The sequence below is a fragment of the Xiphias gladius genome, chromosome 1 (assembly GCF_016859285.1).
Source record: "Xiphias gladius isolate SHS-SW01 ecotype Sanya breed wild chromosome 1, ASM1685928v1, whole genome shotgun sequence".
In the NCBI taxonomy this organism is placed as follows: Eukaryota; Metazoa; Chordata; class Actinopteri; order Istiophoriformes; family Xiphiidae; genus Xiphias; species Xiphias gladius.
The window spans coordinates 9,678,732-9,750,820 of NC_053400.1; the positions used below are offsets into that span (position 1 = coordinate 9,678,732).

The window sequence follows — 72,089 nt, forward strand, 5'->3', positions numbered from 1 at the left end:
AATCACAATATAAAACTCTTTCCAGGGTTGTGTTCTATATGCACGTTTTGAAGTTTACATCAGATACAAAGCATATTGGCTATGCTGCAGGTTCTCAGTGGCAACAATATTAGGACTATTGTAACACTGTAGAATTATCACCATACTTAGAAGATCATATTTTCTGACTATTTCCTACAAACCCTTCAAGAACCTCTTCAACAGCTAGTGAACATTCCAGTTAAACCACAAACGAGTAACTGCACACTGTGCATAAAGAGTGGGCTGGTGGTGCAGGTAGGATGATGAAATAAAGAAATGCTACAAAAAGGGGAATAAGGAAATGTGTAAATAGGAGAAAAAATAAAAGAAGTCCCAGCCTATTGAACAAAACATGATGGTTAATTTATGCAATAGTTCCATCAAGTGGTTGCAGAGCAAATTGCAACCAGTGAGGACCGACCGAAATGGACGTGCGGTTTTCCCCTTCAGTATATTTCTGCTGGTATTTCTTGTAAATATGTAAAAAGGAACTATTTTGGTTCAAAAGTCCAAGAGCTTCTGCTTTTTAAAATCTCCAAATATTCCACTTTACTTTATTACTCCCTCACCCTGAAAAACCGCCAGCAAGAGGATGTGCAAATATCATTGCATTTCAGTGAACAGTGGGCACTGGTATATATATAAACTATATATAATTTTGAATATTAACAAACTACTGGTGAAACATTGCTTGTGTTATATTTTTGAAAACATACATGTTACATACATGTATTACAGTGTATGGCAAGTCAGTCCACTTGGTGTTTTAGGTAATTAATTTGCTGTCAGTATTTTGCTGCCATTTTATAGAAGGGACTTGGTAGCAGAACAAGTTTCGCTTTCAGCTGTGGAATGAGGAAGAGGAAAGGGTTTTGGCGTGTCGTTACCCTAAGAACAGATGGAGGAAAGAAACTCTGTGCCGTGGAGACTCTAATGTGAGTGATAATTTTAAATTGGTCTTATCGTGTGTTGGAGACCTTAACAGCTGAAGCATCTTGGTTTATTCTTGTGTGTTCTTACATGTTCTAAATGAGTGTGTAACACAATATCCCCAAAACTGTCAGTGTGTATGAATTAACGACCAAAAAAGCTATGGTGTTAGTAAGGATACTAATTCTACTGTTTTTGATGTAAAGGTACAACATAATTGAAAGTCGAGGGGGCTGGCGGTAGTATGATGACATTTGACAGGTTGTGACACTGGAAGCGGCAGATGTTCATGTTGGATGTCTCTGAATATGGAAGCGGGCAGTCTGAAAGCATGCTTGCCCAGGAGCTTGTACTGAAACAACGGACAGAGATACTGCATGCACTGTGTAGTAGCGGGTCAGCTGAACATCTGGAAAGGGTTCTGGATATACTGCTGGCTCAGGGGGAGCTCTTATGGGAGGACTACCAGAACATACATGTACCGGGTAGACCACTATATACCAATGCCAGACAGTTGCTAAACCTGGTTTATGCAAAGGGTGTGGATACTTGCGAACTCTTCCTTACAGCTCTCAAACAGGTCCTGCCAGAAGTGCAGGGAGCTGGACTTGCCTTTTCAGGATGCTGTTTAAATCTTGAAAAAAAAGAGGAATTTCAGTACACATCAACGCAGACTCTTCTGGCTAATAGACCAAGTCTTGTCAGCAAGCTCCAAGGCTGCATTGACAGTGCTCTAGAGACTCTGGTTGTATCAGGACACTTCACATCAGGAGACTGCGATGAAGTGCGACTTCCTATACACACCCCCTCTCAGCAGGTACTGTAAATAGCCAAGGTTTTATAAACATCGTTAAACTGTGGCTTGACAACTTCCTGTTATTGTTCTTCAGTTGGTTTTGCATTCCTTATTATTGACAATTTAGGATGTTGTAATGGAACTAATACTGTTTCTGGTTTTATATTTATCTTGCTCAGTCTAAAGTTTTTGCTTAAAATAAATTTGATACTAACATGAAATGCATTTGAACCAGTGCTCATTTTAAAGCAATAGTTTAATATTTTGGGAAATGTGCTTTTTGACCTTTTTGCCATGAGCTATACGATGATTAATACCATTCTCATGTCTGTGCAGTAAATATGTTAGCTTAGCTTAGCACAAAGAAAGGAAACATTGGGAAACAGCTAGCCTGGCTCTGAACAGAGGTATGGTTAGTGGATTTTCGAAGTACTGGTGGGCAGACTTTGCTACCTTCAGACAGAGCCAAGCTTGCTTGTTTCTTGTCTTTGTACTACACTAAGCTAGTTTAATACTCAAACTCAATCTTCTTACCTCTCTGCAAGAAAGCAAGTATTTGCACCCCCAAAAATTTTAAACTATTCCTTTATTTATGAATCCATTTTCATTCACATGTTAATCAGGCAAGGTGTCTGCTTGACCATGTCAACTCAAAAGGCGAGTCGGCGGCAAAGGTGGTACTGCATTACATTCAGCAAAAGCAGGAATCTGGATCCCAGCTGAACCAGGAGAAATTGAATTCTCCCAAAGGTATGTCATTATCATAGACATGCTGAAAAATATTACGATACGTAATTATATGGACAACAGTAGTAGGAGACCTTATTCGCAAGCTAAACTTATAGCAGATGCATGTCCTCATTTGAACTTGTGGTTGCTCTGGCTAAAATATACAAAATGTACGCATTTCCTTTGAAAATACGGAAGTGGTGGCACTCTAAAAAATGGAAATGACTCATTCAAATGACATGAACTGACCTGTTGCCAGCACGCTGATTTTATATCCAAATATACAGTATGTATCCTTTTGCAATGTTATGTATTTATTGAAGTTTATCTCATGTGTGCACTTTCTGCAACAGAATTCTTAAAGTATCAAAAGAAGCTGAGCAGTTCTGTGTCTGCCCAGTGCTGCTTTCTCAGTACTTATGGAGGAACCAACCACATGTCCTTGGATGACATCTACACTGAAGGCCAGCTGGAACTTGCTGACGAGAGTGCTGATCTCCATGGACCTTTGGGCCTGGAGGACATAGTTGGTACAGCAGGAACAGTGAATGAGGAGGCTGACACAGTGCTGGTATCTGGGGAGGCGGGCAGTGGGAAGAGCACCCTACTCCAGAGGCTGCACCTGCTTTGGGCTCGTGGGGCAGCCCTCCAGGGCTTTCTGTTTCTGTTCCCATTCAGCTGTCGCAGGCTGAACTCAGAGCACAAGGAGCTGTCTGTCCAAGAGTTGCTGTTTCAGCACTGCTGCTGGCCAGACAGGGACCAGGAAGAGATTTTCCAGTTCATCCTGGACCACCCACATCTCACCCTCTTCACTTTTGATGGCCTGGATGAGCTCAAGCAGAGCTTTTCAGATGAGCACAGGCTCTGCTGCCCCACCCAGCGTGCACCTGTTCCCATTCTAATGTTCAACTTAATCCAAGGCTCCCTAATGAAGGGGGTGTGGAAAGTGGTAACTAGTCGTCCAGAGGCAGTGGGGCCTTTGCTGAGGAAACACCTTCGCAAAGAGGTCCTTTTGAAAGGTTTTTCCCCCAGTGGGATTGACTGTTTTGTGAGGAAGCATCACAGTGACCCCATTGTGGCTGCTAAGGTTTTGGAGTCCTTACAGACAAACACAGCTTTACATGGACTGTGTCACAGTCCAGTCCTCTGCTGGATTGTCTCACAGTGCCATAAGGAGCTGCTGGGCTGTGGAGAGGGCAGTTTACGAACAATCACAGATGTTTACGTGATGATCTTACAGCACTTTTTACAGCACCAAAGCCCCCTGAGGAGCACCATGGGGTTAGGTTGGCTTCAGAAGCACCTACAAACAGTCTTGCGTCTAGGACAGCTTGCTTTTGAGGGGATAGGAACCACCTGTTATATCTTCTCATTTACAGACCTGGAATCACGTGGTATAACCGAAAAGGATATCTGCATGGGTTTTCTCATCCGAAGCAATGATATGTCTTCCACCCAGAGTAAACACTATGAATTCCTTCATGTGACTATGCAGTGTTTTTTTGCTGCTTTGTATATTGTTATGTCAAGTAACACTGACCGTTCCACCATCCTTAAACTGTTTGAGGCGCAGGACACGAGAGAGACAGGTCTGAGGAGCAAATGCTTTAGGGCCTGTTTGCCCTCCATTGACAAACAAGACCAGATTCTAGGGGGGGAAACTACAGCAGCTGAAACACCAAATCTGCAAATCACAGCCACCTTTGTGTCTGGACTACTGTCCCAGCGCCATCGAAACATGTGGCTCCACTGCTGCCCCAGTGCTATGATGGAAAAGAAGGTCAAACAAGTTTCGAGATGCCTCTCCAAAGGCATGCAGAAACACTTCAAGTCTATCCCTCAACCTGTAGCAGGAGAGAAGAAGAGCATGCATGCAATGCCAGGCTTTGTCTGGCTTATCAAATGCATCTATGAGATGCAGGAGAGCAGGATTGCTAAAGATGCTATCGGTAAGCTAGAAGTGGACCACCTGAAACTGACCTATTGTAACATTGGTCCTGTAGAGTGCACTGCACTGGCCTATGTGCTCCAGCATTTAAGGAATCCTGTAGGCCTCCAGCTGGACAACAACTCCGTAGGTGATGTTGGAGTTGAGCAGCTTCTTCCCTGCATGCCCATTTGTAATTCCCTTTAGTGAGTATGAAAAGTTAAAATTATTCCACTGCTTATTTTCCTTTGTTAAACCTTTGGCCATCTTTTCATCTTTGTGAACAAACGCTCCCCAAGAGCATTTACTAAGGGCATTAAGGCAGAAATATAAATACTCTGCTTCAGTGTCCAATATTTTTTCCTTTATCAGCCTCAGAAATAACAACATTACAGATGAGGGCATCCGCAAACTGATTGCTAAAGGTATCCAGTGTGACAACTTCCGGAAAATTGCGTATGTAATTTAAAAATGATTAATAAGACACCATACCGTTACAAATGACATTTGATCCATCACCTTGCATAATCATTTATTTCCTCCTAGGCTCTTCAACAACAAGTTAACTGATGCTTGTACACAGCACTTTTCCAATCTATTGAAGACCAAGCAGGACTTCCTATCGCTAAGGTCGGCACATATAGCATTTTCAGCAGTCATCAGATACAGGTCTACACTAATAACTAATTCTGTCCAGTGTGAATGGAATAGCAAATGAACTTCTCTATTTGCTTTCAGGTTGGGCAACAATAACATAACAGCAGAAGGTGCAAAGCAGTTGGCAGAGGGACTGAAATTCAATCATTCACTGCAGTTTTTAGGGTAAACCTATTTCTGCAAACACCCATGCATCTTATTGGTGGTGCATTTCCATTTATTAATCTTTCTTTGTATTCCCAGGCTTTGGGGAAATAAGATAGGTGATGCGGGAGCAGAAGCCCTGGCCAGTGCACTAGAGAACAGCAAATCTCTGTTGTGGCTCAGGTAATATTTGCTTTGAATATTGGCACGTTAGGTAGACTTGAGACAGTGTGGAAAATGTATTACACGAAAAAAGTATTGAAAGTATTAAAATGTGCCCCATTTATGTGTGAGGTTGCATAATGGCCACAAATGTATATACACTGTGTATAGCAATTGTACAGTATGTTGCTGTAAGTTGCCAGATATACATCTCTGCACATTTTTCTTATTGGCAACACATCTTCCTGCAGCTGCAGAGTACTTTACTCTACTATATAACTCTCATTTATCTACCGGCAGCCTCGTAGGTAATGGTGTAGGGAGTGCAGGAGCATGCGCCCTAGCCAAAATGATCGAGAACAGCAAGTCACTGGAAGAGCTTTGGTAAGTGTGAGAAGGCAACTTGCAATTGTAGTGACAAAGTACATAACATTTATTATTAACCGTATGACTGATCTCACATGTGATCGCTCAGTGTACAGTAAAATTGCTTAAATTGCTCCACCCTCTCATTTCCCGTAAAAGGTTGACAGACAACTGCATAACCAGAACAGGAGTGGAATGTCTGATTCGAGCCGTAGAACGCAATACCCATGTGAAATCAATATGGTACGTGATGTACACGGAGCCATACACTCACAAATGCAAAGTTTGCCACTGTTTCTTATGTGGTTAGTGCATTAGCATCCTGCACCTGGGGCAATGCATGGCCGTGCTGCTAGTTTCAGTGCCAAGAAAAACCTGTTCAGTGCCAAAAAAACTAGAATAGTATTTTGTCTTCAAGCTTCCTTTCCATTTCCAAACTGGCTGCACATTGCCATTGATTGATTTAGTTTTTTCCTTTTACTCTGCAGGTTGAGAAACAATGAACTCAGTTTGGAGGAAGTAGAGGAGATGACACAACGTGAATCAAGACTGATCTTCTGATTTTGTATTACGTTGACTGAGGACTGTTTAATGCTTCAAGAACTGTTTCTATTTATTGCAGAAAAAATTGTATATTAAAATTTGAAATGTAAAATATGTTTGTTAAAGTGTATCTCCATTTCTGAGATCTAAATGCCACTTTTCAGGGTTATCTGAATACACAAAGATTTTCACCTTTGTCTTGGTTTCTTTTGTAGGTGTAGGAGGTGATGAGAACACATACCACATACTGTCACCGCTACCGCTACTACTACTACTACTATTACTACTACTACTACTGTTAACTACTGCTAATAGTACTAGTAATAATAATAATCCTAACAACAACAATGATAATGACAATACTAACAATAATAATAATAATTGTTACTTAAAAACAGTTTGATGTACTTGTACTTTCCAATTTTCTGCTACTTTATACTTCTACTCCGCTACATTTTAGAGGGAAATACTGTATGTTTTATTGTGATGCATTTATTTGATGGCACATAGTTTCAGATTAAAATTTTCATCCACAGCATATGATTATTTTAGAAAGTATGACACATTGTTATATATTAAACCTTCCAGCAGTATATACAGCAGTGGGAAGTAGCTCTACCTCAACCAGCTGCAACATGGAAATGCTTCTTACATATGATATTTATTTACTGATATTATATAACACTGAAATTAGCCTATCCTGCATATTGAGCACTTTTACTTTTGATTCTAAATAAATGCTGCTAATAATAAATGAAATAATAATAATAATCATCACCATCATCATCTACATCGAGTTTTACTTAAGCAACATTTTGAGTGTTTACCTGTTATTGAGTATATTTAAAATTCGGTGTTGCGTCTTTTATTTAAGTAAATATTCTGCATTAAATACCTCAGAGACCCAGAGACGGCATCGTCTGCCCTGGGCGATACACTTCAACCCAACTACGTGTTCTGCCATTCATGGGAAAACCCCACAGAGTGGGACATTTGTATAGACACAATGAACAGCCAATCAGCGTTTGGGCACGGAGCGCATGACCAATGCCTGTCAGCGAGTGCCATAACGTCATGCATTAAGTTTCGTGGGGTCGTCTCCTGTAAATAATATATCACATAGCCGTAGCTATACACTGTATTATTTCACTTATTTCCCATGGAGAACAGATTTATCTAAATGCTGTTAGCATACTGTAGAGGGTGGCAGTCCACTGCCAGCCTGCTTGCTGTTGACCAGCTCGCCTGGCTAACTTTAGCGTGAACCGCTTTGGTGGTTAGGACGCTAGCATTAGCTAGCCATTTAGCTAATCAGAGGTTACCTGGGATTACGGGAGGAATCCAGCTTGTTTTCAGAGGCCTGTATCTAATTGGGGTGGTCATTTGAAATGACAGTCATCTGCAGCCTCTAACCGAAGTGACGCGTATCAAAGGTAAGGGGACCATGTAGTTAGCGCTGAACGTAAGTCTATTTGTTGCATTTTGAGGCTACAGTACGTTAGCTACTTCCCTCTCTTAAAGGGCCTTTGACTGACAGCTCTTGCCTGGCGATGACACACTGCTGCTCTGGTTGTCAGGGAAAATGTTCATTAAAACGAGTCATGATGTTGCCGTCAGTGACGCCGACACTGGAATAAACAAAACTGTAATCAAGTCTTTGGTTGTCACCTCAGAGACCGCGCTACATAAATGTCAAATCAGGTAAGCGCTAGCCCGTGCGAGGTTGAAATTACTTCAATTTTTCTACTTGTTTTCTTAGCCTGTTCGGCGATAACAGTATTATCTTGTTTATATGTTGTTACGCTGACGATACATCACTTATTGAAAACAACCAAGTTAATATTGTAAGCCAGCGTCTGCTGTCACGCTTGAGACAAATGACGGATACTGTGAGTTCTTGACTGTGTCGGGTGGTTGATCGTCATATCTGGGATGTCATCAGGGGAAATCCATTCGTCTGGTATTAGTATTGCAGTGTGTGTCAGAATAAGTCAACCGTCCGCTCACCGTCTGTTTTTAGAATATTCAAATCAGTAGATATGAGTAATGTCACACGAGGTCCTGCTACAAACAGGTTTACTGCACAGGGATGACTGGGCAGCAGAGAGGGAGCATACACTGCCAAGACCATCCTTAGCTATTACATTTCACACAACAAACCACAACAAGCAAACTGGAAGTTCAGTAATTGGTTAGTCCATGTGTAAAGTTATCTTGAAGATGTGAATCTGTTTTTTTTTTTTTTTTTAAATATCTTAACTGAAGTCACCATATATCATTATTCATTATCCTTCACCTTAACGCATTTAAAACCGTTTTACCTAATCTTCAGTCATGGTTAGTAGTTTCTTATTTCAGGATGGCTCATCAGCCATCCATTTACAATTGAATAATGCCTAAGTCTGCTTTAGACAAAAGAAAGAAATATGGTGCTAGTTACTTGGTTTCAGTCTGTGCTTAGGCACGAGATATTCGGTGATACTAACCGAAATACTATTTGTGTACTGTATTGCATTTAGAGTTGCACATTTAAATTTTGCCTGGTGCATTGTTTTATCTATTGTTGCACCTTTACTTCTGTTTTCCCTGTTGTGGCAAAGAAGCACTTTGTTTTCCAAATCACAGAATGCTTCAACAAAAACACACGCAGGGCTACATACTCTATGTGCAGTTAAATATTAAGTGTGCTGTTGAGTATAATCGTTGGCTTGTCTTTTTACGACCGATTGAAGAACTACAATGGAAAGCCATTTTAACTAATGGAATCTTGACAGTTTCAAAATAATTTTTAGAGACATATTGTATTTTAACAGAGAAAATAAGAGTACCCTAAAAAACATTCAGCTAACCACTCTTGCTCTTATTATTTCAACTGTACCTGTGTATTGATGTCTTGGCATAAACGGGCTTGAATACATATTTTTTTAGAGATGGTTATGTGTGTTGTTATTTACCACAGACCACAGGTCAAGCTTGCCTTGATGTTGGACCTCTTACCTAGCATGCAGCCATGAGCTCTGTCCTGTGGAGCCAGGAGAAGCCCAGTGGGGGCTTCAGAGAGGACTGGCGCTTCTACATGGTCGTGAAGGAGTGTACAGTGGAGAAGCCTCCCCAGAAGACCCTGAGGATCCCCCGTGGAAGTCTTGCCCAGGCCTGCCAGGAGCGCAACAGTCTAGGACGAACACTGCCACCGTGCAAAGGCAAGAAAAGTCTCCGCATCCTGGACCAAACCAACGTGGTGCTTAGCCTTGACGAGCGGGACGTCCAGGAGCTGGATGAGAAGCTTGCGGAGCTGCTGTTCCCCATTACCAACTGTGAAGAGAGATATGCCCTGCTCTGCAACAAGTCAAGGCTAGCACGCGTCTGTGATATTGACTGTGGTTCCAAGGTGCGCGTCCAGTTACGCTCAGGGGATGAACCTCTGCCTGGTGTGGTCCGCTTCAAGGGCTCGCTGCTCCCTGACAGGGCCCTCTCTGGAATCTGGTTTGGAGTGGAGCTGCTGGTGAGAACGTTTGTGTTTTGTTTCTCTCTCTTTTTGTGGAGATGATGAGCTAGTTACTTATTTTGTGTTTCCTCTCTGCTCATTGTGCATGAGAACTCCACTATAACAGAAATATTAACTTCATTGTTAGAGATTTGTTTAAGTTTCACAGTACAATTAAGACAAATTGAATCAGGTTTTTCCAATAATAACATGACAAAAAGACAGTCAAGAAAATGAGTTTCAACTTCCATTAGAACCTCAGTTTGAAAACAGTAGGGACAGATGTGGATCCAAAAGTAAAATTACAACCAAACAACACTGTGACAGTAAATGCATTTTTATAGGAAACTGTTTTGTACTTGTAAAAAAAATTCATTGCACATTTGAAAATAAGACAGTGGACTTTGAAATAAAGTTTTTGCTGATTATTTTAGAACTATTCTCCAAGAACTAAGCTCCAAGCATTGCTGCCAAGGCAGAATGAAAAACTGAATATTAACATTTGTATTGCTTTTGCAATGAGAATCTCACATCTCGGCACTTTGTGCATTTTATACATTTTGATTTATGGAAAACGCAGGATTAAATTAAGTACATGTTGGAATTTCACACTTGGGTATTTGGCTTTAAATTTCATTCGTTAAACATAACTTTTGAGCTCAGTTTCTGCCCTTTCTCAAAAAGTTAGAGACTGGCTACAAAGGTTATTTTTATGAAGGCTGAAACAAAACTTCAGTGTTTTGACTTGAATTAGTGTAAGCGGAAAATGACAAAGTTTTTCAGTTTTGTGTTAACACTTCCTTTAATCTCAACTCTAAATTTGATCATTCAATGTTATGCCATTCATTCTGTACCGTATGTACAGTAAGTAACAAAATACAAAGGACTGCTTTTTTCAGCACAATGTTGTGTTTATTCTACTGAGTCTGTAGTTTTGTTGAGTGGGATGATGGAGCTCAAACATTCAAACTGTAGATCAGTATAAAGGCCTCAGAGTTTGCACATATGCTTCAAACAAAATTCTGTCCTTACCAGATAGAGATTGCTGTGTTCGTTTTGCTAATATATGCCAACATTTATAGTGATTTGGCAGTTTTTAATATCTAAAGCTTGCATGAGAGAAAAGAAGCACAATATGTTACAGCAGGGGTTGAGAGAACATCCTGTACCATGCCGTCTTCCCTTCACTGAGGAATGCTGAGCAAGCAGCATCGCTACCTGTCATTCCTTGTTATGACAATAAGTTGATCATCTCCCTTGCTCCTGTTCTTTCTCACTATCTACACTTCTCTCGTCTTCTGTCCTCTACTTCATTCTCTCAGGAGGAGGGCCGGGGACAAGGCTTCACGGAGGGCTCTTACCAGGGCCGCCAACTTTTCCGCTGTGAGGACGAATGCGGTGTGTTCGTGGCCCTGGACAAACTTGAACTCTGGGAGGATGATGATGATGAAGCCTTGAGCGAGCTGGAGGTGGACCATGTCAATCTAGTGGAAGAGGACCAGGACTTCCCTCCACTGGAGATCAACTCCAGGGTCCTGGTGCAGACCAGGGATGGACCCGAGAGAGGCACAATCATTTTTTGTGACCTGCTGCCAGGAAATGAGAGCCTGGGCTACTACGTGGGAGTTGACATGGTAAGTAAGGCTCTCTCTACATGGGTAGTTTTATTGTTCCTACAGCTGTATCTCTAGATAGATGCAGGAACAGGTAGTAAATCATTATGCTGAAATAGTTAGTGGATTAGTCAATTGACAGAAATCAATTTTAAATCCAACATTTGTTTTTTCCAGCTTTTCAAATGTGAGGATGTGCTGCCTTTTCTGTTTCATAGAATGATAACTTAAATACATTTAGGGGTTTTAAGCTTTTGGTCGGGCAGCACAGTCAGTTTGATCACCATAGGCTGATATCATACAGACTAAATATTTAATCAGTCAGTTGAAAAATAATCAACAGATTAATTGATAAAGAAAAGGCGTTTTTTTCTCCCCGGGCTCCAAAGCATATGTGTGCTTACATTATGACTTGTTTCCCTTAAATAAAAATAGTTCAGCACTTTGTTAAATACAGTCATTTGCTTTCCTGCCAAGTTTTAGATGAGAAGATTGATACCACTTTAATGTCTGTACGCCAAATATGAAGCTGCTACCAGCAGCTGGCTAGCTTAGCTTAGCACAGAGACTGGAAACAGGGGGAAACAGCTAGCCTACCAGCACATCTAAAGCTCACTAATTAGGTTGTAGCGTAAAAATGAAAAATGGCCAGTTTACAAGGCGTTATGTGGCACACTTCTTTCTTGGTAGGAATCAGTAACTTCTTTGAGTCTCCACTGGTTGCCTGGCAACGAGTTGCCCTATGGATTAAACGAACAGGTTACAACGTGTTAATTAGTGAGCTTTATAGAAAGCAATAAAGTAAATATTGATTTCCCAAAATGTTGAACCTTTCCTTTAAATACAGTTTATTGCTGGTCCCTGATATTCAAGATATGTGTTTTAACAAATCATCATTTTACACATTAAAGTTAAATTATGTAACTTTTTATGGTTAGAAATGCATCGATTTCTGTCATATGCATGGTCCTGACAGGCAAATTTTGCTGTGGTTCGACTATCTATGCTCTTCCATTCAGTGTCATTGCTTTGGGTAACAATTCTCTGGCTGACAGTGCAAATAAAGTGTGTTCAAACCTGAATTGTCATACAGGAAGGGAAACTTGTTCCAATATTGTACAATCTACATCATCTCATGTTTCTTTAGTGTTTAATCACTTTTACATTTACATTCAACTAGATAGGAGTTTATAATAAAGTGAGAGGACATCACAATCATGACTCACGATGCTCTCCCATCTTTGCTGTAGTTTGAACATCCTTTCATGTGTCCAAATCTCAGTAGAGGGCGGCAACGTGCAAAAAGTCACAGATTTTAGTTGTAATGCACAGAGTCAAATTATTGGAGTTACTGTGGATCCCAGGTTTTCTGTCATGACTTGCCTTTGTTTTTGTGATCGTTTCTCTGTATGTCAAGGGAACATTTCTTCTTGCCTGGGATCACAGTAGGTGGTATCTATGACTACTGTTGTCAGGCGGGAGTGGTATTGTAGTCATGGAGAGATTAAAACACATAACTGAGGCATTTGACTGCTGGTCGTTAGCAGCAGCACCAACAACAACAGCAGCAGTAGCAGCAGCAGCAGCCCACTCAGTGCATCTGAGCCACCCACACAAAGGCAAGGCAGTCACGCGGGGAGTGAGGTAAAGACTTGGTGCTGTATGACCCAACAGCGTGGCAAGGGGCCAGCAGGCAGCTGAGGAGAGCCCACTGCTCTGCCTCACTCTGCGACCAGCCTCGCCCTGCCTTCTTTAGCAAGTTGCACCGGCTGGAGAAGAATTCTTGACTCCAAACTAAAGAAGAAGAATAGTGGTTGTGCTTGCAGAGAAAGTAGAGCTTTTTGGTGGTAGGACTTGAGGCGGAAGATCTGTTGTTTAGGTGGAGAAGATGAGATGAGCAATTGGATCGTCACAATGCAGAGGATCAAGCTTAAGCATTATTGTTAGATAGAGTGATAAGACAATAGACTTAAGATACTAGGAGAAGAAGCACGTGTGGCACGAGGTTGATCAGTTTCACAGAGGTGAAATGCGCCTGAGAGAGTTACAAGGTTCTCATGTCTCCAACTCTTTCAGGACAATCCTATCGGGCACTGGGATGGTATGATTGATGGGAAACTGCTGTGTAATTTTGCCAGTTTGGAGCACACTCGACTTGTCCCCATCTGTGACGTAATGCCAGGTGAGTCACCTAGTATTTGTCCCCATTTTTCATACCATGTACATGTCGTCAAACCTTAGCATTTGCTGAAAATATTCAGCTGTCCATCTCTCGGACCAGCACTGAGCTCCTTCTGAGCATTCTGAGTTTGTGTTTTGCTCACAGCGGGAACAGAGAGTCTTTTGTTTGGATGGCTCACTTGTTTTTGAAAGTCAAGTGAGATGCTCAGGCTCTTTGTTCTCCACTTTGGCGTTTTGATTTGTTTATGTGTGGTACTGCTGCCTCTCCAACTATTCAGACTTGAATTCAGGAAATCTTTAAGATTAGGATTGTTAATTCTGCAAATTTGTCCTCTCTCTTTAAAACCCTTCCTTTTGCACTCTCTAGACATGCTACACCTATTAGTCACTAAGTAGAGCTACTTTAAAATCTACCCCCAAAAAGAATTTGTGATTCATTGGATCCTAAGTTGTCATGCTTGTGATGCTAGACAGTTTAAGTTGTCCTTTGTGACTGTTAGCACGTGTGCAAAGTGAGAGGCAGGAATACTTTATATGCACATGTTTGCTGACTTGCAGTTAAATATATTTAGCCTGGATCCTTTCTCAAGCAATGCACAGTCGTTGTTATTGGCTAAATATTGTAGGTCAGGTTATTACTTCAGTGGCTGTAACATAACACACCATTCAACATGGCAGATTACTTTAGCTACAGTGTCATGCATTAAAGTATCTTTCCTATAGCTGAGAAAACTTAAACAGAGTCTTGAGACTACCTTTTGGGATATGTAAACATTTTTGTCAAACTTAGATACATTTTTTTTTTGCAAAATATGATCATTGTTTTGGGGTTTGTTGTATGTGACACTGCTGCAGTGACAAATTAAAAACCTTAAAGGGAAATGGGAGAGCGTCAATGTAAATTTGCATACTTGGCAAGTTGGCTATGGAAGACATTCAATGCATGGTAGTTTAAGGTAGGCAGATAGAGTTGTTGTGCCACTAATGTGGATGTATTTCTGGGCTGCACAGAATATTCCATGCAGGACCAAAGGCTGCAAAAGCACAGTTTTGCCCCCAGAGGCACCAACAGTGACAAGTCGTCCTCTGGCCAAAGCAAACCAAAGAGCAAAGGTACTGCACTGCTGTTATGATACAAACCTAACTGATGTACCCACAGCTTGGTGTGTTGTTAACTCTTAAAGGGGCATTCCCTCAACTTGTCTGGTTGTGATTCTGCATATATAAAAAGCCATCAAACTACATTGTGTCCTGAAGATTTTTGCAGTTTTGCAGTTTTTGATTTGTCATTTCCTGATAGAAGAAACATATTCTTTGTTACAGAGAACTCTTACAGTGAAAAAGTTTAGTCAAACATGTACAGTTTTAGGCAAGCAAAGCAGAGAATAACAACCTATGAAACACTTTTAGTGGAAAGTCCCTTTAAAAAGATTAAAGCAACAGAGGGCATGCTTAACTCCATTTTACACAAAACATGAAAAATTCCCTTTGCAGCTCCATTGATTTGATTTGATTTGAATGGAATGTGTCACTACCCTGATACTTCTTTTCTTGTGTCCTTTTATGGAGAAAACTTCCTTGAGTAATTTACATTTTTTCTTTGGGTTTTCTACCCTTTTATTTCTCACTTGGTCTGCTGTTGAAACTGTCACAAAACATACTCCCAGACACACATGCACACACTTGCAGACACATACACATTTCCTTATCTGTCTGTTTTTTTTCCATGTACTTGTGTTATTTACAGGATTAGGTCATCAGTGTGGCAGTAGAAGCAAGTCTGAATTTTACTATACTTTAAATGGCAGCTCTGTTGATCCCCCAGCCCAGCCCAAATCCAAAAGCACATGGTACATTGATGAAGGTAAAACATGGGTACTCATGGGATGCCAACCATCTTACCAGCAAGCTCCTGTTCACAACAAGCTACCTACTAATTGGTTTTACTCAGGCACACTTATTGGTGCTGTATAGTTTTAATACACTAACCCTGGCAGGATCAGAGGTTCCCTTCCCTCTGGGCCACCACTGTACCTAAAGACATACACGTGTCATACCAGTGCTGTGGGTTGCTCTAAAGAGAAGTGTCCTCGAAAAGTAGGATGCAATAGTGCTGTTCTCACCTGCTAAAAAAAAATTCGCACATAATAGTTTTTTAATGAGCAAATCAGTTTTTTTCAAATTATTTTTACTAATGTGACTTTAGGTTTCTCATAATTGTGAGTAAAAAAGTCACAGTGATAAGGTTTTCTCACAATATCTCATAACTGAGAAACTTATTCTTAAAAGTTTATCATTTACTTTTATACTTGTGCTTTATTTTAAAATTATTTATTTTTTTTAAAGAATTTTTTTGGGCATTATTTGACAGTTGATAGTGAAGAGGCAGCCAGGAGTCATGGGAGAGAAAGAGTGGGACGATGGCATGCAATAAGTATAGTGTAAGGTATAATTATGAGGAGTGTTTCATAATTTTGTCAAACTGTGATGTCTCATAATATGAGACACTAAACCTATGAGGAATTATTTATAAGGAATTATGTAATAATTATGAAAAGATCATCTGTCCAAACAACTCCACTGAATATTATTTCAGTAGTTAACTTTGTCGGTGAGCTCCCTAATATGCTTTCAGCAGCAACTAAACAGAGCTGTGGTGCTGAAACAGTGGTAGCCAGCTGTCTTCACCATGCTGGCTAATATAAGAAATACCACCAACACATCTCATCTGATCCATGAACAAAAATAGTTTTCAGTAGGATACAGAAGAAGTACATTTTAGATGTTAACAGCAGAAACTGGGATTATTGATCTTGTTTATTTTTTTTTTTTAATTTTTCTCCAATTGAGGCATTTTTATATATGGCACTGTGAAACTGGCTTGTTGAATAATTACTGTAGATATATTTGACATTAAGCTCACAACATACACCCGGTAGGAAATTTGTGTGCTTTGGCTGTTTGCTTTTTAAGGTGTGTAATACAAAATAAATAGACAAATAAATTGTCTTGGAGCACGAGAAACCTGAGTGGTATCTGCATATTGTATTGTTTTGTAACATAAATGACTTAAAATGCTTAAGAAAACCATATCAGAGTGGATTTTTCTAAAGTATCTTAGAATTCTAATTGCACCCCCCTAATTATAAGAAACCTCAAGTCTTGAAAAATTAGTTATGAAAAGTTATGTTATCAAACAGGTGGGACAATTGGAGTTCCCAACAAAATTTACAATATATATAGTTTACATATTATAATAACTGTATGCTGGAGCAAAAAAAACCCCCTTCATTCTGCATGAAGGGGATGACTTAATCAGTGGTTATCGGGGTAGTAACAAGAAGTAACAAGAAGCTTTAAGTAAATGTATGCCGCAAACAGGGTTTTCAGAGAAAACATCAGTCGGTAGTTTGTTGCAGTAGCTTGCTATAAAGACCTCATCACTAGTCTCGTCTTTCATCACCATTTCAGTCTCATATCCCACTTGCATGGAGCAATTGGTGTTGCATAAGGCTTCAAATGATGCTGCAAATGACTCCTTAACTGGCTGTTGTTTTGTTTTGGCTGCAGATGCAGTTAAACAATAATTTAAAAAAATCTGTGTTATACTATTTGCAGGCCAAAGCATTAGTAAAAGCCTTTATTTCTGGTGTCAGGACTGACTGATTCAGTCAGCACATTGTTATTTTTTTTGTATTTAATTTTTATTTCTGTTTTTTTTTTTTTTTTTTTTTTTTAAATGAAGTTCCACTGCTCATGTCAGCGCTAATACATATCAGTTGTGAAGAAAATCAAATGTTTCTTGCAGTGTGTTTTACACATACAGTTAGGTATGGAAGTATCTGGAAAGTGACACAATTTTCATTATTTTGCCTCTGTACAGCACCACAATGGATTTGAAACAAAGCCATCAAGATGTGATTGAAGTGTAGACTTTCAGCTTTAATTCAAGGGGTTTCATAAAATTATCGCATTGACCGTTTAGGAGTTAAACCCATTTTTATACATAGTCCCTCATTTTCAGAGGCTCAAAAGTAATTGGACAATTGACTGACAGTTAGTTTCATGGCCAGATGTGGCCTGTTCCCTCATTATTTCATGACAAATTAAGAAGATAAAAGGTCTGGAGTTGATTCCTAGTGTTAAATTTGAATTGTTGGAGATATTCATGGTAACTCTCAGTAAGGCGTCCAAAGAGGTGTCGATGCAAACGAAGGAGGCCATCATTAGGCTTAAAACAATAAAACTAACCTATCAGAGAGATAGCAGAAACTTTAGGAGTGGACATATCAACAATGTGGAACATTATTAAAAGAAGGAACGCACAGGCAAGCTCAGCAACACCAAAAGGCCTTGAAGACCGAGGAGGACAGCTAAAGTCGATGATCACAGAATTCTGTCCTTGGTGAAGAAAAACCCTTCACAACATCTGGCCAGGTCAAGAACTCAACTCTTGAGGAGGCAGGCGTATAATTGTGAAAGTCTACAATCAAGAGGCGCCTTCATCAATGTAAATACGGAGGGTTTACCACAAGGTGCAAACCACTGGTAACATTCAAGTACATAAAGGCCAGACTAAACTTTGGCAGAAAACATCTTGTCTGCCCGGCTCTGGAAAAAGAGTCTTTGGACAGATGAAACCTAGACTGTCTTGTACCAGAATGATGGGAGGAGAAGAGTACGGAGAAGGAGAAGAATGGCTTATGATCTAAAGCATACCACATCCTCTGTCAAACTTGGTGGAGGCAGTGTTATGGCATGGACATGTATGGCTGCCAATGGAACTGGGTCACCGGTGTTTATTAATGATTCAGCCAAACGCTGCAAAATTGATTGGACGGTGCTTCGAAGTACAGATGGATGATGACCCAAAATATACTGTGAAATCAACACAAGAGCTTCTCAAGGCAAAGAAAGGGAATATTCGTCAATGGCCAACTCAGTCACCTCACCTCAACCCAACTGAGCATGATTTTCACTTACTGAAGACAAAACTGAGGGCAGAAAGTCCCACAAACAAGCAGCAACTGAAGGCTGCTGCAGTAGAGGCCTGGTAAAGCATCTCAAGGGAGGAAACTCAGCATTTGGTCATGTCCATGGGTTCCAGACTACAGGCAGTCATTGACTGAAAAGGATTTTCATCCAAGTATTAAAAATAATCCTCATATTTATAATTATGTTAGTTCATCCAATTACTTTTTAGCCTCTGAAAATGAGGGATTATGTATAAAAATGGCTGTAATTCCTAAATGGTTAATGTGATATTTTTGTTAAACCCTGGGAATTAAATCTAAAGTCTACACTTCAGTCACATCGTGATGGCTTTGTTTCAAATCCATCGTGGTGGTGTACAGAGGCAAAATTACATAAATTACGACATTTTCCAAATACTCCTGTACCTACCTCTATATAGAACTCTGGATGTCCAGCTCTCTGTTTATGGTCACATTGAGGATCAGTTTCATGTTCTAATCATGGATAAATGCGTAACAATTTATTTTCTGCAAATACCTTGAAGTCTCAAAACATCCAGGAAATAAAAAAGATACACAAGAAAAGGTGGTTATGTACCGCAACATCATGGAAAATTTTGGATTAAACATAATGGAATTTGATTAAGTAAAAATGACTGTGGTGTTACCATCTGTCAAAGCAAGACAGAATACTCAAGTGCCTGCAATAGTATTTCAATACTAATGCATGTAATCTCACATACTGTTTGAATTGCAGAAATGAGCAAAGTTGACGTGCTGTTTTCACAACTGCTTACTCATCCTGTGAATGTGTAATCACTTTCATGTTCTTTAGGGTCTCTTCCTATATTCTGAGTTATTTTTATTTATGGTTATGGTGCTCTTTTTTTTTTTTTTCTATCATGAAGTCAGCAGACAAGGCTAGAAACCTCTGTAGTTCCTTTAGTGAAGGAACAGTTCAAGTTAGTCAGCCAGTAACTGTCTGTCTGGGTACACATGCTAAAAGGTGAATGCCACCCAATTCAAGAATTCACGTTACTTGTCTGTCATGATGCTTCAGTCTGTGCTTGTGATCTTGCATCATTCTTTCGGAATGTCAGAATTGAGAGAGAACATATGACATAAGGTTGTTGTGAAGGTGTCCAAGGTGACAATGTGAGTAAACTCTGCAGATATGTGTATATTGCTGATCAGGGATTCAGCATTATACACCCAACAGTGTGCCCTATCACAGATACCCTGATGTATTTTCTTCTCACTTAAATATAATGTAGATGTTCCGCCTCAACTACTGACCAGTCTCTCGTACTATGGCTAAAGTAAATATTTTTTATACATCTACTGTATGTAATGCCAAGACTTCTTTTCGTAGTTATTTGGAAATTGTTGTATCTAAGAAACAAGTTTCTTTTTGTCACTTGAGGTGTCACAGGCTTTAACACCTCAGAAGAATATGTTTTACTGCCAAATAGTAGCCAGAATGTGCCGAAGCGTATCTGAAAAAAAAAGTGTTTTTCTGGACTGTCAACTGGCATTAATGCTGGAAAATTTGACATACAGTACATTTTGGACATGCCATTCATTGACAATATGCATGATATTTACAAGAAAATATGTAGGTGGACCAAGTGTGAAAATACCCAAAGATGCTGAGATTTAAAAAGAAATAAATAAACATAGAAATACTGAAAGAGCTTCACGCTTGACATGTATGAGAGTTGTGGTCTCTCACTATTTCAATTCAGTACCTCTTTAAAGCCAGATTTCTGAAGTTGCCAGAGTAACTCCACACCATCTAAAATCTTGTTTTTGCTAACCTCCAACATTTCAAGTGTTCACATGGCAACACACTTTCAGTCAGAAGAGGTCAGTTAAACATGGATTTTCAACTTCTTCTTTAAAGAGCTTCATCTCTACTTTGGCAGACACAGCCTACATAACGTGATGTGTTTTGTACTGTGAAATGGACATTAAGCTGATTTCTGGTTTCTCTCCTGCAGTTGGGGAGGATCCCGCCAAGTCACTTACTGACACGCCCCCTGACTTCAACCAATCCTCCCCACCCTCCAGAGCCCCGCCCTCTTCCTCGTTGTCCAGTGACAACAAGTTCCACTCTCTGCCCTTCAGCCTGAACCGGAAGACTGGGCCCATTGACAGCATGAGCCATGGGCCTCTTTCCCTTTCCGTCCAGTCGGTGATGGGAGAGCAGCCCGAGCCCCCGTCGCCTGCTGCGCCTCCCTCGCCACGACCTCCGACGCCTCCCCGTGGGCAGCCAGGCCTGGAGGTGGGCTCTCTGGTGGAGGTGAAGGAGAACCCCCCTCTTTGCGGTGTCATTCGCTGGGTGGGTCTGCCTCCTGGCCTGCTGGAGCCTCTGGCTGGGCTGGAGCTGGTGAGACGACACAACAATGGAAAATTAGAAGTTAGATTTAGATTTCAGTATCAGTGAGTGGGGAAGATAGTGTATAATATTGGTGGGACAAATGATAGATTCATTCATCAGGAGACAGTCTGTTTTAAAACATTATTAGTACACGAATATCAAATGTAATACATTCTGTTGTGATATTGAGGCACTGGTGTACCCTTTCTTTATTCCTGACACGTCAGCTGTTCTCCTTTGTAGTACTTCAGTCCCTTGCCAGATTGTGTTTGCATTTGAAAGAGCGTCTTACTCACGCCCATCACCAACACCCATCACCCCAGCGTTCACTCAGTTATTAAGTTATTAAGTTATCAAGTTACTACATCTAAATGCGTGCTGTTGCAAACTGCTGTGGCTACCACTACAACAGGTTGATGACCACAAAAATATCAGCCAAACATTCCTTGATTAACAAGCTTAACTTACTTTGATCATCAAATTTGTTGCATCTCACTGGTTGATGAGCTTAAAAGGAAATTAGTGGACTTATCTTGCCATGTCATCATGACTGTTCCACTAAAACTAATTTAGCATCACATTGCTTGATTCAGCCACGAAACAGCCACTCACTGTTATCAAAATTGGTAAACTAAGTCGGTTACAAAATACCTGATACCTGATCAGGTAGTCATAAGTACAGCCTAAGGCAGAATAAATGAAAGCCCATGCTTTAATATTGTATACAAATGCAGTACCTGTTGGATGACCTGAGCTTCATCTTCTCTTCCAGGAAGAAGAGTGTCCTGGTTGCACTGACGGCACCTTCAAAGGCACGCGGTACTTCACCTGCCCACCCAAAAAAGCCCTGTTTGTGAAGCTCAAGTGCTGTCGGCCCGATTCCCGCTTCCCATCCTTGCACCACTCCTCCAACCCCATAGAGAGGTGTAACTCCATTGGTGAGTCAGTGGGAGGAATACAGATTATTCAAGGCACCAAATTAACTAATGCTTTCAAATTTTTTGTGTTTATACTTGTACTTTGTGTGTTTATGCAGCATTTGGGGGTTACCTGAGTGAGGTAGTACATGAGAACACGCCTCCTCGCACAGAGATTGATGGTTTGGATGTCATGGTGGGCAAAAAGAAAGGCATCCAGGGCCACTACAACTCTTGCTACCTGGATTCAACTCTCTTCTGGTCAGTACTCTTTAAGTCAAAAAGTAAATACTTCATCAGCTACAGTGTATGGCTCTGACAGGAGGTTATATTCCTGCTGTAAAATGGCCAAAACTGCCAAAGGACATTTGAACTAAGCAGTCAACCCAAACTACTCTCCCAAAGTACGGGAGTTCCCATTAAATACACATTGACCAGTTTGGAGTTTTGAATTCTAGCTTTAAATGTTACAATTCCAGTATAAAAAGGGATATTCAGTCTAAGGGTTTCCCATACAAAGTCTTGTCTAATTAACTACACAGTAAATAAAAATGCAATTGAACATCCATCACATTAACTTTTACAAAATATATATTTTTGATAATATCTGTTTCTTCATATAAGTGACTATTAGTCAAGTAGTACTGCTTAATCATCAATTATGTTATACAAATGAAATAATATATACATTAATTTGAATCCCTCTGTTGTACATTCTGCTCTGCAGTCTTTTCTCCTTCAGTTCTGTACTGGACACGGTTCTGCTGAGACCACGATCAAAGACTGACGTAGAGTATTACAAAGAGACCCAAGAGCTGTTACGCACAGAGATAGTCAACCCCCTGCGCATGTAAGTTGCCGTGGTTTATAGCAAACATACTCGCTCTAGGTTTTTGACATTAACACACACAGTAAACTACATGTACAGGTTTTGACTCAGTGTTGCCATCCCCTGAACAGGAAGCTAAAAGCTTATGTTCTAGAGTAGAACGCTTTTAGTTTTTACAGGACCTTCAAATAATAGCTCAAACATGACTTAAACGCAGATAAACAAAACAAAGAGAAGTATATGGTATTGTATCAGGAAAATTACTGATTTTATTTACTTCATCAAAACTGCAATGCACATACAATGCAAACTGTAATAAAAAAGCTAATGTCACTATACCATATGTGACTATTTAGCTAACTTGCTCGGCCTTTGTCCTCCAGACATGGGTATGTGTGTGCCACGAAAGTAATGAAGCTTCGGAGGATCCTGGAGAAAGTCGAAGCTGCCTCTGGGTTTACCTCTGAAGAAAAAGGTAGAATGACACAGATGGTCTTTTAACTGTTTCTCATAATTTGCGCTCATTATCATGAGTTTGACCATATCATAAGTTTCTGCATTGATGTTGACGATTATTGTAACTTATTTGGCATTTTTTTTCTTGTCCTTTTAAGAATGTGAATATCAGTGTGAATATTATGGAATAACCTACTATACTAATTTAATAAAATAACTTTTTGAAGATAAGACCAACTTTTTTAAAACGGTAAAATAGAATATACTGCTGCAAGTTATGAGAAACAGAAGGAAAAATAGGAATTTTAACAAAGCATACACATTCATGCTATCAACTTTACAGTTTTTACAGTGTCTGCACTGACGGGCAGCATTTTCACAGGAATGTTACTTCCAAGCTTCTCAAATCTCATTTAAGCACATCTTGTACTGCAGATCCTGAGGAGTTCCTTAATATTCTTTTCCATCACATACTGAGGGTGGATCCGCTGCTCAAGCTTAGGTAAGAACCAGGCGTCTTTTAGAAAAATCCAAAACCTCTTTGGCTACATCTAGTGCCCAAAGTTACAAAAGAGATAGACATGCAATCTAGAAATTATGTATTATTACTGAAACAGTTTTTGAAATTGTTTCTAGTAATGTTTTAATTGCTAGTTTTACAGAGCAAAAGAAATGCCTGAAATAGTTTAATGATGCAGTTACTACTTTTCACACACAAACCATACAGTATGTATGACATGGTGTGATGAACATGTCCTTGATTGTCACTACGAGACTCTGCAAATATAGTTCCAAACACTATCACTGCTAAACCACAAAATAATATAGACTGTGTCTATATCTATAATATTCAGTTTACAGTGTGGCATAAAGTTTCACTTCTGCTGCCGTGCTTACGTTGGAGATTAAATAGCAGACAGTGTGGGAAAAGTGGTTTATCTGTAGGAGTTCTTTTGGTCACGTTATGAAAACTCCCTCAGTAATCCTGTTTAAGACTCTCTGCAGTTCAGATGAGCAGAATTTATGTCTCAGAGAGCTAGATGTCATCATCCCCACCTACTGTATTATAGGATTATGCAGCAGTATTTCCATAGCACGTCTATAGTGAGCCTAAACTTAAGAAAATCCTTGTTCACCCTGACATACTAAAGCCAAATAGTGACAGACTCACAAAGCCGTAAAGTCATGTCATTTACATTAACATATGTTGACTCATTCATACTGACCGAAAACAAAAGGATTATCCTGGGTCTTTGCTTTGGTTTGAAAGGTTATGATGAAACTGGTCAGCAGTGAAAATCTATCATCAGCTGATTAGTATCTGTCTTTACAATTTATCAGAGAAAGGATACAGCTGTTACAGAAAATTACTTCAACATAATTCAAGATGTTAAAAGTCAAGTTAAGCTGCCAGTTGGTATGCTTTCAAAGAAAAAACTAATTATGAATTTCCAAATTTAATAAGCCATATTTATTGTCAAAGTAACCTAAAACATCTGGGTACTACAGAAAGTTGATTTGACATTGTGATATCTTTGTTCTGTGAGAACTGAAAATGTGAATAAAACTTAGATAATCTAAGAGACTTTGTTCTTCAGGTCAGCAGGACAGAAGGTCCAGGACTGCTACTTTTACCAGATCTTCATGGACAAGAAGGACAAGGTTGGAGTTCCCACTATCCAGCAGCTCCTGGAGTGGTCCTTCATCAACAGTGACCTAAAGTTTGCAGAGGTGAATTATTTCTTTTTAATTTATTTACCAGGTTAGCATGAGTAAAGTAGAAAGTTTGGTAATACAGTGATGTGGATGGTTTTTCAGACTGACCTAGTAGATTCATTCTGGTTTGGTACAATCATTCCCAGCTCATAAATTCCCACAACATCTCATCTCATACTGCTTTAATCTGATATTCAGGTTGTAGTTATAGGTTGCTTTGAAACTTTGGGTATTAATTACCATTCAAAATTCAGCCTTTTAATCCAACAAAGGCAGGGTGTGAGGATTCAGATTTAGAAAACAATAAGTTTAGTTTGCAATTCATTGTTCCCTTATGGGTGGCTTCAAGTTTCAAAGAAAAAAAATAATAAATTGTACACCCCTTAATTTTTTGGAAATACGTATTTACTTGTGTAAAATAATATGTACTTCTAGCATCACCAATGTGTGGTGTAGGATTGGCTCCCCATTGTGTTAATGATTGATTATTGCAGTAACAGTGGTAAAACCTGAATCTGCATTTGTAGTTTTTATTAGAATATATAGGTGGATTAATTATTATTCCTTTCATAATCAAAGTTAATTTAACTACAAGCCAGTCTTTTGGCTTTTTGAATGCTGATTGTGAGAACAAAATGTTGTAAGCTATGATCCAGAGGGGAGGGGAGTGAGAATGCTGAGAGTGGAAAAGGTTTCACACAGGTAAGCTTGTCTATGTCCATGTCCTATCTTACAGGATTACGGGACTCCTGAGCCAACTACAAACCCACATTTTGACACTTCCCACATCAAAAAAAGCTTCCACTGCTGATCAGACGTCTAATTCAAACAAGAAATGTAGAACATAAATCACAGAAACATGGAACAGCTCACACTTTATATTCTGAATTGTATATCCTCATTTCCTTTAATCACCCTTGATTAAATAACACATTTTCAATCAATTAAAATTGGCTGTCTTACTTTTAAAAACTTAATTCTTGTTGTAATGTGATGCATATCGAGTACATTGTGTAGACTCTGTTCTGGCAGCCCCTTGGCTTCAGGTTTCAGTTTTATGTGTGCACCAAGCTTTGCTGATACGTCCATGCTGCTTTGTTCATGACTACATACGTTTTCTCTTTCTCTGACCCCCCGTCCAGGCTCCCTCCTGCCTTATTATCCAGATGCCCCGTTTTGGCAAGGACTTTAAAATGTTCAACAAGATTTTCCCCTCGCTAGAGTTAGACATCACAGACCTTCTTGAAGACAGTGAGTTGTGGCTAATATTTTTTGTTTCCTTTATCTCAGTCGAGTTGTCATGACAACTCGGCTGAGATAAAGGAACCCTTTTTTTTTTTTTTTAAAGAACTACACTTGTGTGCAGTATGTCAGCCGTAATAAAGGTATGTGTCTTTATTATCCAGCTCCAAGGGAATGTCGAATCTGCGGAGGCCTGGCTCTCTACGAGTGTCGAGACTGTTACGAGGATGGGGATATCGCGGCTGGCAAGATTAAACAGTTCTGTGAAAAGTGCAATACACAGGTAAACAACAGAGGGCATTATTGCAGCACCAGTTGAGCAAAAACACATTTTAAAGTCTGTGTCAAGATGATCCATGTGGTGGCGCCAAATCCAAAGGAATAATACTGTCTCAATGCAGAAGATATGTTGCAGAACAGTGGCTTCAACAGTAGATCGTAACACATGGTCCGTTCATTTCTTTGCTTGCCAATAGTCAGTGCATTTATTGAAATAGTATTTGATTTATATCTACTTTGCCTGTCTGGCAGTATAAATCCTCACATGTACTTCAAAGCTTTTATTTTCTGTCATTTTCAATCTATGTGTTATATAAAGTATGTTCAACATATTTTGTTTAACCTTAATAAGCCACAGTAACAAGAGCGTGTGTGATGGTGTGTCTGCTTGTACTGATTTAGGTTCACCTCCACCCGAGGAGGAAAGCCCATCGGCACGGCAAACTGTCTCTCCCCAAGGAGCTGCAAGAAGGCACGGGGCGGCAGGGCAGTTTTCCACATCAGAGGATGGAGCTGTTCGCTGTGCTGTGCATCGAAACCAGTCACTACGTGGCCTTCGTCAAGTACGGCAACGCAGATTCCGCCTGGCTCTTCTTCGACAGCATGGCAGACCGTGATGGTGGGTGTAATGGCCTTTTGATGTTGTGTTTGTTATGACATCAAACTGATCCTGGAAATGATGCTGTTATCCAGGATATGTATGGAAAATTGTAACTGCAGCACGAGTAAAGGACTTTAACAGTACTTAGTGACACTGATGGGGCCTCAGAAATCCAATGAAGAGTAGACTAGAGTCATTACACATTCATGTACTCTTAATTACTGTTAGTTTGTGATATTGTAAAACTTTGACACAAAGCGCAACTATTAATTGTCCTATGACATCAAAGAGCCACAGCATCTCTAATATGCACTGCTGTGCTTCATTTAGCTCCAACCTAAACTGGGTGTCTGTGCTGCAACGATTGATTATAAATTAATCTGCTGATTTTTTTTTTTTTTTTTTTTTACAGTTAAGATATTTATTGTTTGATCATTGAAATTAAATTTTAAATAAATAAATTCTATCCTGTAAGGTAAAAAAAACAGCAGTTGGAAGCTGGAACTAGGTAGTGTTTGGCATTTTAGCTTAAAATGATTTATTTTATTATTCAGTTATCAAAATAGTTGCTGATTATTATTTTGTTGATCGACTAATTGATCAATCGAATAAAGGTTTCAGCTTTAATTGCTATTTTATTTTTGGGGGGGGGGTACTTGAAAGTATTTGAGAATCAACTTAATTCACATTGTCTTTCTACCATTGGCAATTTCTAGGGCACTGTGTTTTGGCCTGATGCATTAAATCCTAGTCGTCTAGTATTCCAAACAACAAGAATTAGATGTGACTGTGATATACCCTAGGCTTTGCTGCTACAAATTGTGTTATCCAATAACTGTACATGTGGCTCTGCAGGAGGGCAGAATGGTTTCAACATCCCCCAGGTGTCTCCCTGTCCAGAGGTGGAAGCCTACCTAAAAATGACCCCAGAGGAGCTGCACGCCCTGGATCCCAAGAGCATCCAGGGCCAGGCCCGACGCCTGCTGTGTGACGCCTACATGTGCATGTACCAGAGCCCGACCATGAGCCTGTACAAGTAGAAGCCTCTCTCCGAACCCTTACCCCTCCATTCCTGTCCCTCAGCCACACCACCTCCCCCTCCCCCAGGGCAGGAGATTCCCAGAAAGACCAAAAATAAAAAATAAACTAAAAGAAGAAAGGCTGTCTGCCAGCAGGGGTGCTGTCTGGAGTTAACCCTCTCCACCCCACCTCTCCTCAATGCCTGCCCATCTCTTGAGTTTGGAGAGATGGAAGAAAGGGAGAGAAGCCTATTTGCACTGTGCATTAGTTCAAGTGTTGTGTTTTTCATGTAGTCCTATGTAGTTTCATTGTGTCTCACAGCTGAGCATTGGCGATGGATGTTGAAGCAAAGGGAGGCCTTATGAAGGTTCCCTCCCTATTCTGGGAGGAAGGACGAGAAGATGGGCGGGAGGGCATGTTTCTGACGTTGCGGTTGACAAAACATGCAACAAAAACAAGATGAGCTTGTGGGAGAACCTCGGCCACCTCATTTACCTTAGGAAAAGAGGAGTCCTGCTATTCTTAATCACTGTAAAAGACAGGAGATTTCCACAACGCCACATTAAGGAAGCAAGTCAGTGCGCAAATCCTCATCCAACTTGTGTATGCTCTTCTAAAAACTTGTGTAAAATCTCTTGGTAGCATAGATTTCTCCAGGTAGTAACATCAACAGTATAGATGTCAACCTACTGTGCAGTGGCATTAAGACCAGAGTATTCTGTTCTCTGTGAACCAGTTTGCATATTTACCCATCACGCTGTTTAAATGTCTTTACAGTACATGTTTTGCAGAAACAGATGTAGCCATTGTAAAAGTCTCACGTTTTACTGCATACTTGCTCAACCAATGCTGCACTTTTGTTCTATCCCTAAGTGGACTTATCAGGAAAACATTTAGTTTTTGCTCTTATTTTTCTCTCCCGTTGGAAGTCACAGTGAGTGCTAATTTTTTGGTGGGGAGACATCAGGGTTTTGTGTTACGGAATACAAATTTGCTTTTCCTCTGTAGCTGTAAAGAATAGTCTGCATTGCTAATGCAGAGTAAATGCCAGATAAAGGCATGAAGGGAGACTTGTACAATGGCTCCTGTTGTAAAGCTGGTTGGTGGAGTACTCCATGCTTTCATAGGGTCAATGAGGTGAAATACTGGAAGAGCCTGGCTCTTTTTAAAAAAAAAAATAGGAGTGTGTGATGTGAAGAATTTCACATGCAGTGTTTTAGGTCTCTGACTCATTGTGTTGATGACTAAGTCTAAACTATATTTTATGTTTACGAAGCCTTTTGTCTGCCCGTCATGGTAGGTCTCATTTCCTGCGGGTGAAGAGGAGCAAGTATTGACTATCGCTGCCTTTTATGAAGATGCGACATGCCATGTTTCCAGCCATGCACCAAATAACTAAAGATTTCTGATCAAATATTATTATTTATTATATTCTAATCATATTACAAACTCATATGTCCTCCCTTTTTAAGTTAATGACAGAGGGATGATGATATTGCAAGGTTTGGGTACTCCTTGTCCTCTTTCACTGTATATTGAAGTGAGTTTTTGTAGTTTACGCTGTCTCATGGCAACTACTGATTGTTAATAGTGACACACATTGAACAGTGTAGAGTTAACAAAGGATGGGAAATGAAGAGGCACAAGGCTGGTAACCTTGGGGCAACATACACACACACATATATATATATATATATATATATATATATATATATATATATATATATATATATATATATATATATATATATATATATATATATATATATATATATATATAAAAAAAAAAACCTTAAATTAAAAAATGAAAAGCTTGATCACTGATTCCATTGTATTCCAGTTTTACAGAATTCTAAAAGTACGCCAATCATACTGTGGATCGAGATATGAAGTATTTGTGTTTTTTTTCATATATCCTACAAAATTGGATGAAATCAGTCAACTGCAGATGTTGGCATCAGCATTATATATATATTTTTCCTTAGTCACAACTGAAACATGGAATTAGTTGTGAGTTCAAAAATAAGGGCGTTTTATAAATTAACTTCCAGATGACAAATTCCATTTTGCCCTGTGTTTGTTTCAAGTGTCCCATGGATTCTAACAGAGGACCTTCCTTTTCTGCACTGCTGAAGCTTGTCACTGACTGGAGCCTTGTTTTCCGTGACAGAAGTCTCAGAACAGAGGATGGGATTTTGATTTTTTTTTTTTCTTTTTTTTTTTTTTTTTCTGTTGCATCTGTACAGTATAGACATATGTAACGGGTGGAAAATTAATGTCAGTGATGTTCCTGTAAATGTTAACAAAATAAAGCCCATTTTGAAGGGTATGCAGCATGTTGTGAGTACATTTAGGACTTTTTTTCGGCAAGTTCGGAGATACTGACGACACTTTTTTTCATCAGTTATTTCACTTACACAATACAGCAATTGTGGAAAGACACCGTGGAGAGAAGGTAGTAAATATTACTCCACAACATGAACTAAAATGCAGTACACAATGGATAATTAGTAGGTCTAAATGATTATAAAACATGCATTTCCATGTTGGAGTGATAACAAAATAAAAATTGCTAATTTTGAAGACTGCTAGAAATGCTCAATTTCTATGTGCAATATATCACTGTAACATTAACTTAGTATTTAGCTTCAACAAATAATTTTGAGAGATTGAAATATTTAGCTATCTATATTAGACAATACAAAAAGCTGGTTTTACATATTAAGCCTGCATAGGCTTATAAAGGAAGATTTTGAAATTTTCAAATTTATTTTCATGTACTGTTTTTTTGTGAAGTGTGTGCCTAAAAGTAGGAAGTTGTGGCTGTAAAGCAAAGTTAGAAGAGGAGCTTTACAGTAGTTTTTGCCAAAAGAGAAACCTCCCAAAATGGTCTTCCCAACTGAATCTTCAGTTATTTCTGCTGAGTTTACTTAACCTCCCTTCAACAAGTTGCTATGCGGTATGGTGCAGCAAGTTTTACTCTAGACTGTTGATGCTGTTATAAAAACAGGGCTGAGTGTTTGTAAAATAACACCTTCTGAATATGGCCATAAATATACTGACATTCGTGGCTGGAGATGTCATTTTGTGTTATCATTATTGTTATTATTGTTATTATATTGTTATTGTTATTGGTATATAGCAAGATTTTGGAGGCTGTAGCCGTAAAACCTTGTCAAGCTTGGCTTTCGGTGTATTTTTTCAATCTTAGAAGTGCGTATTATCCACCTCTAGAAGAGATCTGGTTCTGTACTGATAGGATTAATATGATCAAGCCCAATTTAGGCCTCTGAAACAGTGATCATTTGCCGACTTGCAAATATATGACAACACACAGCTTGTTACATTAACAGTAGGATGAGAAAGATTAATCCTACTGTTTTGAGCACTTTAGTCTTCTATTTGCCCTATATGTTCAGATTAAGTCTACACCCAGTGACCCAATTCCCCAGACATACTCTGACAAACCGATTCCCTGGGATAAATCAGCTTGTATTTTACACGCATGTCCCCCACAGGAACCCTGTTCCACACCTTACCCCTTTTTAGTTTTTAGTCAAACTTGAAACCAGCTTAGCAAGCTGACTTCAGAAGTGCCAGATAAGTATTTGTCAACAGAACAGCTGGCACACAATGCCCTCTTGTAGCTTTATGCCACAGCATATGCCAGCCGCTCGTAGCGCGTGGTAATTTAGCTGGGGCTGGTTCTACAAGAACAGATGGGCTCAAGTATTGTTATTCTCACTCCAACTCAGGGCCCCTGGGGGGAATCACTAAATAAAATCAAAGCAGATGGACCTCTCTGGGCTAGGTTGTGTTTATGATAAACAGCCAGTGCAACCATTGTCCATCTAACACCTTAACCCCACCCTCCACACAAACTAACTGGTAAGAGGGTTTCAGTAGTTTAACCTCACCTGCCCCGGGCTTCAACTCTCTATTCACCAAAACAGCAACCGAACCCAAACAGACAGAAGACAGGAAGTACATTATGGCACACCCAATTCTCTGGAGAGATTCAATAATTTCGGTGCACCACAACAAGTCCTTTTTTACCTCGTTGACCTTAAACTGTAAAATTCTCTCAAAACAGAAACTCTTATTTTGGTGCTGATTTGGAAACATCTGACTTCCCTGTTCTTTCTCACTGACAGAGGGCTGTTTTGTTCTTTTATAACCTTGCCAAGATTTCATTGCTGTGGTTCTCACATCCATGTCATGGGCACAGGCCTTGGTGGCAGTATGGTCATAGTAAACACCATCTCATAAGGTAATATGGTGCCCAACCCCCAGTTATACAGTATACATGGGAATGCAGGTCAGTTCTCACTTAGCATTGAACTCCAAATCTACTTTCATTCCCATGGGAAAACACAGCAATAAACAAAAGAATCCCATCATTGCAGAAGGAAGGTAAATGTTTAAGGCCATTCAGAAAACAGGAAAGCAGTGATTTCCGGCACTAAAGATGAAAAAGAGTTGAGCGTGAACGGTTTTAAGCCAATCAGTCCTAACTCAATATACCACTTAGGTGTTGTTTTAACTCCATCATGATAACCAGTTTTATTTAGTGTCTTCAAAGGTCACTTTCTGATGAAGTCAAAGTAGTGTAATCAACCTAAAGGTTTATAGCCAAAAGTATTAACTCAGCAGTTACTCAGTCACTATAAGCTATATTAAAATCTTTGCTTTAGTTTTTTCTTGAGGCCTAACAAACAGTTATTTTTCATCATTGCCCAGATTGTCTTTGTTTTATTTATTGATTTATTTTTTGTTTTTTCATGGACACTCATTTAGCCTATCTATCTGTTAAATTCAGCATGAGAGGGACACAAGTGGCTCTGGCTTGAATGTTGTCAGGACATAAAATTAACATTTCTATCTCTTGTCATTGTTGTCTCTTGCTTTTTCAAATGAGGGAGTGCAGTCATTTACATGTTTCACCAGTTGTTAAACAGCATTTAAAGAAATTCCGTTGCATTTTGAAAAAGTCACATTCATTTTATCCTAAAAATGTAAGCACTTCTTGATGTCTTTGGGGGCTTTAAAATTATTTCTAATGCAACCAAAGCTGGCTCCCCATTACGTATTGTTTTGGTGCTACTGAACTGCATTGTAATCTTAACATTTGTACTCATCTCAGTAACACATGAGTCCTTCTCCCTCGTTTTCAGAAAGGACCCTGGCTCCCTGGATGAAGAATTAATTGCCTCTAAAGCAACAGCGACCAGATGTTGTTGCTCCTAAGAGCCAGGTGTGGATAAATTGCATATGCAGAATGTGTGTAAAATATTTAAAGTCGTATCTTTCACTTAAGGTGTGAAGTGTTTTTATTGCCCATCACTGCTTTGAGTATGGCGAGAGGAAAGGCCAGCGGCCCCCCCTGGGCCTGCCATGCTGGAGCTCAGCACCTGTGGTGTTAAGACTACGGATGGTGAGGCTGAGAGTGAGAGTTGACATGGCAGTGTGTCGTGGTGGGGTTGGTGCATGGGTGGGTGTATCGGCGGAGAGAGGAGGGGGGTTAGGGTGTTCATCCACCTGGTCGCCCTCTAATACCCTCCTGGCTGCCAGCTTTAACACTGCATTATTTACAAGTGCTCTCTGAATGGAGACACAAGCTGCTGTCTGCTTTAAATATGGATGTTTTGTGTGTGTGTGTGTGTGTGTGTGTGTGTGTGTGTGTGTGTGTGTACACTGTATGTGTGTGACTGCTTGTTAAAGAGTGGAACAGAGTCATACCATGTCCACACTGATGTAGATTGGCCTTTTATCCACACAGAAATGTGTGGATGACTTTTCTTTTTGAATTTGACACTGCTCAGTTTGCATCGTGCAGTGGCAACAGGAAAGACTTTCCTTGCTTTTGAAACGCCCCATGTACGATTGTCAGTTTGTCTTCTTTTTACAAACATCATTCATTAGGATGTCTGACAGCTTTTACTGTTTGTGACCACTTACATTAAATCGTATAGTTAGCAATATTAAATCGTATTTTGTGATTTACTGTTGCTAATCACATAAAACAAGTGAGACTGACAGAGTCTACAGGTGCATCTATAGATACTGATGTTACTGCTCTTCAGGACAGTTTCCTAGAGATGTAGCGTCGTGATGGCATGCTAGCAGGCATGCTGGATACAACCCATAGGAGTGTACCAGTGGCAGGCGTACTACACCTTCGTCGTCATGGTAACAATAATAGAAACGCAGTTCAGGTTGTTGAACCATCATGGATAAAAGAAACAAGGTTGATTATTGGTTTCACAAGGGGAACAAAAAGCACTCTCTCGTGAGAAAGTCCTGTGTTTGTTCGACCCATCCACCCACCCCAACCCTCCTCCTAATGCGGACTTTGCCGCTCTGTATACTACATCACCTGACTTCCTCCTTTGCTCCCGTCATAATTACTACAACTGCTAGAGGTCACCTAACAATAAAGGGTAACTACGGGTTGCAATAAGCTGCTTGCACAGGCGACCTATGGGGTCATTTTTTTGTACAGGAGGACAGTCTTGCAGAGGGAGCAGTGGGAAGCTGATCTGTGACCAATCTACCAAAGGGACTGTCAGTTGACCCCTGCCACTCTGATGTCCTTATTGCTATTAACCCCATGACCCATGAGGTAACATCCAGTACCTACTGTACATAACTTCCACAATAATGATGCACAAGAGTAACAATCCCAGTTGAAATCATTACAATATACAGTATGTGCCATTGTGACGACAACAAACCAGAGTCTGGCCTTATCCAGACACTAAATATTGTGCTCTTTTGTGAACTACGTACAATCATCCACTGTAATGAGCACAAAATCACTGTGAGAGTTAGATTAGCCTTAGTGAACTAAGTCCTATTTCCCTCGTCAATGACCTTTTATAATCTGCCTCACAATTTCCTCTCACAAACTAAAAAACAATGGTCAGATTGGGCAGATATGTTCAAAGGGACTTAAAGTCATCTGAAGCAAATAATCATGTGTGGATCAAAGGGCAACTAAATGACAGGTCATAAGGGCACTTATTATACTCAAAGTAGGTAGCTTTTTTTTTGTTTTTGTTTTGTTTTGTTTACTTTAAGCGGTATCTTAAAACTGGGTACCCTCACAGTTTATGGAGATATAAAGTAGACCATGAGTATGCAGGCTTTTAGTGTGTCAGCCATGCTCATTAACATATATATTATATTATATTATAAAGTCATAAACTTTAATCTAAGTAATTTGTCATTAAATACAATGGTTAAACAGACATAGCTTAATACATATCTGGAAAATCTTCAGAAATTAGTTAACAAAAGCAAATTAAAGGAACCAATTTACCCTTTCCCATATGACCATGTTATTACAATACTTAATATCTTTACCAGAAGCACCACTTGGCACAGAATCTCAAAAAAGGACTCTCCGCCGCCTGCTGGATGGACGAGGTGCACCCTGTACAGATAAATGCATAAACACTCCTTGTACCCAAACAAAGGCATCAAGCAGGCATTTCATTAGACCATTGTGTGATATGGCAGGCCGCTGCTGTGAATGTATTTATTAGTTTGCGATACATGCCTTTTCCTGTTGTTCCCGGGGCAGTGGATAATGCTGGTTTTGTTCACGGCCCAGTGTGAACGGCGCCTCGGCTGCCAGCTGTCAGGGCTGATACTGTCTCATTTGGATTCCCAGCCTGCTTGCTGAATGGCTAATTAGATTTGCCATTTTCAATCCACTGATTGCTATACATAGTAGGACAAAGGAGCTGACAGCATGTAGCATTCAAGTACAACTGTAACAATTAATAACTACGGTAATTAACATGTGTGTTGGGCACCATTGATTATGACATTACCTGAAGGACGGATGGCCTGGTCCCTGCCATTTCATTAAGGAGCACAGATATAGATTGTTATTAATAAACTGCTCTCTGCAGCTGAGAGGAGGTTATTAATTACACAAATTAGCGGGTGCAAGGGTAATCAAGTTAAAGCGGTTTGGTTCACAATAATTGATCTAATTTTTACTGACCATTCCTGTTGCATTGTGTCACACGCCCCCCGTGTGAAGAGAAATCACCTCATTAACAAAAGTTTAATCCTAATCATAGTTCTTGGTCTGCCTGGCTTTAAGGTCATATCTGAATGTCAGAACCATTTGAAATTGATTGGTGGTAAATTGAATCAATTTCATGTTTAGAGAAAACAATAACAGCTATTGGATGGAGCAAGCTAGCCCAAAACAAACAGGTTTATTGGTAGGTGATGAAAGTGTGTATGTGTCTGTATGTGTATGCCTGTTTCCAGAGGGAGGCTGGGCTTGATCTGGCACTTTCATAATTCATTATGCCCATATCAAGAGAAGCGTCAGGATCTGGGCAGTTAGCGGCAGCTGCAGGGACCACCTACAGCTGGTAGGTGTAGGTGGAGCTGTTAGTGGGGGCGGGGGGGTAAGAGATGGAGGAAAGAGATGGAAGACAAACAACTACAGTTAGTCTGACTGAACTCTGGCAATAAACTGACAAGTTAAGCTTTCACTTTTTTTGTTATATAGTTTAAAAAATATTTTAGATATGATTTTTTTAAAATAAGGCAGAGAATAGGCCCAGTGTGTGATGCCGTAGTGGAATTTAATACGGAATATGCAATGTTACATTCCATAGGTGTCATAATACAAGACAAATATTAATATTTTTATATGTTATCTTTATGTATGGTAACTAAGCCAACATGTGGTAAATCTAAAGACCTATTAGGCAAAAATGTTTGCTAGCGGTTGGGTAAAAGTCTACGAAACAAGAGTCAGAGCCATGCATGCAACATTTTTCTAATTGTTTTTGACCCTCCTCAAGTAGCAGACATTTGACATTTGAATTGTAGTTGACAAGGCCCCAACACAACCCAGACGCCCTTTTCCTTTAATTGGCTTTACTTTTTCAGGTGATGAGCAAGCTGCCAGCAGAAACAAATCCTTGTGATCCTTACAAAGCTACAAAACATGAAGGGACACGACCAGTCTTAGTATGTTCTAAGTGTAGATTACAATAAAGCCTGCATCGCCCAATCCCAGAACACATTGCCTCTCCCTCTCTGCATGTCAACAAATACACATCAGATTTCTATTTCCCCACCAACAGCAGCCATTTTCATCATCCGGGGTGTGTGAAATTTCACACTCATTTTTCACAACACATCTTTTAAAACGCACTGCTCCTTTCTTTTTTCTTCCTCTCTCATCCAGCATATGAAAGCCTTCCATTCTTGGCTGCCAACACCAAAAGATGCAGCCAATCATCTCCAAGCGATGGCAGTTACAATTTTCTGTGAACAATTTGTTCCCTTAAGAGGAAAATTGCTTTCAATATAAGCTCCCTTTGAAAGACAACAACAATAAAAAGATACAACTGTAATGCCGTTGCCTCTGTCAGCACTTGGCCGGGACAGCTTCAGCAGGAACGTATGACTGGGGGATGAGGTGTTTACAAGTCAGCCTTGTAATATCAGCATCTGTGTGAGACAGTCCTGGCAAATGAATCCCACTTTGAACATAACAGCTTGGCATCACATGAAAATGACTGCCATGAGCAGTAGTTGTCAGATATGCTCTTGCCATTGTGATGGTGAATTGTCATTTATTATATGTTGTGCCTGCCCCTGTCAGCTCCTGTTGACTGTGTGTATTGATTTGCAAGAGCAGAGGGGTGCAGAGGTCACTTTGATCAACGCTCTGCAACACACAGGAATCATACTGAGCTGACATTCCATTACCTGAGACAAAAAAGACTCAGAACACAGAATATGTTAAGGAAGGCTGGTCTTCAAAACAGCAATATGACTATCATTAAGAGAGAAATGGATGGCCTATGTTGAAATGGCTAGAGGGTGTCTGCTCCCAGAGATTAGTGAGTTGTCTCCCTAATATTACATGCTTGACCATCTGGCTCTACCTCTCTCCTGACGGCCTTGCTGCATTTCCTAAGCTTCTTTAAATCAATCGTTGACCTTTCAGGTGCTCTAAAGATCACCTGGCAGACCAAGCAGGCCATTGATTGGAACCATATAGATGCAAACTTGAATCAAGATTTTCATTTTCTTGTATTTCAATTTTAGCAATACCTAAAAAGACTCCACAGTCACAAACTCTTTGGTTTGTGCTGTTGCTTTTGGATCCCCAAACTAATGCCACAGCATGATGAATAATAATAAGACAAATTGAGAAAAAAAGTCCCATACCAATTATTTCATACTGAATTGCATGTATCCAAACTGAAGCAATAGAGTATTTACTTTACAGTAAAGCATACATATAAATCTGTCACTTTTTTGAGTTCTACATCCTGTTGTGAAATGATAGCAATTCTCACACTGGTGTCTCTTTTCCCTTTTCTTGATTTGAATTTTTCCAAGTCATCTGCATATGCCTCATTTACAAGATTTTTATGTTTTTTCTTGGAATATCTTCAGGTGCAAACTGACATTTTAAGATGTCAAGTCATTGCTCATTTAAAAACGATTTCAAACAGCATTGTCAGTGCTATTAAGATATCACTGGATGGCAGGACTTAGGAGGTAAAAGTACCCCACATCAATATAGAATATAATTAACAAACAAACCATCGGTTTGTTTGCTAAACTAATTCTTGTCTTACAGTCTTTCACAATCCGTTTTTTTAGCTAGCTGTGTTCCCATCATTAGTGCTGACTGTTTATGATAGGGAAGTGATAGAGTGATAGAGCGTCCAAACAGTTTGCTTATATACAGTACAATGGAAAACAAGTCGAAAATATTAGACTACAATAAATTTAGCATCAGACAATTCCAAAATAAATGTAACAGGGTTCCTTCTTTTGTTCTTTATCTATCACAAAATCAGGACACTGAGGGGAAAAGTAGTGTAATATTACTTTGGGATGTAATACCTTACATTGTATTCACCTGTACCTGGTGTTACGGTTCATGTGTAAATTTGGACTAATGCAAACTTTCATACCCACTTGGACACGACATCATTAATTTCTTTTAGTTCTTTGAATGCACGCTAAGTGGAAGTAGAATCAATAAACCATAATTTTTACTTAAAATTTTTAGGTTTGTAAGAGAAAATGTATTACCTTGATAAACCCCTTTAAAAGCCATGACATGGTTTTAAAAAAAATGCATGTTTGTTTGTTTGAAATTCTAAAAAACAAAATGAAAGACCTGTGATACTGATCTGACAGCAGCAATATGCTTTTGTTAAGAAGCTGATGGCAATAATTAGGGACATGATTGTGAGCGTAGGTGTTAAGTTTGACTGCATTGTTGCAGATGAAATGCGTGTCTTGGTGCTGTGCTTTGAGTGAGAGCCTGGTTGACTGGCGTTATTGCGTGGGCCAGCCCTGCTGCTGTCTGTAGCTCCTGTCAAAGTCATGAGAGGATCACTTTATCATCGTTTGTCTGCCATGTCTGATGCTATTGAGTAGGAGGGAACCCTTAGGGAAATGGGGGCAGGCTGCTGTATTTGCTGTATGCTCCTTTTTTACCTAGTTGCTGGCTTGGCTTTATCCGGATTGTTGTTACAGCCCATCAAATTGCTTGGTAAGGTTTGTCACCCTGCTCACAAGGACCAACAGTGCCACAAAAACAAAGGCTTAAAGAGTTCGAACTGTGGTTACATTTACACACAGTCACAAAATATTATCATACAGCGCTATGATTGGTCAAAGATGCATTATTTCCACTGATTCGCTATTGAACATTTACAGTTAGTATCTGTAAAATAATAAAGTATCTTAGCAAGATTCATTTTTCCAGCTGGATTGTATTCTCGGTGCACTGTTTACTACTTTGACGGAAAAGTTTGGATAGTAGATGTTTCCCACTGATGTGTAACAAGGCTGAGAGTCTACAGCCATGCTAGCAGCACTCTGAGGCGGCACAGTTGGTGCTCTGAGCTAAATGTTAACAACAGCATGCTAACATGCACAAAATTACGAGGCTAACGCGGATGTTTGACAGGTATATTGCTCACCATGTTCACCACCTTAGTTTAGCATGCTAGGATGCTAATATTTGCTAAGTAGCATTAAACACAAAGCATAGTTGAGGCTGGTGGGACTGTCATTAGTTTTGCAGATATTTGGCCCTAAACAAAATTATCAGGTAACTACATAAAATAATTGAGGGGTAACCAAAGTTATCATAAATAATTATTTGGGGAACATGAGTATCTGTACCAAAATACATGGCAATCTATCGAATAGCTTTCGAGAGATTTCATTCGAAACCACAAATCTGAACCTCATGGTGGTGCCAGAGGAAAAGTGAGGGGATCACCAAAGTCATACCAGGAAAAATTGTCTGGGAACCGTGAATGTCTGTACAAAATGTTGTGCCAATCAATCTAGAAGCGATCGAGGTATTTCAGTTTGGACCAGAATGGTGGACTGACCGACTAACAGGCCAACATTGCCATCCAACAGAATCATGTTGCTAGAATGGTTAAAAATCATAATGACCTTAAAGACAAACTCCTCTGCCTGGATTATTATTATCATTATTACTATATTCTAAAATTTCTTGCATTCTCAACAGAAAGGCCCATAACTGATCCAGATGTTTCTTTACTAAGGCAGACATGGAGAGAGGAGTTTTCAGCTTATAAAGCTCTAACACAGCCAAATATAGTCTCTCACCATCACTAGCAGATGATAATAGCAGTGAAAACATGATACAACACTGGGCGCTCATTAGTGCAATATTATGATACCGAAAAGCAAATTACACGAGCTATGAGTTTGAGCACAGGAAATCACAGTATTATTCCGATGCATTACACTCAAGTGAAACTGATGAAACATCCTGTGAAACTGAGTAGTCATGCTGCGGCCCAGCAGAATGAGGTTAATGAGTTCTGACTGGTATTAACTTTAACAGACCATGGCAACTGAAACAGACCAGTTTGCATGACTCAGAATAACTTCAGCTTGTTTTTGAAAGATTATCATTGGTGGCTCAGTAGGTATTATGAACTCAATAGGCAGTATCAGTCTTGGTTGGACAATATGGATGATTCAGTGTCAGTTAACACGTGCCACTGCCAGTAAGCCAGCTGGCTCTCCAGATTCTCTGTAATCATCCAATCATCCAGAAAGGTCATATCTACAACTTTGAAATGAGTGGACTATTTCCTGGTGAATTTCCAAAACAAGCAAGGAAAATAAGTTCTCCTCTAATGTTAGCTTGGAGAGGCAGACTCTCACCAAAACCATACCAGCCCAGGATGGGTCATTGCAGGGCATGTGTGCACCTAATATGATAAAGCTCAGTGATACTGAATCAGCCTCTTCACAGTTATCATCAGAAGTTTGAGCAGAGATGCGTCTGGGTACATCCATCCTGGGAAAGACACCGCATGTATTACACACTGCTCTGGGGCAATCCACAATGCAAAATTGATTAATATTTGCTTTCAAAATGACACGGCTTGATGCATGGGGGCTCTCCACATGTAAATGAACACTTTAAAGGAGATGAATAGCCTCGACGGAGGATTGTAAAGTTCAAGCAGGAGATTTGCATATTTATATTACAAGCTACTGATAATAAGCAAGGCAGGAAGAAGTAAATGCAATCCGTTTGTCAATGTACAATTCCTACATCACAATACTAGGTCTTATTAGCTTCTGTGAACTGATATGGTCAATTATTTGCCACAACAGCTGGGCTGAAAATGTATTGTACTATTTTTTGACTTCATAATACAATTTAGATGAAGACAGAGACATGAGACAATTGATGATTCTTTTAGGATGGCACATCAAACATAAAAAGAAAAAGAAAAGAAAATCTCATCTGAGCAACATTGTATATAAAAAAAAGAATGACCTGAATTTTATTATCTGCCAATATTTAAACATTAAAGTGGTTTAACGTATTTCTGTGTTGTGCGTTTGCTGGTAGACAACTTACATTTTGCACTGATGCAAAATCACGACAGCATTTCAACCCAACCAGCTATGACAGGTTTTATGTTAAAAGAGTTTTCTCTGCTGTCATCCCTTTTGGAGTACCACAGCTTGCCTTCACATGGATTTCCTGTTCCTGAGGAGAGATACAAAGACTGGACACCACTAGAAAGACAAACTGCCATTATGTTTTGTGAGGGGAAAAAACAGGAAGCTTGTGGTGTCCAGTAGTGTCCAGGATGATGTCACTTTTCTCCCTTCAGCAAGGCATTATGCCAGTGTTTCCAGTACTCTGTTGTCTCTGCTGTTGCTTCGCTGCGCTGTGACACAGAGTTGCAGGCAGCAGCTGGGAAGTGGTTCAGTGGTTTTGAAATTTCAGTTGGGTTGGGTTAGATTGAAACAAAGTGATGATAGTTATAAAACAAAAAAGCAAAATTAAAAAGTCTTAATAAAAGGCCTTCTGCAATCACGACAACAAACAATACTAATAGTAATAGTCCTATTCTAATAGTACAATATAATAATGAAACCTGGATCGTCCAGTTAGTGCCGATTTATTATATTATTTATTATTATTATTAACAGTGAAGTTAGAAAAACTAATTGGCTCGTTTAACAAAAATAGCAAGGAAACCTTATTGGTTAAATTAAAATTCAAATAAATGATATTTTGGGTCTGACAATAAAACATTGAAATGAAACAGAAATTGCATGGTGTCATGTTTCAGTGAGGAAATGTATTCAGGTAGTTGTGGTGTTTCGAAAAATGTGTTTATGCTGTTCTTTAGCTAAAGAAATGGCATGGGATTTTTGTTTCTTAGTGAAATATCACAAGAACAATTCTATGGATTGTCATGAGATTTGTCCTCCTCGGAATGAGTTGTACTTACTTTGGTGATGCCCTGACTTTTCATCAGGTGCCATCATCAGGTAAAAATTTAATTTTGTTCTACTTTGGTTTATCACCAGTTACCTGTAAAACCAATGTCATTCCCATTAGCCTCAGATGTACTTTGTGTTTAGTGCTAGTTAGCGAAATGCTGCCATGCTAACATGCTAAACTACCATGCTGAACATGGTAGTCATTACCTGCTAATTAGGCAGCAAATAAGATGACTTTATAATTGATTAAACTGATGAGTCATTTTTTTTTTCTTTTTAATCATTTGATTCATCGTTTGGTCTCTGAAATGTCAAAAAAAAAACCAACCCAAAACAAAACAGTGAAATAAAAGCCAATCACAACTTGTCAGAGCTCAAAGTGAGATCTTCAAATGACTCAGTTTGTCTGACCAAAAGTACAAAACCCAAAGGTTTTCAGTTTACTTTGATGCATGATAAGGAGATGCAGCAATGTCTCCCATTTGAGAAGCTGGAACAGGAGAAACTGTAGCATTTTTTTTTTTCACTATTTCACTGTTTCTGCTGGATAAATTATGATAAATGAGCTGATGATTATTTTTTTTTTTTTGTCTATCAACTGACTGGTTGTCTAATTGTTTCAGCTCTATTTGTTAGCATTGTCATTTTGAGCATGTTAGCATGCTGACGTAAGCATTTTGCTCAGAGCAACACTGTGTCTAAGTGCAGCGTCACAGAGCTGCTAGCTTGGCTGTAGACTCTTAGTCTTGTAAATGTGCAAGGTTACTGGTTTGAATGGCTGCTAACTGCCATTAACTGAAGCACTGAGCCCCAGTGGTTCCAGTTACTGTGCTTTATAGTTCCAAAATGTTAGGTAGGCAGGTAAATGCATTTGCAACTAGTCCCCATGTTCATAACAAGTTCACAGTCAACTTTTTTGTTTTCATAGGAACTTTAAAAATCTGTTAGTTACTCAGAGCTTAGTGGTCTTTTATGCAGATATAAAGTACTATAATAGCTGCTATCAGATAGCAGATAGAATTCAATGGCCTCTGTGATATGAGGGATGGAGGAGAACATATGTTGCATGAAGCCGTTGGATGGGAAAGACGATACTGCCAAAACAAAACACAATATATGAGTAATCTAATATGTGCCATATGTTGACCATACATATAGGACCTCATGTCTTTGCTGAAGTGAAAAATGAAATCAAATATCACAAATGAGGAGAAGCCATTAAATTAAGATGATAGAGGCTAACTGAAGTGTAACACACACCATCCTCTGAATGGGGCATTTTTGTGTTTGGCTGACACTCAATATCTCAAGTTGGTTTTTGCCCCCTCTCTTTTTCATCAGGTGAACTGTTCCTATTGAGCTCCTTAACAAGTCATTATAGTCTGCTGCTTGGAGAGGGCCTAGCCAGGGCTCCAGGTGTTAAAACCCACTTGGCTCGGACAGCAGGCCAGACCGGCAGCAGAGTCAGCCAGCCAGACTGCTCCTCCTCACCTCCTCCACTCCTTCACACTGTTAGAGGGAACTCCAGGTCAGCTAGCTGCCTCCTAGACACTGTAATTCGCACATATTCCACCGCAGTTTACTAGACACACTCATGCACAAATGGAAACACACATTTCATTTACTATAAGACAGCATGTCAGATGCAGAAATTTGTTTAGCACATTAATATACAAAACTCTAACTTATAACTCAACTACATCCCACATCTTAACCTTAACCCTGGTGTAAACATAGTCATATCCCTAAATGAACCCAACTAACACCAAGAAGTGTGGGCTCACAAAATATCCTTACTATGGATGATTTTTCTGTTCAAATCCTTGTTAAGTGTGAAAATACAAGAGTACACATGGATACCCATTATTCCATAAGTGGGAGGCCAACACCTACTGAAAATGATTATTACTGTATTAAACATGTTTCATACTAAAACACTCAGCAGACATTTAGTCAGCACTCTTCTGTGCAAATCAGCCCCCCCCCCAGTATCTAATAAGAATGTTAGTTTTGCTAATGAATTGGACATAAAAAATCTAACAGGAGACAGATGCAGATTTAATTTCATTTGGTACAATTGCTGTAACTATTGGAGAATGAAACATTTTTGCTGGTGTATTTATGAAGCTGATGTTGGCAAGGACAGGAAAACGGTTGAGACCTTGTGCTACGACCGAGCCATAAATCTCCATCATTTTAACAAGAAGAGACAGGAACCAATTTGTGAGATTTATGTTTTTTTCTCTCAAATATGAACCAAGAACAGACATATCCGTGAAGCGATGATGATAATGCTAAATCTAATCAGAGTGGAAAATGAATTTTAACGGCCTTGTCGTTAAAATTTAAGTCTCATAAGGAGCTACTCCTTCTGTCACGTTAATTCAATTTCCGATCACAATGATCTCCACAGAACACAGAAACTTCTGAACCATAAAGAGGGGCTCTAAGGGCAAGCATTGCATGTTTTAGAGGGAGTGATATCTCCTGTAATGGAATAATAAACAATGTCTAAATTGCATTATAGTCATCCAGAGTAACTGGATTAGAGGGAAAAATGCAAGTAAACCACATAATAATAACATATAAAGAAATGGATTGAGAGCAGTCAGCTGGTCATTTGGTGGGACAGGGAGGGTCTGTGCTGTGCGGCTGCTGTAGCTCTCTGAATGTGCCACTTTCACTCTGCCTTGTCTACAATAGAGGTCTCATAGTCAAGTGAATGAGCATGGACAAACTCACTCACACATGCTAGCAAACACAAATCACACTCTACCTGTAAATAAAAACATACAATATTAAGTATCAACTTCAGGTTCTGCATGTGAAAGACTGTTCCTTAACAAGCTCTGACCCAATTTTAAGCTAATATTATTATATCAGAACCACTGATATATTTATTCCTGTGAAGTGGAGAAATTAATATTACAAAATTATATTATAGATGAAAGAGTCCGACCTCCTTGTTTGAACACATCTCTCATGACAGGGGAAGCGCTTTTTCTCGGAAGAAAAGGAAAACCACAAAACCATAAAACAACGTTAACGTATTGAGGTGGAAGAAAATGTGAAGTGCTCTATCAAATCATTACACTTGGGGAGTCATATAAATGTGGTGGAAAATAAATGAATGAGGAAATGCACCAACTTAGATTTTAGCAAAACTAGTCATCTACTGGAGTCAAGCTAAGTCAACAGCTAGAATATTTTCACAGCTCCTGAAGGGGAGTCGGAATTATCACACTTGCAGCCTTCACACCAGATGGTAGTAACATGGATCTTCTCTATTAGCTTCATGGATAAGAGCTTACTGAATATCCTAGGACCACCATCCTTAGGTTTTAAAGCCAATAAGCTTACATTTCTGAGCTTTATTTTGCTCATTGGAATCTCTTATACAACACACTACTTAACTACACTCACATAAAACACACTCAGCCACATGCACCTTAACCCGTTTACCACAAACCCACCATTTTTCCCACAGGAGAAATTAAGCGAGACATCCTGAAAGAGTGAATAACTCGGTTCAGCTCACCCGGCATGCCTTGTCGTGCATGGTGTAACCTGATAATATCAATCATAATTGTGTTAGATGTAATCCATCTGACTTTCAGTTTGTCTGGGTCAGGCTAGGAAGCAGGGCCCCACTTGCCATCAATTATCAGACATAAGAGAGTAGTGGATGGAGCTCTCCTCTATAAATAATATGGTGGGGCCCCGGCACGGCCGATCGATGGCGTACAGTTCCACTGTCATGGCTTTAATGGCAGCTGGCTTTCTTGGCTGTGCGGATCAATAGCGTGTCTCCTCAGGGCTCAGTCTGGGTCCAGGTCATGCCTGGTGTCAGGGACGTAAATGACACCTCTGTTGTGATTGGAAAAATGCAATCCTTTTGGGTTATTTAGTCCTGCTACTGGGTGCTCGGTCTTATTCCAGTGCAGTGCCGAGAGGGAACACCTGTTGAGATGAGTTGGATCTTCCTGCTGATACTTTCTTCTCCAAAAAACAAAGAATTTTTTTTTCATTTCAGAAATAAAATCCCTGTTTATATGTACTTGCTTTCCACCTCCAAAGAGCATTGTCAGTAAGTGCTTAATTCATATGTATCCCGATAGTGATGTCTTTAACTCTTATATTTGACTGATCTTAGTTTCTTCTCATGAAGGCAATCATCACAGCTACTGAGTAAAGTATAAAGTGACAGAAAAAAAACCATATATATTTACATGTTTTTAGGGAAAAAAAATCCTAACATTAAAGATTTTTATTTCCCGTGTTCCCAGGGTGTATAAACAAGGAAAGTGAGCCCTTTAAATTCCAAACAGGGTGGTGTGAAGTGATGTCTAATTGAAAAACATGAAGAGGCACAGCTGCTCAGTCTGAATGTCAATGGAAGCAAGAATGACAGGCAGCACAGCAGGCAACCAGGCCAAGATTGCTTGGCCAAGACTTACGAGACACATAAACAAACACACACAAACCAAGTTAACACGGAGACGCAGACACAAAGCCAAACTAGGTGGCATCAAAAAAAAAAAGGAGTAACAAATAAAACCAAGAAGAAGGGGGAAAAGGCTAAAATGTTCTACCTTCAAAGAATAACGAGGATAGAGGTTAAAAAACCTGACCCTTAAAAAACCAAGATGTTTATCATAAGGAAATAATGTTGGTAGCATGTAAACTACTGAAACAATTAATACATTTCCGTTGCACATCCACACACACACAAACAGACTTTGAGCTTGTTCGATTTTCCTCCTTTAAAGCAAAACAGACATAAATCATCAACATCAGTCTAAAAGAGATGCGATGAAAATATAATATTTAGCATGAAGAAAACATGTTCTCGAATGTCAGTGTCACATGTAAAAATACTGCAACAACATCTCTGGGGTGAACAGATAGATGTGCGATAGGAGTTGTTTGTGTCACAGAGAGGCCACAGAGCTGAGACAAATCTGGATCCTTGTCCATTTATAGGGGAAGTGGCCAGACTGTACGGAGCGGGGGTGTGAAAGATAAACTACACTTGTAATTAACAGTGATATGGGTCAGTGGGCAACAGAGGCCTGGTTTGCCAGTTGGCCCATTCTGTTGTTCTTTTTACTCCCTGCTTGCTCTAAACTGGGATAAAATGAGAAGTGAGAATCTCGACTTTCAGAACACAGACTTTTCTGTTTCATTTTGGCTAAAGAAACACCCTGACGTGAATGAATCATCCTCTGGTGAAGCACTCAGGGTGGGGAGGAGCTCCTGAGAGCATGTCTGACTTTGATGTTAACACAATCCTTCTCTATAAAAGTGTGCTGGACAACTTTTGTTCTCCAGCAGTTCAAATGCTCATACAAAATAGTACCATAGAGCTGCTTCACACTTGGTACATTTATACTGATACTGGATCAGCTTCATTATACAGGTGTTCGACTGTAAACACAGGGCAAAGTCATCAGATAGTTAAAGTTCAGCTTCATTCTGTGACTTGTCCATGTTGTGTAGACATGACAAGTCGACTGATTGCTTTTTCTGTGATACAACACTTGGAACCAAGTACAAGTTTGGCACTGTTCACGGTGAGCAGTTTACATCGGAGGGAAACACACAGTAAATGGCTCACAGGGCCTTGACCACACTAGAAACAAGACTCAGGTAAAATTCCCGTAGATCTTTTCCAAAAGCTTATTTTACTAAGACCAAGAAGAAGGTTGTGTAAGTATAAAACAGTGCTCCAAAGGCTGTGTTCATTGTCCAAAGACCTCTTTCCCAGAGAAGTAATTGAGTGTGGAGGGTTGCTGATGCTGGAAAAGAGGGAGAGTGTGTTTCTGCTCTGCTGCTGCCATCAGCCACTCACGGCCCGGGCCGCCCTGGAACTAATGGAGCTTCCTCTGGGCCGCTTTTCCCCTCAGATTGGCACAGCTGGGGGAGATCCACCACCCAGAGCTGGGGTTACACCCCCACCCCACAATGCCTTCTCCACACCCGGCTGCTGCCTCCTCCCCCGTGCTCCTGCCTCCCAGTCCTGCTGCGCCACTGCTGGGGCTGTGCCTTCAGTCTGCTGCCCAGCACTCACTCTTAACAGAAGGGGAGGTGAGCGTGGGAGTTCTAGACGTGGGTGGACCACCTTGATGAGTACTGTCAGGCTTGTATCTGCCCTCAGAGAGTAGAAAATGAAGGGCGGTGTTATTGCCTTGCCCATTTCTACATAGAAGGTCCTCCCACAGAGGCCAAGAGACAGGCATGCTTAAATAACACGGCCATCTAATGAGGGCAATGAAGCTGGCTGTATGTGCTGGACCAGAGGGTGGTCGGCCTTTTGATATGTCTCTGTGGAGCAGCCCTGTGGGCTGGCTCAGACCTCCACCTCTCTGACATTTTACGTGGCCTGGGAGACAAGGCTGGGAAAAAAAACCTCTGTCATAAAAACATTACAACAGTGCTGTGAAGCAGGCGCACAGGACTGTTTGATGTTTTCACCCTGCATTCTTTGTCAACCAAAAAAACATGTCCATCTAACTTAACTTTAAAAGCCTCTCAAATGAGTGGTCTATTATTTGGTATGACATAATATGGAATGGCTAGAGCCTTAAGCCAATTATACCATCACTAAATGCAACTAATATTCATACACTGGACACACGGCTGTTTCGCTCTGCTTAAAGCCATCACACAGCCAAAGGCAAAGTTTACGAAGTATCATGCGTCTGCAGTGTTAATCCTTCGCCAACAATACCAGGGAGCAAGGGCTCACCTCCCACTTTGTGTGTGACGGATGGTGCGTGTGTGAGCAGGCTATAAAAAAGTGTACTTCCACACTGTGGAACTTGTAAAACATAGCGAGGGCTACACCCTCTGCAGCCACACAGCAGGATCCAATTAGGACTCTTATCTACTAATTATGTCCCTTACACATCTGCATTCCAGAATTTTAAAAAAGCCTGCTGTCCTCTCTCCATAACGGGCTCTCGAATTAATGAGATCGCTTGTAATTGAACCTCTTCATGGGTCCCTTGGCAGGGAAAATACTCTAAGTTAAATTTGTATTAACAGAGCATCAATCATAGCGGCTCAAATGATAAACAATGTTGATGATCACAGGCGCAAAGTGCTTGCACCTTTATGTGAATGTGCTGTCCACCTTGGAGCAGAAGGGCATGCAGTTAGGAGGACCAAGGTGCTGGGGAAGGTGGGAGAGAGGAAACCTGTCCCAGGCTGGGCCACTGTGGGGCGCTGTGCTCCAGATCACAAACTGTCATCTGACAGAGATCTTATGGATACACAAACACATCCAGTATGTACTTCTTTGCGTGGTTTAATGTACTTGCAAAAACACATGTAGAAAATCACAGATATACACACAGAGACATAGCTGTGAACAAAAGTTGAACCAGTCATTGGAAGGGGTGCATCCAGACTGAACTGGAATAAATCCTATTCTATGTAAAACTTATCAGAAAGCACTTTTTTTTGCCTTAACTAGCCTACCAGACCACATGTCAAAAATAATAATTTGCTATATGCAAGGGGAATAGTATGATTGTGGCTTTTGGTTTACTGTAGATAACTTTCAGTGCACTTTTACGAGTTTTTTTTTTTTTAGATTTCTCAGTAATCCCTGTAAAATCCACATTGCATCATATGTAGTTATATATTATGATATAAAGATTGCATTAAAAGGTTAATCTATATTTATTCATGATGAAACTGAAATTCTAACAAGGTTTAAGGTTCACATGCTAATGAATGTTTGTCCCTTACAGCATGAATTTGATCTTCGGTTAAACAAAGTCACAAGTTTCAGCACGACGAAAAAGAGTAGAGTTCATTCAATTTCCATGAACATTTATTCCATGAATGTAGATTTAATCAAACAAGCCTTGTGTAACTTGACCTCAATGTGCAGATCCTGGTAGACCTGTACTATGCACATGTAAACTAGATACAAAAGGTTGCTTAAGCCTTTCTATATTTCAGTGAATGCTAAAATGACATCAAATATAAAAGCTATGTAAGATGGAACTTAATTATGATATGAACAATATGTCATATTTCATATGGAAAAGGCTATTAACTTTACAATTACTTTTGCACTAATATACTATTAAGTGTTTCCATATTAATGAATGAACATCAAGAACAGGTTTTTTCCAGATTCCCATTACCAACATTACAATTTCTAGTAACTGTTTTTCTGCATACAAAGACATTGTGCTTTCCCAGGCTGTTTCAAGACTTTTTAGAGAGCACAGTCATGCAGTCAAGTGTTCTCAGAGTTTAACAGGTGCTTGAGAGTTAAGAGAGGGAGACATGCTTACAGTGTGGAGGTTAGCACAGGTATGTAGAGTGGAGTCCCCGTGGTTGGCACTGAAAAAACACCATGACGAGATGGGACATATTCATCACTTTGCACGCCATTTACCAGTGCGCTTTCCTCCAAACACTGCTCTATTATATCGTACTTTGCTACTTTTTAACTAAAGATTTTACTTAAATAGCCAAGGTGGTAGAAGAATGTTAATTATGCAACACACTTTTGTAGTGAAGAAACAGTATTCATCAGTGTTTGTCATGGAGCAACAGCATAGCATAAGGAAATTTATTTTCACAATGTGCAGAAGAATGCTGTAAGTTTTTCTCAGTTTAATATGTGATCCCTTCTTCTAATTTGAACAGTGGCTTTTGTCATTGTCCTCTTTCCCTTGCTGCTGTTTTGCTGAAACCCGGCAATTAATAATTGTTAATAGATGTGACCTCTGACCTCGACCTTGTGTCACTGATCGTCGACAGTGTCTCGCAAATGACTGGAGTAGGAGGACGACGGATAAAGATGGCACCTCTCTAGTGGCAGCCTGTTGCAGTAGCATCTACCTATCTATCTATCTGGAGGTGAATGGAGGAGGTGGAGGCTTTCTTGTGAGGCTGAGCTCACTTTATTAGCATTGATTCTCTTTTTATGTATTTTGTCACAGCTAATGCTATCGATCAGAGCTGCCACTAGCCATGTCCCTTTTAAAACTTTAACAAATTCTTTTTTGCGTGTGTCGTTTAGCTTCAAAAGTTTCTTATATCCTTAATCATCCTTGGAGAGAGATCGCGCTTCTATTTCACACCATGGTGGAAGTTTAAAATGTGCTTTGGTGGGCTACATCTGCTTTGTGTATTTAGAAAATAGACCACTTTGTGAGGATTTAAATGATGAGTTCTAAGCAAAGGTTTTCCATTCATTTCAGATTTGCTGTACTACATTTTGATCACAATATACAGACTCTGACTTTCAGACGGCATCAAATTCAAACGTACCATAAATGATAAAGTCAGTAGATAATGTCAGTAGATCCCTGTTTTTTTCCAAGTATCATATTGCATGTTTGCGACATTACCTTGTCTTTGGTGCTTATTTCAGCACACAGCGATGGAGAATCAGCTATCTCCCACATAGCATCTACAAGATGTGCTCTGTCTGAGAAAAGGGGAGAAATGAAAAGAAAGGAGTTGGGTGTAAAGAGTCCTGGCTAGTTTTTGTGTCAGCTCTCCTCTCGTCCCCACGGCCCAGCATGCTGACGGTACAGCAATGAACAGCAGCTTGGGATCGAGCCGAGTTCACATGTTCTGTCCATCTCAAACAGGATCCCCACTGATTAGGAGAATAGCAATTAGCATGCTAAAGGTAGCACTAATGCGGGACAATCTTTGAACCCCCTCTGAACAAATCTTCCCATTATTGGCCTCGGTAATGGGCAGATTGGTTGAGTGTTTATACAGGATAATCAAGCATGTGGAGTTTTGTGAGCCGATTTTGGAGGCTAAGTTGTGTTAAACTGAGGATCAGAGAGTCAGTCAGGGGGGTATCCATATCAATGACATTTATATACCCAAAGAGGACCATATTGATTAACGAAAAAAGATAATACACATAACCGCTAAAGGTCTGATCTTTAACATTACCAATGGTATTCATGTGTTTTTATGACATAATGACGAGAAATGCATTATATTATGTGCTTGAACCGGATTATCAAAATATTTAATCGACACATTTTATGTTAATAATCTAACTGATTAATGCACTAACCATTCAACTCTAGTCTTAGAGGGCTCGTTCTGTTGCCTCATATTTATGATTGCGTATTTTGTGTTATGTTAGAGCCAAACATACATTACATGTCTTTTTTATTGACATACCACAAAAGTATAAAACAGGTATTTTAGTGAACCAAAGTAGTCACTTCTGCGCAGCTATATATAATGTTTAGTATTTTGCAACTCTGTAGTTGTCTGGACATAATAAATAAAACTATGGCAATGAAAGCACCTATATTGTGTAATTATCTGCATTAACACACAACCCAAGTGTTTACAGAGTGTGGGAGACAACAAGAAGTAGACATGTTAGTTCTCACCCATGAGATGCTGACAATCATGTCAGACTCTTTGAAAAGTTCAGGTTTTCACATTGCAACATGATGCCACTGTTTTCAAAATTCATCCACTCTGGATAAATTCTATTTCCTATGGCAGAAAATGCTGGCTTAGAGTGAATGGAAGCCTGAAACAGTGCACAAAAAAAAAGATGGGTGTTCAGATGGGCGCTTCTGAGTTGACATGATCTGAGTCTCCCGTGTGACATCAGAGCTGCAGATCAGAGTGTGTGTGCTGAGACGGGCTCGAGCGGTCCTCATCAGCTTATGGTAATGTTCTGAACAGTGTGACTGCTCCAACAGAAAGCCAGCTGACAGCCAGTGACATGGCCTGCCCGTCACCTGACACCTGCCAATAGAGGGGGAGGGCCACACACACACACACACACACACACACACACACACACACACACACACACACACACACACACACACACACACACACACACACACACATAAAAACATGCACACATACACACACCTGATAATCATTGAATTATACACAGTGCGCCTCTTTCACTAACCTCTCCTCTCCCGGGACCCAGCTGTTCATGAAATACCTCCCAGTAAGACAGTGGGGATGGAGGAGAGGGGCAGCTGGGAGAAGCTGGAGGGAGGGGTGGTGGGGAAGTGGAGAAAAGGCATAGAAAAAAAAACACGCCTCACTGACTCCCAATAGCATGCACATTTTTAAGAGAGCCAAAGTGAAAAGATACAATTTCACTCAATGAGGCCGGCTGCAAAGGCAGGGACAAAGAAGACAAGATAGTGCAATCTAGAGGTCACTGACACTGCCTCTGCTGTAATTACTACACTTCCTTTAATACTTCTGAAATGCAACTGTTCTCCCACCCCCGTCACCTTCCAACCACACCAGCACACACACACACACACACACACACACACACACACACACACACACACACACACACACACACACACACACACCTCTTCCAGACTAACATGAACATATCAGTAGCAGAACAAGTGCTCACTATAGTATGTGAGCTCTCTTCACGCTGTCTCCATTTTCTCAGGATCAGGCTTTTCAATGTGCTGATCTTTTTGATATTTGATGACAAAAAGCAGGATGGCGACCCTTTACTCCAACATATTCCCTATCCTCACTTCTCACTCCGATGACTGTCAGTAGGTGAATGAGATACATAATAACAGCAGCTCCTTGGTCTCAGGTAACATGACTGTGGATTTAAACTGCAGGTCACAGTGATGATCAAGAGTATCACAGCTGAAATAGGTAAACCAAAACTGAACACAGGCTAACTCAAATGGACATGAAAGCTATTGCAGACCTATGGGTTTGGTCTGGTCTCCACTGAAACTTTAAAGTCTATTATTTGGCCTTAGTCTGTGTTTGGTCAAAATATAGGTCTGCTGCAACTTGCCCTTAAAGTACAGGGTTACAGCCAGATTAAACGGGAACAGTTTTCAATAGGGATTCAGGTTGAAGTTTGCAATTTTCAAACAGGAAAGTAATGTTAAAATCCAAAGGGATTCAAAGTGCGTCTTCTGCTTGTACACTGGTTGACACTTTATCATTTTTCAAATCAAAGTTCTGTCCCACAAGAGAAATTCAAGGGTTGAGCAGGAATGAATCACATCAAAAAGTAATGTATTTGTCTTGGGTTAAATTTTGATGTGTGTGCTTGTGTTGCTGTTTTAAAGGATTGCAAGCTGTGTAAAAGGAAAGGGCTGCAGTCAACAGAAGGCATTATATACCGTGCCCTGCCAACCACTTAAGATATCTTTGAAGATGAATCAATCACTATATTATAGTGAAAGTCCACAAGGTGCCTGGCTCATGATCGAACACTGCGTCTGCACTTCATAGCAGTCTACAGGGCATTGATGCTCTGATTGATCGCAGAATGGAAGTGACTGGAAAGAAGAAAAGGATTACGCTTGTCAAATGCAGTCAATACACCAGGCCGGTGGTCAAATGTTTGCAGTAAATCTCAAATAGTGTCTGCAAAGCTAAAAAGGAAAAACAGGCAAAAAAAAAAAAATTCATTTGCTCAGAGGACCATCCTCTTGCATCCCCACTCAAACTGACAGGCCTGCAAATATGCAGTGGGATGAGTAGCCTGAGGCTTTAGGAGATTAGCAATGCTTTAAACATCAAAACAGGCCTTTCTATTATCTCAAGAGGAACCTGCCATCCAAAACTGAACAGATTTAGCTCACACCAAAGAATAAACTGTTTCATACACAATGAATGTGCATTATTGTTTCACTTCTGCAAGATTGTGATTTCGAACTCGTGGCTTTCTGCTTTACACCACAGGTTCAATGTGTGTCTCTTGACAGTACTGGTATTAAGTGTTGCCCCATTTGAAGAAATTATACGCACAAGTCAAAGAATTAAATCCCTGAGTTGGCATGCGGATATTGGAAACAGGTAATAGTGATATCTGCGCATCAACCGGAGCTCAGCAGGGCTGCTCTTGGGCTTAGTGTATTCAATGTGCCAATAGCTCGAGTGTTATTTACAGAGAGTTTTTCTTTTATGGAAAAATCAAGACGTGATTGATTCAAGTTGATGTGACTGCAAGCTAGCACCGAGCAGCATTCCAGTGCGCAGGTTAACAGAAAACACTAACTTCCATAAAGTGCTATAGAGATAAATCACTGTTATCTTGACAGCGCTGACAGCAGTTTAAGCAGCGGCAATCATTGGAAGCACCTCGGGAGCCCCTGCGCTGCATTTTGCAAAATGTCATGGGGGGTTGATAGAAGGGGAGGAGACGGGTGGGCTGGCAGAGAGATTTGAGGTTGGGGGGGGTCACTGGGAGAGATGGTCATATCAACTACCCATCAGTGTGCAGGTGCTCTACATAAACATCCCAGAGCAGTAAGCAAATTCTGTTTACGAATAAAGGCAATAAAACCGAGAGGGGTTGGAGGGGTGACCGATCCCCAGTGTATTTCCCCTTGCACTGTGCGCTCATTCACTCACCAGCTCACCCGAGTGAGATTATGGTGTTTGCTTTTATCTGTCAGAGATCAATATTTCAAACGTCCGATAAAAGAGGAAATTGAACTGGGAATAGACTGAAGTGCTGTAAAAGTACAAAGCACAATTATCAAAAAGCACTTAAACTGCCTAATAGCATACACATATTAAAAATGCTCAAATGGATGTCTCAGAGCCATAATGAGAGCTGGTTCTAGTCACTAGCCTCACTGATATCTTTTGATCACAACACGGTGCCCTTCTGGATGCAGTCACAGTGGTCAATGCACTCTGGGTAGTATATGGACCCCTGGAGGCACTAACTGTGTTTTAACACACCACCATTAGATACAATTCGGCACTTTTGGCCTTTATGAGAAATGCATTATGGATTTAAACTTTGTGTGAGAGCACTAACTGTGTGATACAAGGACATGTGAGAGGCCCTTGGAAACAAACAAAAAGGAGGTGAGTCCATAACCCTCTTTTGTTAGAAGAACGTCACTCAGTTTACTCCGTGTAATGGTCTCCCCGCTGCCAAGAACTCTGCTTCATGTCATGCTCACAGCACAGCATTAGACTGTTAGGGTTCTGAGTGGCTCAGCAGATACAACTGGCTGACTGCAAGGTTGAGGGTTCAACTCCCAGTGTAGCTCAATGGGTAGTGTATGGCACTGGGTCAGGGTTAATTCCTCAACCCAGACAACCCTGTCTCCTAGAAATTACGTTCATATACTGCTAAACTGTTTTCCCAAATGTTGCAATGGCAATATAAAATATATGTGTGTATATACAGCTCCGGAAAAAGGTAAGAGACTGATGCAAAATTATCAGTTTCTCTGATTTTACTATTTATAGGTATGTGTTTGAGTAAAATGAACATTTTAGTTTTATTCTATAAACTACTGACAACATTTCGCCTAAATTCCAAATAAAAATTTGTCCTTCAGAGCATTTATTTGCAGAAAATGACAAATGGTCAAAATAACAAAAAAGATGCAGTGTTTTCAGACCTCAAATAATGCAAAAAAAACAACTTAATATTCATTTTTAAACAACACAATACTAATGTTTTAACTAAGGAAGAGTTCGGAAATCAATATTTGGTGGAATAACCCCGATTTTCAATCACAGCTTTCATGCGTCTTGGCATGCTCTCCACCAGTCTTTCACATTGCTGTTGGGGGATTTTATGCCACTCCTGGTGCAAAAATTCAAGCAGCTCAGCTTTGTTTGATAGCTTGTGACCATCCATCTTCCTCTTGATCACATTCCAGAGGTTTTCAATGGGGTTCAGGTCTGGAGTTTGGGCTGGCCTTGACAGGGTCTTGATCTGTTCATCCACACCTTGACTGACCTTGCTGTGTGGATGGAGCATTGTCCTGCTGGAAAAAACAATCCTCAGAGTTGGAGAACATTGTCAGAGCAGAAGGAAGCAAGTTTTACCTCCTGGATAACCTTGTACGTGGCTTAATTCATGCGTCCTTCGCAAAGCACATCTGCTGAAGCACCCCCAGATCATCACCTATCCTCCATCAAATTTCACAGTGGGTGTGAGACACTGTGGTTTCTGGGCCTCTCCAGGTCTCCGTCTACCCAATAGACGACCAGGTGTTGGGCAAAGCTGAAAATTGGACTCATCCAGTCCTCTATGGTCCAATCCTTATGGTCTTTTGTAAACCTCAGCCTGGTTCTTCTTTGCTTCTCATTGATGAAGGGCTTTTTTCTAGCTTTATACGACTTGAGCCCTGCTCCTAGGAGCCTGTTTCGAACCGTTGTCCGCCATGCACTTCACCCCAGCTGCCATTTGCCATTCTTTTTGTAGTTCACTTGATGTCATCCTATGGTTGCTTAGTGACATTCGAATGAATTGACCGTCATCCTGGTCAGTGGAGAGCAGTTTTCGCCCTCTGCTGGTCTGTAGCTTTGTTGTCCCCAGTGTCTGCTGCTTGACCTTGTTCTTATTAACCGCCGTCTTAGAAATTTTAAGGATGGAAGCAACCTGACGCTCACTGTATCCCTCTGCCAGTAAAGCCAGAATTGAACCCTTCTTTTCCTCACTCAAAACTTTTCTTTTGGCATGGTCGATAGTTATTTTTTGATTCCGATTACTTTTGAGGTACTACTAGCACTGTTTTTGCCATTCAGCTGGTCCTATTGCAAGAGGACAGTGATGACAACAGCAGTGGTTTTTATACTTTTCCTCGTTAAATAAGATTTGGTTCAGGTGATCACCTAATCAGATCACCTATATTACTGTCCAAATACTTATGCACCTAACCATGTGTGTGTATATATACACAGTTAGGTGCATAAGTATTTGGACAGCAATTGAAGTGTAGACTTTCAGCTTTAATTCAAGAGGTTTAAAAAAAAAATCACATTAACTGTTTACGAATTACAGCCATTTGTATGCATAGTCCTTCATTTTCAGAGACTCAAAAGTAAGTGGGCAAATCAACATAATTATGAATATAAGGATTATTTTTAATACTTGGATGAAAGTCCTTGGCAGCCAATGACTGCCTGTAGTCTGGAACTCATGGACATCACCAAATGCTGAGTTCCCTACCTTGAGATGCTTTGCCAGGCCTTTATTGTAGCAGCCTTCGGCTGCTGCTTGTTTGTGGGTCTCTCTGCCCTCAGTTTTGTCTTCAGTAAGTGAAAATCATGCTCAATTGGGCTGAGGTCAGGTAACTGACTTGGCCATTGAAGAATATTCCCTTTCTGTCCCTTGAGAAGCTCTTGGGTTGCTTTCCCTGTATGTTTTGGGTCATTATCCATCTGTACTGTGAAGCACCATCCTCCGGCTTCGTGGTGGAGCAATAGTGTTTATAAAAGGGGATAACGGGACAGATTTTCAGGAAGACATTCATTGTGTTGCACTTGGTTGCACACATAAAACATACCACAATAAGTTGTATATTCATAATTATGTTACTTTGTCCACTTACTTTTGAGCCTCTGAAAATGAGGGACTATGTATAAAAATGTCTGTAATTCCAAAACGGTTAATGAAATATTTTTGTTAAACCTCTTGAATTAAAGCTGAAAGGCTACACTTCAATCACATCTTGATGGCTTCATTTCAAATTCATTGGGGTGGTGTAATGAGGGAAAATTACGAAAATTGTGTCACTGTCCAAATACTTATGTAACTAACTGAATATTCACAGAACAGAGCAAAGTAAGCCACTTAAAAGTACAGCTAACACCTGGGCCTGTCCGCCAGCAGGCTTTGTCACTGGTCGGATCTGTGACTGAGCAGGACTCATCGCCTGGTCTTCAATGCTTGTCTTCACTACAGTTGCAGTAAGTTAAGACAGTTAAGACAATGTTTTAACTGGGATAAGTAGTTTGAAAATTTCTGCAGACTTTTTTACATTTTCTTTCTGTTGTTAAAAAAACAACACATCACTGCGTCAAGATATGGCAACAACAAATTAAAGTCCCCCTTTAAGGTATAGGGAAAAAAAACATCGTTCATCTGGCATTCCTGGTTGTGTGGAGCTAGCGACCACTGCAAAAAAGTTCTTTAACATATAGAGAAAATCAGGAAAAACAGAAAGGCAACATGTATTGTCAATCATTGATTCAGAGTCTTCTGACATGATCATTTAGTTATGCAAAACTGCAACTGATTTCTAGATCAAATGGAACCTTAACACAGAAAACATAACATGTTGCAGAAAAGAAAGGAAATAGCAAGGGCATGATACAGAAACTAATTGTGCAATGTATTATATTTGGAATATCTTTTTAAGCAGAGAACATTAAATGATGAGACAATGATACAGGTTTCCATTATGAAGATATAGAAAGCTTTTTTACTGATATCCGAGAATCTTCAGATAAAGACATCCTATTGCTCCTTGACATGATATGATACTTGGCCTATTCTTTTCCACCCTATCTGAATGATCTTTCATTAGAAACCTGATCAATATGCTCTCTTGATTAAGCGGGATGAGAAACACTCATTTCATTTTCAAGCATTTTTACAAATCGATGTCAAGATTATCTTCCAACAAACGAGAAGGCATTCTGAATGCAGGCCAATAACATCATCTCTCACCATCTTGTTTTTCTCGAACACCCACCAAACACACACACACACACACACACACACACACACACACACACACACACACACACACACACACACACACACACACACACACACACACACACACACACATCCTTGTTTTACGATATTCGCTGGTACCAATAATTGACATATTGCATTCCCTAGCCCCTTACCCTAACATCAACTATCACAACTGAATTCCTAACCCCAACCCTCACCCTAACCCTAAACTAAGGCTAATTCAAACCTCAATCCTAAAACCAAGTCTTGTCTTAACCCTCAAACATCCATTTAAACTTGTGGGGTACAGCATTTTGGTCCCCACTAAGCAGTCAAACCCCACAACCAAAGCGGGCTCCCAGTTTTTCGGACCCCACGAATATAGTAAAACAAGACCCTCACACACACACACACACACACACACACACACACACACACACACACACACACACACACACACACACACACACACACACACACAGTTGCAAATACATTCTCAAACAGTGATTCACCTCTTCAATGCATAATTTGCATGAATATGTGCACATATTAAAAATGTGTAAAGACACATAGACACACTGACAACACAGCTGCAGAGTAAATCATGGAACTTGGAAATCACTGGCCTAACCTAATTGCGGACAGGGCTTTTAATTGGAATTGGTAAGACATTAAGTAAATTAGTTTTTAAAGATTTAAGATGTTTAAAGATTTCATTTGCAGATACCTCTGATTCAGTGTAGCAAAGGGAATCACTGTTGATTGAAACTGATAGCTGGTTGAGCTCTGTAAAATGTGTCGACACTGCAAAGCCAGGCTGCATTATGTAATAGTATATACCTCACATTTTCTCTCTGTATGGTTGTAACCTTTATTTATCCAATGAAATGTTTAACTGAGCCCACATGAAGTTTTCCGGTAAAACTTGCTTCATTTTATTACTGTATATTTGCGTGTACTCTTATAGCTTGTAGCTGTCGAGTATAAACATTGTCTTCTAGTTTTCTCTACAAAGATATAAGCTAGGCTCTAGGGGTCGACCAATTAATCGGGTTAGCAGATTAATCGGTGCTGATTGGACGTTTTATAAATTGGAATCGGCGGCCCTTGGCCGATGTTTGGGCTGCCTTCACCAGTCACGTACATCACCGTTTTGCATGGAGGCTCCTCACTAAGTCAAGGTAATATCATTGTGTACCTGAGATAATTTTTATATAAATGAAAGTTAACTTTATATGAGACAGCTTTATTCATGAATTATAAGAGTGACAAGGTAGTTGGTTATAGTATGGCATCATTAATGCACTAGACTGAAGATAACTGCTGCTCTGCCAAAACCAGGCTGTCTTGATTTACTATCAAGCATGGTCAGTAGAATTTGGCTAGCCATAAGTGCAAGCCTAGCACAACTATGGACCAATGGCCTTATCTGATCATCTGAGGGCCACTTTTGCTCAAAATATCTGTGTGCATGTGATTAACTCCTGATAGTAATCTAAACAACTGTTAAAGACCACATGAAATGGCACTCGTACTTTATGAGACCAGGGGAGAAGGGGGGACTCAGTCAGTCTGCTGCCATATATGTGCACAGACTTTAAATTAGGTTTTTCAATGTAGACTACATTGGACATAATTTTTTCAGAAAGAAATTCTCCACTTCATGAAAAAAACAAAATATTCTTCTGGCAATAGGGTTAGAAAATGTGGGCTAAATCTTTGCAGTCCCGGTGTAAACGTTGGAACAGCTGATTTTACAGCAAGGCTTCGACAAGTGGCATTCTGTCACATCCGTTCTCCATGATGCAACACAGGCAGACAGGAAGGAAAAGAAACTACTCAACTGTTACTTTACTTACGAATTTTGTGTTTTCTCCTCCAAATAATCCAGCCACCTAACTACAGATTCATGAAACGAAAATGCACACTTTAGGATCCTCCTTACCCCGGAAATATGCATGAACATTAATGGTTTGTAAAGGCAACATTTAACAATGGAACAGGATGTGCAACAGAACTAATCCTGGCCAACACAGAACAGCATATCGCCCATTGTAAATATAACATATTCCAATGATGTAATCCACCAAATGACACTTCAGGATGTTCTCTAGCTAATAATTAAATTCAGAGTGACAAAAAACTAGTTTATTAAAAACGTTGTATGCAAAAGTAGTTGGCGAGGCTGCTGCAGAAGTAAAGCATGTTATGCATAATAACACATTTTCCAACTGATGTCACTGTGACAAAGGGGTAATAGGCCCTTTTTTGATAAGATTATCATAGCTTCTTTGATGCTACTAGTTGTTTCCAAAGAATCAATAGGTTTTTTTCATCTTTATATATAAGTGTAATTACCACGAAAGCTTCTGTGATGATAACATTTGTTTCTAACTTTATGAAACTTACCTCTACCTTTACAAGGCTTATACTGTATACTTTAGGTGCAACACCAAGCCTTGCTCATAAGTTAATGCTGTAGATAACATTCCACCAAATATTGTCTTTTTAATCGAAAATCTGTGGTACATATGGTGTTGTCAGGCCATAAGGCTTCCACAAAAATGTGGACGTACAGTATGTTCCCAACTTTGAGAAATGTATTGTAAGCACAATTGTTTACTTTTAATTACTATGACCATTAATAACAACTGGATGTTAAAAGACAAAACTGGAAATGGAACAAACTAAAACATGGTTGTATAAGTCAATCATTTTAATTGTGTGACACCTCACTGTGATGAAAAGACTCTAGGGAAGTCACTGCACCCGATGTAACTAACCCTAAAACGACAACTACATTTAATCATGTACAAAACTGTTTGTGTATGGATTAAAAAAATCAAATAAGGTGTTAATTAGTGAGCTTTAGAAGTGCTTTTAAAGTACACACTTTTAAACTTTGGACATAGCAAGGGTAGCTGTTTCCTAGCTTATACTGCATTCACGCCGTGTCATCAGAATGGGAATAACAGGAAAACACTCATAATTCCAATGTGTGACTGCTCATGCATTATCCCCACATGGTTAGCGCCACTGCTGACCTTATAGTCAAACCAAATAAATAGCGGGTGCTATGTATTTGTAGCACTTTGTTACCATGCAAAACCAGATACGGTAAAACTAGAATGGCAATCAGAGAGCACAGATCTCATCCAAGGCCAATGTCAAACAACATACACCAGACTTCACAGAAAAAAATTAAAATTCAAAGTCAATGATTCAGATCTGCCCCAAAATTGAATGGGGTCTTCCCTGGCCCATGCCCCATCCCTCCACCAAGTTCGGTGCAAATAGGTTCAGCACTTTTTGCGGAATCCTGATAACAAACAAACCAACAAACAGACAGAGGTGAAAACAAAGCCTCCTTGTAGGATATAACAGTGTGACGTTCCTATAAATTTAAAATTATCTGAATCTATTGTATTGGTGTTAATATTGGATTTGATTTTAATGTAACTGCATTTGCAGCCATTTTGCCAACAGTTTTTTGACATGTCTGTAGTTCTTACACCAGGTGGGAGATGTCATCAGTGTTAGAAATATCTCAGTTGTGGAATTACAAGTCAGAGGTTGACGTGAATGGTTTTTCCCCCATCGGCCACTCGTAATTATTATTGAAACAGTATGATGCGAAAGCAGCATTGGCATAAGGACTATGTCAATGCTTAGCCTTTTACTTAATGGACAGACGTAAGAGTAGTATCAAAATTATAATTTAACTCTGGAAAAGAAAGTGAATAAGCTAAATGGTTAAACTATTCCCATGGGGAGAAAAATAATCCTAGTCAAGTTTCACCATGAAATGCCCCAGCTGCCCAGGTATTTAGCTTTTCTCACAAGCTACTGCTCTAGCCTTCAAGTGAGCACCATCCACTTGGCCTTATTACCAAGAAAAGATACTTGTGGTAACAGCGGAAAAAAAAAAAAAAGAAAAAAATCAGGAAATAAGAGGCAGCCATATTATTATCAGCCTTTTGGAGATATTTCTTTTGTTCTTCAAGTACAGGAAGTTCAGTGTTTTTAAGCCCAGCCACATCCGAGTCCCCCTCTCAAGGACAGGAATGATGAGAAAAAAAGGCCCATGAGAGGATACATTTTTTCCCATTGCTCTTCAGGAATACAACATTTTACGGGTTGACCCAGTAAAGAGAGGGCGCCTGAGTCACTCGAGGGACTTCAATTAACCCTGGGGGCAGTTTGGTCGGCCGCTCAGTGACTCGGGGCACAGGCCCTTCAGGGTTTGCCTCGTGCTCTAGCCATCTGACAGTGAGCTAAAAAGACTCAATCGATGCCTGTAAAAGAGAGGCGAGTGAGTTGGTGTGTTGTCACCCACCGCACTCCACTGTTCCTCCTTCTGGCGCCCTTCAGCGTTAATTTTTCCAGGATTCAAATCACATTTTGATATTTGCTTTATATGATAGAAAACTGAAGAGAAAAATCTTCGGGGAAGAATTAAAGGCTATGCACTGGCCTCAAGGGTACTGATCTGAGGCTCAACCTAATTTGGAAAAATAGAAAGGTCTTGCTGTGTTATTATCATTTGTGCTGGTGCATTTGATACTGGGCTGCCTCCGGGAGTTGAGCAAACAGACGCCAATGGCGAGAGGCGACATCTTAAAGCGATATATCACTTTTGTGGACTGTTTTCACTTAACAGAAGTTCAGGAGCATACAATATCCAACATTAGTTGCCCAGGGGATCCACTGACTCCAGCCCCCACCGACACACACACAGACACACACACACACAGACACACACTTTATGGCCTTGATTTGATCACAGAAACTGTTGTAGATAGTTACTTGTTGTGAGTAAGTAGTGAGGCCTGGGTAAACATTACACCATGCAGTTAACTTTCACTTTAGGTTAAGTTTAATGATATATCTGACTTACCAAGATTAAGAAGACTTTTACATTGTCATGATTGCAGAGAAAGGGGACAAGGTATAATCTTGAACTGGGTAAGATCAGTGTGGGAAAATTCAGCCCTCAGTTCAATAAATTCAAACAACTCCATGTTATGAGACGTGGGATAGTGCAGCTTGCACACACTGTCTTGGCCCCTGTGAGGATAATTCATTAACTTCCCTAATCCTCTCATGTGGTGTTGCAGCAGAAAAAAGATGAAAAGCTCACTGAATATCAAAAACAACGATTTCTGAGCTCCTCGCCATGGCCCTCGCACTCTTTCACAAGTGTCTCTGAAAAAAGATGCTACATGTTCCAAGCATGCACGTCCTGTGTTAATGAGCTTTGAAATACATTTTCAGCAGCTTATGGCTGCCGCGCACCGCTGTGGGATGAGAGCAGCTCAATAAAATATACACAGGAGGTAGGGAAATAAAAACCCCTTTTTGACAATGTTAAGCCTCGCAGCTGCTTTGAGGCAACTGAAGGGTTTTTATCAGCTCTTCAGATGTTGGATCATAGGGCGCAGAAAGCTTTCCAAGGGTAAGCAAAGTCAGAGGAGACAGTACTGTACCAGCACATGCCTCTACCCACATGATTAACACACATGTCATGGTGTTTTCGTGCACTATCTGTCCACCCTATATGTGAGGTCTTGCTGTCTTTGTACAGAATCCATGTACAGAATATTTGTATGTACTGTGAGAATATACAGGTATGTCAAAATGCCTCTTCATGATCACTGTGCAAATGTTTCTATATGTATTAACTAACTGGAATTTGTTCTGAGTCTGACTCTTTTTCAAAGAATTAGCATAATTACTCCTTCAAGCAAAGGGTTTCTTCAGATTTATATACTAATTCACACATACCTAAACAGTCTTCAACTGTGCAGCTTATGTTACAGCAGATAAACACACTGTCCTACCCATACCTTCTTCTTTTGTTCTTGTTTTTTTTGTTCTTTTTTTTTTTTGTGGAAAGACTAGAAAGGGACAGCATGCTCCAAACTCTTTAGATAAGGAGTACCGCACTTACTACAGCCCCATGAATACGGCCGCTGCAGTATGTGCTGAAATCCAAAGCTTGACAGGCCCGATGTGCCTGGTTACAGTTGCTAAGGTATGATTGGACAATCACTGTCGGGTGGAGGGGTCAAACGACCAGACAACTTTTTAAAGCATTTTAACAGTGTTCTATTGTTTGAATTTTGAGAAGGATGCCTATACCGTCTTCAAGAACAATATACATAATAAAGCAATAGCAATAGCAAGATGTGATCATTATAGGAGATGATTGGAAAGTAAACTTAGCATACTTTTATATGACTGAAAACAAGTAAGTAACAAAAGCCGTTCTCAGACAAACGTTGCAGGAGTACTTTATGATGACCTTGCTCTAAAACTGCAGCATAGGTCAAGGACTCTGCACCTGGCCTGGGCTCCTAACGGTGGTTTTCCAGAGCCCGTTGTGTGATATATAACGCAGTGATTGTTTGGGGTGTGTGTAACTTAAAAGAATGCCATCTCGTTGACATTCTGGATGATGAAATAAGAAGCACTTTAGGTAATTCCTCGGATAAAGCAGCCCGACCCCATGGTGGATGATAGAATCAAAAGCATTTGCGCGGGTCACTGTCAGTATCATCTGTCTAGTCAGTCCATTAAAGCTGAGTGTCACTGCGTCGACTTCCTGCCAAGACAGCATGAAGCTCTACTGCCCTAAGTGGGAACATCTTCCATGAAGACAACGTAGTCTTAACCAGAGCACCTTACAGTGATGGAGCAGATTGGGAGTCTGTGTTTTCCTATCAGGCTTGTTTATGGGCCATTCTGCAGCTGATAGACCCATACTGTGACCTGTTGGTTATGTGATGGCCCCTCAAACCAAAAGCTTGCCCTTCCCTGAGTTCTGATATCTCTATGCCAGCTATTATCATGGTGAAAAAAAACCTCTCTCCTTGCTGGAAAAAAAATTAGAGGTCACACTGTATCACTTTTATTTATCGAGGTGCAGTACCAGAGTTTATGACTGGCTTCTCAAATGTAAGTTAATTTTGATTTACCAAGGCCATATCCTGTCTGTATCCATATCCTGTCCTCTGAAGAAGCAGTCTGTGTTTGCTGGGAGTGGCCAGTGTTTAACATTAAAAATGATGATATTGCATCAAGACTATAAATAAGTGAGTAAATATGTGGACAGGAAGCAGGATGACAGATAGCAGCACTCGCTGCAGCCCATTAGTTGTTGACAGCTTCTGCAAGGGAAGCAGGCCGGAATCTGTGGCCTGTAATTCTGTCTCATTACCATGCCAGTCGGCACTTCCTCCCTCAGACCTTTAATTCATCTCTTATAGTTTGCCTGTCGCTGGCCTTTGTTTTATTGCGAACTAACTCGTGTGCTATGATGCCTGATTTATGGCAGTCATTGAACGCCTACAAATCAGAGAATATTTTCATTGATTACCTCAAATTGTCTAATCTGTTCTATGTTCTTGGCCCCTGATTGGGTGGTATTTACTGATTGCCTCTTCCTAACTTAAAAATCAATCAGTGGCCACAATCAGAGTGGCTGGATGAATCCAGGCCAAGGCAGCTGCTCCTCCTCCATCAAATAATCTCTGAGGCGTCAAATGAATTCCAATTCTTGATGATGTTTACATATGCAGCACTTATCGCCCATAAAAAGAATAGAATATATTTAATGCACTGGGTCTTTATTTTGAAATTAACTGTATTCAAGTCGATGCAATCCATACAGCCCAGTAAAAGTCAAAATGCATGCCTCTCACTAGAGAGCTTTGGGGCTATGTTTTTAAAATAATGTCTTCATGCTCACGGTTGCTCATTTTTCCACCTGTAAGTTTCAAAGCACAACCAGATTTTTCAGTAGTGTAACTGTACTAACTGGTAACGTAGCACAATACACATGATATTAACCATGATAAGCTAAGATAAGGCTCTAGGGATGGCAACGTTGGTCAGTTGCTTGATCGGTGCACCACTCTGATGGAGATAGCTCAACAATTATTACACAGACCGCCATGAAATTTTGTACAGACTTCAATTTTTCCCAATGGATGAACCCTAATGACTTTGGTGATCTACTGACCTTTCATATAGCACCACAATGAGGTTGAAATTTGTGGGTTTGAATGAAATGTCTCAAAAACTATTGTATGGATTGCCATGAAACATGCTAACATTATACCCGTTTCACATTAACATGTTAGCATTGTTATTGTGAGCTTGTTTGCATGCTGATGTTAGCATTTAGCTCATTTAGTGCCTCTGTGTCAAAGTGCGGCCTTTGGGAGCTGCTAGCATGGACGAGACTCTTAGTTTTGTTATTTAGTAATATCATGTTAGTGCCTATTGATGTCTCATTTTTGAAGGGTAACACAGATTATCTCAGATTCAGAATCACCTACAGAATTTCATAGTGGCTGTCTTGATAAAGTGCCAACAGGACATCACAAACAATACAAGGTAAGGACACAGTACATACAGTACATGTATAGTAAGAATTCAGTGTTTACTGGCTGACATGATAGCCAACAAGCCACTGCTGCAGCTGCTTTGGCCCTGTGTCATTATCAGACTCATTTTCCTGACAGTGACCCCAGCTTTCACTTGCACTTTTGACATGAGCTGACTTCCTGATACGAGGTGTGGCGGATAATTATAGAATGCATTCAGGGCAGCAGAGGTGTGCTGCTGTCTGGGCTGAATCTAATGCAGTCACATCTGTTTAACTTCACCATGTGGGCGCACCCTACAGGTCTAGGAGGGAGAAAACAAAGCGACAAAGATAGGGAGACACTGCCGGTGAGGTTCGACAGGTTTAATGCTCTGGCCACTGGCATCTCGGACGGAATCAAACAACTAGGAGGAACCTGCACGTTTGTGGAGGGAACGTGGGATCAGAGCGTGTGATATGAGTCTGTGATGACAAGTGCTGATTTATATTGAGGTGGACATGGATGTACAGAGCCCTGAGGGTGGCTCACCTACTCACACATTACTGTCACTGTCAGGAAGGGACAATGAGAGAGAGAGAGAGCGAGAGAGAGAGAGAGAGAGAGAGAGAAAGAGTTTTCTTCATCCAAAGTAACCACAAGCAGCAAGAGTCTCAACACCTGGAAACTAAATGCAGTTTTCTTACTGAAAAATGAACAAATAATCCGTAAATATATCTAATATTTTCCTATTTTATTTTGCTCCTGTCTTTTATAGCTATGAATGCTCTTGGATCAGTGCAGCGCTGAGGGTGTCCTCAGAAGAGCAATGACAGCATCAGTCAATTCAGCAACTGCTCAACAAGGCTAAGAGTCTAAAACCATTGTAGCAGCTCTGTGAGGCCGTACTTAGCCACAGTGCAGCTTTAAGCCAAATGCTAACGTACACAATATAAAATGCTAACAAAGACAATGCTAACATGCTGATGTTCAGCAAGTATAATATTCACCATCTTAGTTTAGCATGTTAGCGCTAAGATTTGCTAACATTTGCTAATTAGCACCAAACACCCACCAAACCCACAATCTACTAAACCACCATGAGAGTTTAATTACTTTTGCAGGTATTTTGATATAAACTCAAGTACTGGAAAAGTTGAAGATTTTACCTACTGGTGGCACAAGAGGAAAAGTCAGAGGATCACTAAACTCATTAGGCTTCATCCTCTGGGGACCATGAACATCTGTAAAAGGTTTTCTGCCAATTTAGTTGTTGAGTTTTTCAGTCTGTGGTGGTCACAGTGGTGAACTGATGAACAGACCAGCATTGTCCCCCCTAGAGTCATGCTGCTAACAAATATATCCTTGGTAGTAATAGTGATAGTCACCATGGGTAAAGACAGACGAACTCATACTTCCTCAACAGAAACCCCCTCCCAAAAAAACATGCCCCAGTGCTGGCCTCTCTGTTTACCTTTCTGTCACCTAAAACAATTTAATTTGAGTACCTCTTACGTGGTAACTTGTATGGAAGAGATTTCTTAAACCAAGTGCAGCATTTATTCTGCTAAAACCTATGATGTACTTCGTTCTGACTTCAAGTGATTCAATTTTTAGGTCAATATGCACCATTTTTATTGGTAATGTAAACTTTACATTGCAAAACATCAAAATATTTTACAGTCTCTTTGAGGTATTAAATAAGAAACTGTCAAACAACAAACTTTCAAAGAAGTGAGCTAAGAGGAGAGTCAGAGGATTATTCGCAATAAATATGTTTTTCAGTGAGAGAGGTTTTTCCATATGCTACTGTCAGATTACTGTAGTTTAGACCTTTCTATCCAAAGTCATTTGTAAGGTTGGTGTTACATGAAGGATGTGTTATGTGAGTAATTTTTTGTGTTGTGCCTCCGGTAGAGATGTGAATGTCTTATGAATCTGATATACCTATATGCCAAAAATATAAAGGGGAGGTTTGCGTGCATGCAGTAAGTGAGAGAGAGAGAGAGAGAAAAAGAGAGAGACAGGCATGGCCTTAGAGCAATTACCCTCAGTAATTTCATCTGCTGACATACACATTGTAGGATCATTTCAACCTGCAGGTCTGAAATGGGGATTTTTAAGCTCAGCCATTAAAATCTAAGAATTCAAATAACTTTCTTCATTGAGAATTTTATAGATTCCACATTACAAATGACCTTGAAAAGAGAAAAAAAAAAGAATTGCCAGTGAAAAAGTGCTTGCTGGGAGTTACAGAGGAGGTTAAAATGGTTTAAAACAGTTGACAAAGGTACAAAGTGAGAACTTGGAGGACCTGGTCTGACTCCAAGTAAATTCGTGAGGTTCAGTGTTTTTAAATATTAGACAACATTATGAGGTAAAATGTGCTTACTTAGGAATCAGGCTCATCACATGGCAAGGATAATGTTGTCATTACTGCAATTACAACAATCAAAAGATCTGTTTTCTGTATCATGTTATCAGATGAATAAGTTATTACAATTTTTCTTTGATGATATCACAGCCTGTGATCTTAGAAAGGAAAAAACATTATGAACCAAAACTGTTCCATTGCAATCAGCCGCTGATGAGTAAGCCATCTTTGACTGATTAAAAACTCCATCATACATTTTTGAGGGACTTCCTGTTTGGTCTGTCTCACATCCCTGCCTAAGAACAGCACCCTGTCTGTTGAGTGTTTTGCTGTTTGCTTCATTTAAGTCCCCTCAAATATTTACAGAGCTCCTTTTAATAACTGCATTTCCTTCACCGTTTTTTTTTCTCTCTGCTTATAAGCATCTCTGCAGCTCCAGCCTGATTTTGCTCCATGAGAGATTACAGTGATAAGAAAATCTAAACATCCGCCAGGTTTATCCTTCATAGACTGTGTTTTCAGTGGCATGCATTGTCTCTGAAAATTAACCCTGAGAAATGGAGTCCTCGGTTGCAGGCCTTGCCTTTATTGTATGCTGACAGACAATTCCCTCTGGGGTCACAACTCCGCAGCTACACAGAGACAATAGAAAGACAACAGAAAAGGCAAACCACAGAAATGAGCTATGAGGAACAGCAGGGCTTTTCACTCCTTTTGGGGAATAACTTTCCAAACAAGTAAAGGCAGGTAACATCAAGCTCATCCACTGTCCACCCTCGCCTGAGTGGCTATCTACTGTTTTCTCCCCATATCACCTCACCAACACCCCCCCCATCTCCTCTCCCACCAACTCAACCCCCACCTTCAGCCGTCCATCCCCGTCAATAAATCCATCTGGGAGATCGATGCTGCAGCGAATCACTAAAAGTTATCAGCTGAAGCCCTGCCAAATCAGCAAACACAATCACTATGTAAATCCATCTTTACAAAGACAGGCTTGCTTTGGGTGTAAAGGAGCAGCGAGTATGAGCTGATTTCTCCGAGAACTAAATGTGATAGAAATGCACACTCTTCGCAACGCTGGCTGGTTGCT

General features: G+C 40.1%; 2 protein-coding genes across 6 annotated transcripts; both read left to right on the plus strand.

Annotated features, from left to right (window-relative positions):
* Window positions 1-855: 855 nt before the first annotated feature.
* nod2 (nucleotide-binding oligomerization domain containing 2) lies at window positions 856-6,619 on the plus strand. The gene is made up of 11 exons (XM_040137904.1): window positions 856-956; window positions 1,158-1,768; window positions 2,371-2,497; window positions 2,830-4,609; window positions 4,776-4,859; window positions 4,950-5,033; window positions 5,142-5,225; window positions 5,304-5,387; window positions 5,667-5,750; window positions 5,892-5,975; window positions 6,221-6,619. Exons 2-11 carry the CDS (start codon window positions 1,235-1,237, stop codon window positions 6,291-6,293), a joined length of 3,018 nt encoding a protein of 1,005 aa, XP_039993838.1. The 5' UTR covers window positions 856-956; window positions 1,158-1,234; the 3' UTR covers window positions 6,294-6,619.
* A 752-nt stretch (window positions 6,620-7,371) lies between these two features.
* On the plus strand, window positions 7,372-29,674 carry cylda (cylindromatosis (turban tumor syndrome), a). 5 transcript variants are annotated; one of them, XM_040134052.1, is made up of 18 exons: window positions 7,372-7,708; window positions 7,797-7,976; window positions 9,235-9,777; window positions 11,082-11,393; window positions 13,449-13,554; window positions 14,565-14,666; window positions 15,301-15,417; window positions 20,527-20,915; window positions 21,679-21,844; window positions 21,943-22,084; window positions 22,551-22,673; window positions 23,036-23,127; window positions 23,544-23,610; window positions 24,707-24,839; window positions 25,967-26,075; window positions 26,231-26,349; window positions 26,748-26,964; window positions 27,802-29,674. In XM_040134052.1, the coding sequence occupies exons 3-18, from the start codon at window positions 9,286-9,288 to the stop codon at window positions 27,984-27,986; spliced, it is 2,871 nt and encodes a 956-aa protein (XP_039989986.1). In that variant the 5' UTR covers window positions 7,372-7,708; window positions 7,797-7,976; window positions 9,235-9,285; the 3' UTR covers window positions 27,987-29,674. The 5 variants fall into 5 exon arrangements, with proteins under 5 accessions (XP_039989986.1, XP_039990009.1, XP_039990001.1 ...); XM_040134075.1 differs by lacking the exon at window positions 15,301-15,417; XM_040134067.1 differs by lacking the exon at window positions 14,565-14,666.
* The last annotated feature ends 42,415 nt before the right edge of the window (window positions 29,675-72,089 follow it).

Excerpts from the sequence above, each read along its gene's own strand:
- nod2 (XM_040137904.1), top strand. The coding sequence starts at position 1,235 with ATGTTCATGTTGGATGTCTCTGAATATGGAAGCGGGCAGTCTGAAAGC. Across the intron at positions 4,610-4,775 it reads CCCATTTGTAATTCCCTTTA|CCTCAGAAATAACAACATTA; the intron begins GTGAGTATGAAA and ends TTCCTTTATCAG. Across the intron at positions 5,034-5,141 it reads CAGGACTTCCTATCGCTAAG|GTTGGGCAACAATAACATAA; the intron begins GTCGGCACATAT and ends ATTTGCTTTCAG.
- cylda (XM_040134052.1), top strand. The coding sequence starts at position 9,286 with ATGAGCTCTGTCCTGTGGAGCCAGGAGAAGCCCAGTGGGGGCTTCAGA. Across the intron at positions 11,394-13,448 it reads ACTACGTGGGAGTTGACATG|GACAATCCTATCGGGCACTG; the intron begins GTAAGTAAGGCT and ends CAACTCTTTCAG. Across the intron at positions 13,555-14,564 it reads CATCTGTGACGTAATGCCAG|AATATTCCATGCAGGACCAA; the intron begins GTGAGTCACCTA and ends TGGGCTGCACAG.